Genomic DNA, 72089 nt, shown 5'->3' with positions numbered 1-72089 from the left:
GAGATATCAGACTTCTGTGATGTACTCCACTAGGGTTATGCAGCTAACTCACAATGTATGCAGTCTATGGGAAGTCCAAAGAAATGGCAGAAGTTCACTGTATCCTCATCGTGACTGTAGACTACAACTAATTGACTTTTAAATATCACTGTGGTATGGTTTAATCCAACTATTAGCAGCCAGGTCATCACCAACACTTTACTAGAAGATTTACAATGCAACACTCTCTATAGTGCTTAAAAACTAGTATATCAAAAGTCAGTTAAGTGAGGACTGTAATTGTGAAGTAAGATGCCAGATTTGACATTTCTATGAAAACACAATGAAAAAACAAGTACATTTATTTTATACTTGTAAGGAATTTGACCCCTCTTCCCACATACAAACCTCTATGTGGGGATAGTCCCCCAGCCCACTATTTAATTAGAACTAACATGAGGGCACTGCATCTGACGGAAAAGGATGCAGCAGCTTATGGGAAATAAACAAAGAAGGTGCAAGAGTGGGGTGAGTAAAAAATATATATAATATAGTTGTAATATGTATAAAAGTATACTTCATATTATGTGACCCAAAGTGTTTTCTAAAGACAAACCTTGAAAACATAACCCAAGTCTAAATATACATTGAAACAAAACATGACTCTTTTCTAATAAAATCATACTTATTAATTAAAATAACTGCTTTGCTCTCCATTAAGAAACTACTAAGAATGTTTTACTATTTCATGAATAAATATTAACAAATTTTGCCATCAGTTTTCTTCTAGCAGTAATTTATTGCCCAAATAATGACCCAAGAATTTAAAAAATGCTGCTGAGAAAAAGCCAAAAATATACGGTTAGCAAATGCATTTCAAATTGCTTTTCTCGCTGTCTGCAAAGTGTTAGCTTATTCTTCATTTAACTGTCTGGATTGTTGTCCTTCACTGAAGCTACCACACTAACATATGGCAAGATAAAACAAATATTGTGCATTACAATGAGCAAAGCAGGAACAAATAAATAAATACCCAGCAATGAATTGTTACGTAACATATTTACAAAACATGCAATGTCCACTACTACATCTAGTTATTACCTTTGCACTCATGTGTTTCACCACCATTCTTGATGAAAATATCACAATGTTCTTATTTGTTTTAAGTAAAATATTTGAACAATTTCCTACAGTAGATGACGTCTTGCTATTTTTAGGCAATATTGGTCATTATTTCTGAATTACTTTCTGTATTATATGGGAAACAACATTAATTTGTTACACAACTGCACAAATAATCTGGTCTGATTTCTTAGCATTAGAATCCCTGTTACTCTCTGCTCTGTCGAACAAAAGGAAATGTATGCACCTCTAGTTCTGTATATCTGCAATGTATAACATTGATTAGATAACCCGTTTTAAAATCCAAGTGCCAGTATCTTTGTTTATAAAAAGAATAATGTTTGTGACTACCCTGATTAATACTTATAAACTGACCACTGAGAATACTGCCTTTAGCACATTTTGGCTGCCAGCAAAATCATTGTAACAGCTTATTTCTGTCCATGATTTTTCTAAAGATAAAATGCAGGTATTTTAATACAACATAACAGAACAGTACATAAAAAATAGAGAGTGCTTGTTCCTCTGAAACCTAGACTTTAAGATTACTTTTGGCTGCTTAGAAATCTTTGAAATCCACTTAAACTGACTCAAGACCCTTTCAAGTACAAAAGGCATTGCGAATAAATATTTTGGTACTCATTATGGAGCACAGTTAAGACACCGTATTTGAGAAAACAAAAATGTCCTCCTGATAAGAAACAAAAATATTGCATTGTCTGACTCTAAACCGGTTACAAGTGGCATTCCCCTGGGCTCAGTCCTAGAAACCCTGCTGTTCGGCATATACTTCCCAGAGGTACGGGCAAGCACAGGGGGACTATGGCTGACCAAGTTCGCAAACAACTGCAAACTAGGGGCTATAACTGACTCTCTGGCTGACACAGACATCCTGTAAAAGGGTCTCACTGAGACAGATACCTGGTGTCAAAACCATGGCCTCAAGCTAAATGCCAAAAAGTGCATAGTCATCCCCTTTGGAAAAAACAAAGTACCCACAAACTACAACATAGGTGGTAGCCCCCTAAATACGGAAGACGTAATAAGGGATCTGGGGACCCAAGTAGATAGTAACCTCTCTTTTCATAATCACATTGCCAAAGTGGTTAGAAAATCCTTCTATGTGGCCCACCTAATCACAAAAGGGTTTGCATCCAGATCGAAAGAGGTCATTGGGCCTCTCTACGCATCACTCATCAGACCCATCATAGAGTGCAATGCCCCATTTGGGATGTACCTTACAAGACACCTGCAACAACTGGAAAGGCCACAGAAGTACCTCACCAAGAGGATCACTGGCCTCAAACAGATGCCCTATGCAGCTCAACTGAAGAAACTCCAGCTGTACTCGGTTGCATACCGCCTACTCAGAGGTGATCTCTGCCTGACATACAAGGCCATGTCCAACCCAGAACTGATGGACATGCTCCACCTAAAGAAAACCATATCCCCTCGAGCCACATGCTCCAGGGATCTAAACCTCACCACAACAATAAATAGGACATGCTGGAGGAATAGATTCCTGTACCAGAGACTTCCCATGCTCTGGAACAAGATTCCAATCTACATTAGGCAGAGCTCGTCGCGAACCCTCTTCAAGAGAAATCTTGACGAGTGGATGCGAAACAGAAAGTTTACTCCAGGGATCACTTCAATGGCTCGGCTGGACAGAGGCACAGGGAACTAATCTAAGGGGGTGGCAAAACATTCTGGCTAGGCTTATAAATGCATTCGGGCAGATAGCCTAGTACCTACCTATGAACCTATGAACCTATAACCGAGTAAAGTTTTTAATCGAGATAAAGCTAAAAAAAGCATACAAAGAGTAAAGAGTACTACAAATCCAAAATGTTGAATTCCATCAAAATCATGTTTATAGCAAAACATCTCACTAAGTCTCTGAAACAGACTGAATGACAATCATATTTCCACCTGCACGTGTGTTGTTACTATGTAGATACATCCAGTAACAAATAATTTATTTCTGGGGTCAAAATGAAACTTTTTTCATTCAAAATAAGATGCAACCAATGATACCAGGTGAAAAAAAAAAAAAAAACTTAAATTATGATCTCTGAAACTTGTTTGCAAACTATTCAGTGATGATGTTAGATGCCATACCAGCTGAGTGAAAGGAACAGGTAATTCAAAAGGGAGGCAGTAGAGAGATAGATGATATTTAAACCATTTCAACAAAAAACAACTAAATGTGGATGGAATTATCATATCTTGGTCATTGTATGCAGTATTTTAAATTAAACCTCTGATTCAAAGATTATTCTGCATTATTAAGACAGAGTTTTGAATTTATGTCCTTTCCCAGGTATCATATTGTGAATGTTATTTTGTTTCATTGCTGTTTATGTAGACAATTACTGTATATTTGTTATTCAAACTATACATTAAAAAAAGTACCAGTCACTCATCTGGTCAAGATACAATTTCACTATGATATGAACCCAATGTAAACTAATATGAAAAGTAAAGAGTGTTAAGAGGATAGCATAAAATTTTCTTAACAGATGAGGAAACTAAATAATGGCATAGCAAGGGCAGTTTTGACAAATAAGTTGTGAGTTTTGAGGGATAATCAAATGAATAGCAATTCCAACATGTCATTGTAAAATCTGATCAGGTCCAAGTTATAGTCCTTTACCTACCACACTCAGACTTCTTGAGGAGAGAGGAACCCTATAACTGCATGTAGGATGGGACTCTCTCACACTCCAACATATCCTGATATGAAACCACAACACGAGAAAATCAGGTAGCCAGTCACTTCAACACTCAGCATATCCTGATATGAATTCACAGCACTTCAAAATACACAGTATTTTCTTAGAATTTTTAAATAAACAAAGAATTCAGAAAATATACTTATTTACTGCATCTCACCAAAATACCCTTTGTATATCTGTCATTTTTACAAATTAGTTTTACCTATTAGTGACTGCATTACCAAATAATCTGTATCTTATTTTCAGTATTTTGGTAATACATGGGTTTGTAAAATAAAAAAAGAAATGTGTAAAGATAAAAAAAGAAAACTGTCTGAGGATATCCATGGGTTGTACCATCTTAAAAGGCCACTTAAATGCCACTGGAGTGGAGTGGAGTCAGGGTTGAAAAACAGGCTAATCGTGGATGCAACCCAAGATATTTTAAACCACTTCCAGAGTGAGAGCCATAAATCCTTAAGAACACAGAAACTGTGAAGCAGATATGGTTGATCTTTGGTATGTAAAAGCACACTTATCAATTGCTTCATAAATAGGATTAACAGTGCTAGACATGCATTAAAAATAGAATAAACATATTACAGTACTTACCATTTTTCTATTAATTTTGCTGAAAAGAACAATGTCAGCCTATATTCTGCTGTAATCTTTTCTTACATGAGACTTGGAATAGCATGTAGGTGAGTTAGGGTGAGGGTGCGGATGAGATGAGTGTGCGATAGTGATGGACCTTAGGGTTAGGGTTTGGGTTAAGGTAAGTGGATAGTTAGTGGTGTGTGTATAGTTTAGTGTAGGGTTAGGTGTAAGATTTTAGGTGTATGTATGTGGATTGCTGTTTGTTTGGTGTGCTTGTGTTGGGTGTATGTGTTTTGGAACAGCAAATTTTTCCCCTAGGAAAAAATTTGCTGTTCTGTATGTTCGATGTTTTCAGCTTTCACTGAATAGTGGTCGATATTAGAACATTCGAAGTTTTGAAACTTTGATGTTCTAATATAGACCCATTTATAATACAATTTCTATAAATGTCAGATTTTGCAAGAGGGTGTGTAGTTTTTACGTTCTTGGGAATTTTTTTGTTGGGTTGTCGTTAGGGGCAGGTTTAGGTTTAGGATTAGACTTTACCTTATTTACCACCTTACTAATGCATACTAACATGAACCCTGACTCTGTCCCTAATCCCAATGTACACCTTACCTTAGAAAAACTGTTTCCATAGCAGTTCCCCCTACAGCACTCATAGACATATCACATATAGCAGCATATGTGCATAAAACTAAATCAATTTCCCTTACATAGCCCTTACATTAACCGTAGCCTGCAAACATTCACACACATTCACACTCCCAATGCCAAAACTTTTGGTATATCCAAAAATGTCAGCATTACAATCCCAACTCCACACTTAACACTATCCACATATTCACTCTTGATCTTCCTTCTAACAACATCTGCAGCAATCAATTTTCTAAACTTTCGACTAATTTCTGCAGCCATTCAGTCTGTATACAATGTGCAGATTCCATGGAGTGACTAGCACCCCAAGTCTGTTCACCTGGGAGAAATGGAGTCTGTCTGTTGACTACCCACCTACACAAGTCAATGTGTGACATGGTAAGAGACCTGATGATGAAATCTGAGGAAGAGCAATCTTATTTTATATTGAGAATCCATGTTAATGTTAAGATTTCAGCAAGGACAGGAAAAGGGGTGGCCCTAGATAAAGATCCAGTGGAATTGTCTGAATACAACTACAGAACATTTGAATGTATTCAGTCCACAACAAAGAATGACAATGGGAAAAAGAAAACTAAATCTAGAGTCGAAAGAAACAATACAGTGAATCAATGTGGTGTATCAGAGGGTTAAAACTTTAAACAGTAGGAAGGACAGGGGAATAGATATGTAATAAATTGAGACCCATTGCCATAGAAACTACTTAATCATGACAAGAATTTGGAATGACAGGAATACATTCAGAGATGAACTATACGCCTGAAGGATAGAAGCCAGAGACCTGAAAATAGGTGAGACTGGAATTACACTTGGAGTGACTTAATTTAAGACGAATTAGAACAGTTATAAGATGTGCTAGTCAGTAGACAGCCTACAGTATTTAGATAGATCACATGAGAGGCCCAAGGAATAAGGAAGGCGCTGAGAAGGAAGAAAGAGTAAAGGATCCAACATGACAAAATTAAGTTTTGCGCAAGGAAACTTCAAGTATATTTATGTCACAGAAGAAAGCTTATTAGAATTGTGGGCTAACAACAAGTGTTAAGATATGGATATAAATAGTTGTACAGTAATGATTAATGGCCAGTATTGTGGCAGGTAAAAAAGGAAATGCATGGAAAAAAACCCTCATATGTGTCATGGGGTAGGTGTTGGATTGGACACTGAAGAGGGGAGGGGAGGGTTTATAGCACCGGATGTCTGTTCAAAGGGGTCTATATCAGAATCTCGAACAATCACAATGTCGAATCTGACATTGCCGACACATAAACAGCAAAACCGCAGAACATCAAAGAGGTAAACAGAGATCTCCGTAAGGGGAGATTTCCATTTACTTCAATGTAGTGCGGTCTCAGAGTTGGAATATTTAAGTAGCGGGGGTGTAGGGATGAAGGGGGGCTTGCCCCCCTTCTTAGAGCAAGTAGTTCTGTTTTTTTTTTTTACTTTATTTCATGTTTTTATTAGGTATTCAATGTTACTGGACTTCGACACTATACTGTTGATCATATCGTATTCGAAGTTCAGTAACTTTGAGTATCTAATATAGACCCGTTCAAAGAATTGTTACTCTTTTGCACTGATGCTCTAAGCTATGCAGCAGAAGCAACAGACTAACAACAGCAAGATGAAATTGTAATTATTGCAGGCTATTAAAGAGGTATATAAAGGATATGTTACAAATCCAAAAGGGAGTAAGGAATGATATACAGACATGGCAGTATCTGGCAGCAACTAAATATAGATGGGGGGTAATTTAAACTGCTAAAAGGAAAAGACAGTTTGATCTAAGTGACTTCACAGTTAGAAAAAGTGAACACAGAGATTACAGACAAGTAGTACTAATAGGTGTAGAGAAGACATGATAATGACAATGTTAATAGGAAACAAAACAGAATTATGGGGCTATTCTACCCTACGACAGAGAAAGAAAATGAGTCGAGGATTAGTGTAGTGCAGAAATGGAAAGATGATGGAAAGAAATAAGACTAATACAGTTACAGTGGGATCTGTACTGCAGAGTGGGGCTCTAGCAGGCTAAGGAATAGACTGTTGCGAGGATTTATAATGAAGGATAGTATGACTCGAGGCAGAGCATTGGGTAAACACTTCACAGCAGAAAATCATTGTTAAAGAAGTAATCATATAGAAGAGGAAGAACCAGGATCTCCTTCCTTTAACTCATTGGTACCATGATCTCACTGTCTGTACTTACCTCAAGGCAGAAGGCTGTTCTAAAATGCCTGTTTTTCCATTATTCACATCCTCCATTTCTTTACTGTATGCCTCGTTACTTTTTGTCATTTTGTCTTTCCCTTTAATTTATCTGCAGGTCTCATGCCATTTGGAAGCAGCACACAAGACGAGAGAAGTATGCCGACAAAGGAGTAGGAACTGACTAGGAAATACAAAAGAGTGAGAAGGGAGTCAAAGAATAGTAGATTATTAAAGGTATCAGAGATGGGAATACCATAAGGGAGCTGCGTTAAAAGTTCACCTCAGATTAGTAAAGAAATTGTAGATATTTCTTCTAATATTCCAGGCTGGTAAGTGTTGAGAAACTGAACTTAGGCCTTGAACAAAAAACGTGAGATTAGCTTGAGATGGAAGACTCTGGGCGGGGGTGGGGGTTGCAATGAGTGAATAAAAAATGTAGAGGGCATCTTAATGGTGATGTAGAATATCAGTACTGCTCTTACCCAGTTAAACACTTGCACAGTTCCCAGGTTCACAGGTAATGAGAGGAAAAGGAGATGTGATATTATTTTAACACATTACTTGGAAAACTAAATGGTGAGGAATAGGCATGGATTTCACATGAGTAGAACTATGTCATAAACCAGGAAGAGGAAGAAGAAGAAGAAACATTACAGAAAAAAATCAGGAAGAGAGGTTACAGCTTCTTATGTGTTATTTAAAGAAATAGACAGAGGGGAACTAGATGGAAAGTAAAGAACATATCTGAATCAACTAACAATGACGATAATTTCTGTTGAAACTTTTTTTGTATATATTTTATTGGCTGGCGTATTTATGGACTATCAACCTGCTACTACCATTTTCCCATTCAGTCACAATTAATGGAATGACCGTATTTCATGCTAATGCTAGTGTTCAGGCAGTCATAGGGATTCATTTCCATTTTAGGACTTAATCCCTTCCTCAGTGGATGATGTGAAGCTTGCTACACCTTTCCCTAAGGATGTATATATTCCCACCCATGATGCACAAAGAACCACCTCTTTCCTTTGAGGATGGACAACCTGAAATCAGACCCTCATTCCCATCCATCTTAGCATGGCTTCTCTAGTGTCTGAGCTGCTAATTTGTCTTGAGTCTTTCTGATCATAGTCAGGGCCTCATACTTCTGCACTATGCAGACTGGCTCTGTCGTGACATTTTTGGATGATTTGGAGTTCAGAGAAGAGGCAGAAGCTAAGGTAACATGATATAATCATACCTCTCAACCTGGAAACATCAAAAATCTGAACAAGGCTCATGAAAAATAGGTACAAATCTGCACGCTGATTAACATCAAATTTGCATACATAATCACATACCCCCGCCCCACTCCAATGGAACTAAGGGATACCAAGTTTCAAACACAAACTGAAGAACAGACAACCAAAATATGGTACCAGAGTCCCCCTGCAGCCATTCCAATGTCCCATTACCTGGCTATTTTGCCCCATTTACCATAAACACTAATGTGTGCATACTGCTTTACTTCTACAATGATTATTTGGATTTTATTTTTACATTTTATAGCACAATGCACAAACACTAAGACATCTGCTAAACAAAGCAATACTGTCTCACAATGGAAATAGACTTGGCATTAAAACTTTTCTGCCATTGAAACTCACATTCATTGAAACAGCATTGAAACCCACACACCACATCCAAAGAAAATGCATCTGACCAGTGCTGGATAAAGATTACCTTTGGGCTGTTTTCAAATCATTGGCCTCTTGCACATAAATCAAGAAACATACATGTGTTTTTTGATACACATTCCTGACTTTATTAAATTATATTCCTTGTATAATACAGCACACTTGTTAGACAGAGCGCATTTTAAATTTATTGTTTAAACATTTTTCCAGTAGGCAATGAAACAAAATGCATGAACCAATAATGACAAAACTGCCCAATTCAGAACATGTCCTTTCTTCCACACACACTATATATATATATATATATATATATATTATATATATATATATATATATATATATATATATATATATATATTTTTATATTTATGTATATGTATATATATATATATATATATATATATATATATATATATATTAAATATAAATAGAATGACAGTAGTGTAAGCCATAGGCATCTTGCACAGCTTCTTGCACTTATTTTTAATTTCATTTTTTGTTTGAAGGGGACAAACATTTTGTAAAGTTGTTAGAATAAAATGTTGTGTTACCACAATCCATTTCACTGTGAAGTCTTGAACCCAGGACTCTGTGCACTACAGTCAGAGTAACATACCACTATGCCAAATTAGCAGTTTCCTGAAAGATAGGAAGACTGAAACTTAAATGGCTATCATTTAGTGAATTCAGTTCTCAGTTCTCACTTCTCACCATAACTCTAGTCTCAACCTCTTATCACAAAAAAAAACTGGACAAAGCTAATAATGGGGGAATACAACCCCAAAATAGGGACACATTTCAAATACTGTTCTTATAAACTTAGAAAATTGCTAGAATAAAAGGTTTTGTGTTACCATTTAGTTTCTGAAGAATATGAAGTCTGAAATTCAAATGTTGGATATTATTTAGTGAATTCAATCCTTCAGTGATTTGCCACAATCCTGAAAACCACAGATTTTATGAGGAACAGATCAAAAATATGAGGCTTTAATTCAGAAGTGGTGGTGGCTAGGGACTTTCTTACCCTGTACCCAAGGTACAGGGTTTGAGCCTGAGTACCTCTAGCCACCAGGTATATTAAACTGGGAGCATTTTCACACACACACACACACACACACACACACACACACACACCTTCATTCAGCCTGAAGATCTTCGCAGAATAAGCCACTCGCAAGTGCAGCCTAATCAAAGCACTTTGATTGAAATAAAACACTTGTTTGAATAACTGTTTCCAAAGCAAATAACTGTTAGTGCTCATCTGAATAACCTCCTGCTCGCAGATCACGGAGAACAGGCAGAGTGTCATAGCTAAGGTAACAGGGAAAAACAGGCAGAGTGTCACAGCTAAGGTAATAGGGAAGCGTCAATGTTACAACATCGAAGCTTTAGTTAATCGAATAACTAAAGCTCAATCTTGTAATATTGACAGCTAAAATTGTTGAACGGCCGATTCAACCAAGGGAAACACTTCCCTTGGCCGAATTAAAAAAAAAAACTTTACATCCAAAATCAAGTAGGGGGCTTCACCCCCCCCATCTAAATATACCTAAATATACCAACTCCGAGATCACTCCAAATTGGAGAAACAGGCATTCTCCATGGCCAAGGGAAGTGTTTCTCTGGATTAAATCTGTCATTATACAATTTACGGTTTCGATATTACAAGTTTGAGCTTTAAAACTTTGATCTTGTAATATAGAACCATAGGGAAGTATCATACATAAGGTAACATGAAATAATCAGGCAGAGTATCATAGCTAAAATAATAGGGAAGCATCATATATAAGGTAACGTGATATAATCAGGCAGAGTGTCATAGCTAAGGTAACATGAGATAATCTGGCAGAGTATCATAGCTAAGGTAACATGAGATAATCAGTCAAAGTATTGCAGCTAAGGTAACATGAGATAATCAGTCAAAGTATTGCAGCTAAGGTAACATGAGATAATCAGACAAAGTATTGCAGCTAAGGTAACATGAGATAATCAGTCAAAGTATTGCAGCTAAGGTAACATGAGATAATCAGTCAAAGTATTGCAGCTAAGGTAACATGAGATAATCAGTCAAAGTATTGCAGCTAAGGTAACATGAGATAATCAGTCAAAGTATTGCAGCTAAGGTAACATGAGATAATCAGTCAAAGTATTGCAGCTAAGGTAACATGAGATAATCAGACAAAGTATTGTAGCTAAGGTAACATGAGATAATCAGTCAAAGTATTGCAGCTAAGGTAACATGAGATAATCAGTCAAAGTATTGCAGCTAAGGTAACATGAGATAATCAGTCAAAGTATTGCAGCTAAGGTAACATGAGATAATTAGACAAAGTATTGTAGCTAAGGTAACATGAGATAATTAGACAAAGTATTGTAGCTAAGGTAACGTGATAATCAGACAAAGTATCATAACTATGGTAATATGAGACAATCAGGCAGATTATCATAGTTAAGGTAACGAGATAATCAGGCAGAGTATCGCAGTTAAAGTAGTAAGGGAGAAACAGGTAGAGCATCATAGGTAAGGTAACATGACATAATCAGGTAGAGTATCATAGATAATGTAAGATTATTTTGTCAGTATTTTGTGAGTATTATAGCTAAGGTAACATGACATTATCAATCAGAATATCATAGCTAAGGTAGTAGGGAATAATCAGAAAAGTTAACAAAGTTAAGGTAATAGAGGATAACCAGGCAGAGTATCATATCTGATGCAATAAGGGACAATTAGTGTCATAACTAAAGTAATATGAGGAAAATAGATAAACAGTGAATGAGTTGAACATCACAGAAAACAGTGCAGTAATCAGATACAACCAATAGCGGCTGGGGACATGAGTTGAAGGTGATGCCTACTCTGGAGATTTATTGAAAAGTCTTCTAATGGGTGCAGATATAAGTAATGGAGTGATGTGTGGCTTAGAAGTTTAAGAAAAGGAGAAGAAGAAATGGGTAAAAGAGATTAGAAGACGGAGGAAGGATGATCTACAATGGCAATATTCTGCATAAAGTTAGAACTTTTCATAAACAGCTACATATGAAAAAAGAATGCCAATGTACAGTACTGGAAGCAGTGTCTAGATGAAAGGGGAGGTAAAAAGTGCTACATATGGCCTAAAATGTTGTAAGACAGATGGACCCAATGGGTTCCTATAGATTTTTAAAAGGATAAAGAAGAGGGTGTTGCAGGTGTTGACAGAATAGTGCAAGAAAAAAAAGAGGAGGGGGGCCTCAGTAGAACTTGTTTGAGTGATGGTTTTACCAGAGGATAAATGCTGTAATTAGACCAAATGAACTGTCAGCTGATGCCAGTTTATTTTGTCAATAAATGTAGAGATTAACATTACAGCCAAAGTGATAAAATCATGATTAGATAATCTTCTATTTTTAATTATTGAATCAATTCATAGGGAGGTTTGTAATGGACACACGTGAGGTAGATAATTGGTGGGAAAATTCTGATTTAATTAAAAATGAGCGAATGGCAGGATGGAGATGAGGATGGTGTGTTCTTGTTTGATTTGAGGAAGTCATTCTCTGTGAGTGAATGGGACTATTTGTGGATAACTTTGAATTGTAGAGGTTTCTGTAAAAGGTAGAAATATAGGAAAGTCACAAATAAGGAGCTTAAGGAGGAAGTCATTCTTAAATGTGGTATTTTCTTCCAAACTACGTAGCAGCAGCTTTCAGCTATATATTACAGGATATTGAATTGTTGAAGACATTGATATAAGGGTTAACAAAACTTGAGGTAAAAAAGATATGAAGCATGTGTTTGGTCATTTAATGGTGACTGCTTAAAATAAATGAGGCCTCAAAAATGGTGATGAAAGTATCTAGAGAGTTTGGGAAAATAGCAGCTGCTTGACTCTCACAGATAATTACTTCTTACTTGGAACAAAATAGTCTGTTTATGACAGATACAAGTACACATGGAACAAAATAGTCTGTTTATGACAGATACAAGTATACATGGAACAAAATATTCTGTTTATTACAGATACAAGTATTTAACTAACACGAAGGCCTCATCCTCTCAAATACAGACTGTGAGTAACACATATTTCAGCAACACTCTTCACCAACTCACACGTTTTACACATTGAGGCTGTAAAAAAATCCTTGACAAAGCCACCTTCTACCACAAGGTATAGGTCTCAGCAAATATCTAATACCACATCAACTTTTTGCACATCTACAACCAAAGAGACACCAACATTTAACTTTTCTCAAATCCAGTACATCAGACCAGTCTACAAATATTAACATTTTTGTGATTGGTGACTATATTCAGACACACTGATTCTCTACTCGTTGGACTGGACAAAGCCAGGGTGATGTTGAGTTGCCTTTCAGGTACCAGGATCTTTGATATCTCAAGGTCCCTCTCTCTCACCCAACAAATAGACTTTGACTATGACAGGCTGGTGCATGCTCCATGTGGGAGTGAACAACTTGGTTTACAGAACATTGAAAGATAAGCAGAGACACATGTTAAAACACACCATGCATGTCTCAAATGCAGACAAAACTCTTGTCATGAGTGTAATCCTTCCTTCTCCAATATGGAGATCCCCATGGCTGCCTGAACACTAGCTGCAGTATGAAATATGCCTGTGTACAAAGAAAGGTAATTGACTTCAGCAATTGTCTGAATAGTTGGTGTTATCCCAGGGTGATCCAGTATGTGTCAGTATAAGGCAAGATGCTCGAAAGTATTAATTTAGTTTGCCGAAGGATGGCCTGCACCTCTTATTTGAACACTTCTGCATACAGGCTAAAGTCTTTGCTGCCCCCATAGTGCCTTTTGTAAACAAATGGACATCCCACTGTAACTAATATAGCAAATCTAAAACAAGATCACATAGGTTCATAGGTAGGTACTAGGCTATTGGCCCTAGGGCCTATATAAGCCTAGCCAAATGGTACCCTGGCTTTTGACACCCAAGAAAATTATTTTCCTGTTCCCCTGTCAAGCAGAGCCACAGAAGTGATCCCCAGGGTGAATTTCCTATCTGCCATCCAATCATCAAGATTTTTCTTGAAGAGTGCTAATGAGGAGCTTTGTTTGATATAGATAGGTAGTTTGTTCCAGAGTATGGGAAGTCTCTGGGACAGGAATCTATCCCTCCAGCATGTTCTGTTTATTGTGGTGACAAGGTTTAGGTCCCTAGAGTGTGTAGCTCAGAGGGATTGGGATTTCTTTACGTGGGGCATGTCCAACAGCTCTGGGTTTGACATAGCTTTGTATGTTAGGCAGAGATCACCTCTGAGTAGGCAATATGTGACAGAGTAAAGCTGGAGTTTTTTGAGACAGTCTGCGTAGAGCATCTGTTTGAGGCTGGTAATCCTCTTTGTGAGGTATTTCTGTGGCCTTTCCAGTTGTTGTAGATGTCTTGTGAGGTACATACCAAAAGGGGCGCTGTACTCTATAATGGGTCTAAAGAGTGATGAGTAGAGGGGAACTATTACCTCTTTTTTCCTGAATGCGAAACCTTTTGTGATGAGGTGTGCCACGTAGAAGGATTTCCTGACTCCTGTAAGGATGTGATTATCAATGGAGAGACTACTGTCCACCTGTGTCCCACGGTCTCTTATCACACTTTCGGTGTTAGGTAGACTACCACCTATGTGGTAGTTCATGGGTACAGAGTTTTTATGAAAAGGGATGACAATGCACTTTTTAGCATTGAGCTTGAGGCCATGGCTTTGACATCAGGCATCTGTCTCAGTGAGACCCTTTTGTAGGATGTCTAAATCGTTAGGAGTTTTGATTATGGCTCCTAGTTTGCAGTCATCTGTGAACTTTGTTAACCAAAGACCTTCTGTGTTAGCCTGTACTTCAGAGAAGTAGAGACTAAACAGGAGAGGACCTAGGACTGAACCCTGTGGTACTCCACTTGTCACTGGTCTGAAGTTGGATTTAGAGTCTGCTACTTTCACAGTGTGGGTTCTGTCAGTGAGCCAGTTGGCAACCCATCTTGTAACATAGGTATTTATACCTAATTTAGTGAGTTTGACTATAATTCCAGAGTGGGGGATGGTGTTGAAAGTCTTGGCAAGATCTAGATAGGCTGTGTGAACCACCTTACCCTCATCTACAGCTTTGGTGACTGCTTCAAAGAAGTCTATCAGGTTTAGGAGACATGATCTGCCTTTTACAAACCCAAACTGGGTAGGGTCCAGAGTTTGAAGATTACCAATGTCATTGTTTATAAGTTCCATGATGATACGCTCCATAGCCTTGCAGACCAGGCTCATCAGGCTAATGTGGTGGTAGTTCCCAGAGTCCGTGGTGGCTCCCCCTTTGTGGAGTGGGATAACCATTGCTTTGTGCAATTCAGTGGGCACAAAGCCTGAGGTGAGGCTATGATTGAACATGGTACTTAGGTGGGGTGCCAGTTCGTTCTGTAGTTTCTGTAGAATGCAGCCTGGGATGTTGTCAGGTCCCATGGATGCTGTGTTCTTGGCTTTGGAGAGTGTGTTTTTTACCTGTGCAGCCGTGATTACAGGTACTTTGCATTCTTCCGGTATAGAGATTGGCCCTTTAGGGGATGAGATAGGGGTAAAGTTAGCACTGAACCTATCTGCCAGGATGTTGGCAAAAGTCTCAACAACAAAACACCTGGCCTTGAAGTTATCCTGTATTTGGAGTGCATCCAAGTTTGTGTAATTAGTGAAACTTGGTTTAATAGTGCAGACAGCACCCCCCCCCCTTTATACCAGGGTTTTGTACCTACCATGCCTTCAGACCTGATGGCAACTGTGTTGGTGTTTCTATATTTCTTAGAGGACAATATTACTTCTAGACAGATTCCTAGAGATCAACGTATCCATTGAACTCTAAATCACACTAAACAAGACCAATTATCAGTTTATACTCTGTTACAGGACACCATCTGTATCCCCTGGCAATCATGTAAAGTGTCTAAATTTATTCAGTAAACTCTATATAAACAAGAACTCCTTTATTTTCAAAGACTTTAACAACACATCAATAAACTGGAGGTCATATAGCTTCAAAACTGGTTACTCAAAAATGTTCTGAGATTTCATAAACAACAACTGTCAGGACAAGATTGTTAACAAGCCCAGTAGAGGATATAATATTCTGGACTTGTTCCTTACAAATGTAGCTTCTTCATGCACTATTCCTCTGGTGTCTCCTACCTCAGTTAAGTTGCATCCTAAACTAATGGCCTTTAGCTTTAGAATATCTAAACCTGCAAATACCAATATATCAGAATTCAAGGATTTTGAATGTCCATATCTCATCAGGTTCTATTATAAGGTTTCAATGATGTTGTCATAGCGAGTAGCTTCACAAAGGAATTCTATGTCAAATTAGATAAATGTAGAGTACTGATAGCCCCTACCAGATCGAACTATGATGGGAAATTTAAAAGCAAACCACCCTGGTGGTCCACCAGCATAAATAAACTCTACTATATAAGAAAAAAACTCCTTAAAATATGCAGAAGATCAAAAGACTCTCAAATCAAGGATAACATCAGAAAATTGACTAAAAACGCAAAGATACAATTAGAACTAATAAGGTAGACCATGAACTTTAGTTAACATCTGAAGCTAAGAGCAATTACAAATCCTTCATTAGTTATGTTTGGAATTAAGAAAAAACACCCAAAATGGTTCTAACTTAATCATAATGGAATCACCTACTCTGACACGGCACATATTGCAAATGAATTTGGTGCAAATTTCAGATGACTACCCAAAGCCCACTTATTCCTGAAGCTGTTATACTCTACATCACCACTAACTAAAGGTGCTGTCCTAAATTAAAAGTACATCCTCCATGGAACCTGACCATATACCTGTCTGTTTAATAAACAGTGCTGAGTAATACCTAGCAGAGCTGCTCCTTAAACTACTCAACTTTTAAGTTTAGCCACTGATTTTGACCCTGAAGTTCAGTGAACAGCAGTAGTGTTGCCACTCAACAACAGTGACCCCCACCATTAACACCAGGAATTATAAGCCCATCAACATGATGAGTCTTAGTTGCAAAGTCACAGAACATATAACTGCCATGATAAACTAATAGAGGAAATATCTCATCAGGCTAGACCCACAGTAGTTTGGTTTGTCACAGGTAGATCTTATCTAATGAATCTGGTTATCTTCTTTGAAAGAGTTACACAAGCTGTTGACAGTGATCATGCTGTCCACATGGCAGTAGCTTGACCTGACCAGGGCATTTGACACTATTCCCCATGCTAGCTAGCATAGATAACAAGCTTAATGCATTACAAACATATCCATATGTGTTAAGATGGATAATGTATTGGCTAAATGAGAGAACCCACACAATGTGGGTAGCAGCTGCCTCATCAAAGAGCATGAGGATGACCAGTGGTGTCCTGCAGGGCACTTTGTTGGGATCCCTTTTCTTTGACATTAACGTTTCTGATGTCCAGGAAACAAGCCAAGTCCACTGAATAGCCCAGTTTGCAGATCAATTTAAACTGGGAATCATTTTCAAGTTGCATTCTGTTAATGAAGCGCTGCAGCAAGAACTTACTCTTCCAGATACCTAGTGTACCACCAGTGGATTAAATTAAATGCTAAAAAGTGTAGTATTATCACATTTGGTAGAATACCCCTCCCCCTAGCATACAACATAGATAATACCCCACTGCAAAATGAAAATGATGTTAGAGACAGACATCGGAATTTGGGTTTTTAGTTCCCTCTCCTTTCATAGGTTCATAGGTTGGTACTGGGCTATCTGCCCGAAGGCATATATTAGCCCAGCCACGTTGTGCGGTATTCACCGCCCCTTTAGTAGTTCCCTAGACCTTTGTACTAGCAGCTAGTACCCTTGGCCCCTATCTAGTAGTGCTGTTGGTGTGATCCCCGGTGTGAATTTTCTGTTACCCATCCACTCATCAAGGTTCCTCTTGAAGAGTGATAGTGAGGGGCTCTGTCTTATGTACATCATCATGTAACTAAAGTAGTTGAAAAGATCACCAGGGGAATCTCGTTTAAATCTAATGAAGTTTTGTGATATACTTCACTAGACATATTAAGAAACTAGAAAAAACCCAGAGGTCCGTAACTAAGAAAAGCCATGGCTCAAAAATCCTAAGGTATCAGAAAAGATGTAAAAGCACTGCTCTATATTCAGTATTTTATAGCAGTCTAAGGGGAAATGTATGCCTTCCTTCCCCAGCCAGTAAGGAACCAGTTGTCCTGGATCATTTGTATCTCCACAAATCAATTAATAGACAGTTACTGAAAATCTTACTAGCAAACATTGATAGTTCATAGGTTCATAGGTGTATACTAGGCTATCAACCACTGGGGCCTTTATAAGCCTAGCCTTGCAACACAAATGTGTTCCACAAATTACATTTTACTTGTTTATATAGGGGTGATTGTTGATCACGACATGATTTACTGATTGCCTCTATTCATCAGAGACATAGGCATCAAAGCAGGGGTGACTTTTTGATATCTCATCTAGTGGTCCAAGATACACTTAAATAGGGTTAGGGAGGGACTGTATTTCACATTGATGGGGAGCCTATTACAGAGAATGAGAATTCTCTGCGAAACATATCTGTTTCTCCAGCATGTTCTGTTTAGGTACTTAGATGTAGTAGTTCTGCCATTTGTTGTGCAGATATGCAAAAGGTTCATCAGAGTGGGATCCATGGATGCCTTGTATACTAGGCATAGATCACCTCTCAGCAGTCTGGAGGAGACTGGGTATAGAGATAGAGCTTTGAGGCAATGCGCTTAGGACATTGTGTTTATGCACTCTATTCTTTTTATAAGGAACCTTTGTGGATGTTTCAGTTGATGAATGTGTCTGATCAGGTATATACCAAAGAGGGTATTATATTCAATGATGGAGCTGATGAGAATCTAGTATAGTGGTACTTTGACTTCTCTTGACCTAGCTGCCTTGCCCTTATTTATAAGTTAAGCAACATAGAAGGATTTCCTATCTCTCTTGAACACAAATTGGTTGATGTCTACATGTGCTTCTAGATGTTTGACTAGTTAGGCCAACCTTTAGGGATTTTTTTATTGATGACTTAGTTTCCCATGATGGCCAGCTTCCCAAAAGGTGCTATAATGCATTTCTTTCTTTAAACATTTTATTTTTTAAACATATAAACAGAAGTGCATTTAATGCAGTTGTAAATAGCAACAATACAATTGTGAAGAAAAGAAAATACTATTTTTCCCCAAGAGAAAAAATATATACAATATATATAACATTCCTGTTAGATATTATCTAAAACAAATTGTGGTACTCAATAAACAATAAACATTTTGAGAAACAAATTCAAGAGGAAGAGTTCTGCTGAAATCAATTAATTAGAGATTATACATTTGTCCAAGGATTCTTTACAAGTGTCTTAGGAAATAGCCTACTTTCCTTTTTTTTTGTCTTAGTTAAGCCTACTTCTTTTAAGGAAAAGCAAAAAATTATTTAAAGGATGGCATTGAAATTGATCTCCATTGCTTAGTGATACATTTCCTTGCCACTGTCAAAATGGCCCAGAGCAGGTAGAGATTCTCATCATAGAACATGTGATTACCATTTATATTAAATAGAACTAAAAACCTAATTAAAGAAAAAGAATCAAACTGTAAAGCTTTCGTGAATTATTCTATGGAATTCCAAAAATGTTTCAAAGAAGGACAGTCAAAGAATCTATGCATCCAATTTGCATTAAAAATATTAGTACACCTATAACATTTAAGGGTCTATATTAAATAAGCGAACGCTTAAAAAAGCGAATGCTGATTTAGCAACCCCATTTAAGTGAAAGCTTACAATCCTGAACACTTGGAACAGCGATTTTGTTTCCCATCGCACTACAGTGAGGAAAATGGCAAAGTAATGGAGGCGGCCAAGTGATTTCTTTCCCAGGGAAAAAAATCGCTTGTATGCCATTTCATTATTTTGCTGTTTCATGCTTTCAAGTTCAATCAAGATGCATTTGAAGGATTGCATCTTTGATTATATAATAGGAACCCACATTTAATGCTGATGTTTTTATTTATTTTGGCCATTCTATCTGGGGTTAAGAAAAATCTGTATACAAATTTCCAAGTAAATATACACCAATGCTAAGTCCAAGTTGTGTTTTTAATAGAATTTAATATTTGAGATTTTTGATATTGATTAAATAAAAAGCTGTGATCCAATGTTCTACATTTCCAAACTTGATTTAAATTAGTGTTGTACTCTATCAAAGTTTTATATAATTTAGAGATGAGGTTTTCTACCTTAGATTTGTTGTATAATTTATAATAGAAAATATAAATTAGTTTAGGGTTTTCTTTCGGACATGAATGCACAAGAAATAAACATTTCTCTTGAGCCTTAATTTTAATATTCTGTAAAAATAACCAATCATGAGGATCCAAATAAATCATAATCATTTATAAGCTGTTGAAGATTTTTTTTTTTACTTTTAGATCTTTAAAGCATTGATACCAGCAAAAAAAAGCCTTTGGTCTTCCAGAAGTCAGTTTTAAGTGTGGAAACCTTATTAAAGAAAATTTGGTTATACTAAATGGAATAATAGTCTCAAACCAAAGTTTCAAGTCTATTTTCCTGAGTATGATATTTCTGAAAGAATTTCAGATGTGTTTCATATAGGAAAAGGATGACAGGAGGGAGAATTATATTTTATATTGTTACAAAGATAATGCCAAAAGTATTTCCTTTGATTTATACTGCTTTATTTCTTGTTAAGTCATCATTAGTATTAAGTAGGTCAGAATGTAAGTTTTTCCAATTTCAGTTATAATTAGGATCAGTCCAATTTAGGATAACTTTAAAAATGTTGCTTTAACATAGATATCTACATCAGGAAAATGAATACTGCCTAAGATCCAAGGTTTAGTATGATGATGTAGGGCTACTTTAAGTTTGTTTGGAAACCATAGGAATTTTTATAATTTATTAAAGTCTTTAGTAAGTGGCATATAAGATATTGGGTTAAAGCTTGTATTATTCATAAAACTTTAAGAAAGAGAATCATTTGTATTAATCACAATCTATCATCAAAGGATATTATAGTTTTGTTCCATTTGTTGGTTAGACTTTAAAATGTTTTTATAATTTTTGGTTTTTATTTCTTTAATATTATTCATTATAGTTGTTCTGAAATATTTGAAGAAAGTGACTTGTTTACCTTTGATTGAGTGTGTGTGTGTGTGTGTGTGTGTGTGTGTGTGTGTGTGTGTGTGTGTGTGTGTGTGTGTGTGTGTGTGTGTGTGTGTGTGTGTGCATTTGTAATCTCCCTTTTTGGCTTAGAAATATAAACTTGGATTTTAGATTATCAAAGTGGAGAACTGAGTATTTCTGAAATAGCTTTATGATAAAATCAAAGCCTTCTAGAGTTGATCCTGAGTTGGGAAGTGTTAGTAGCATTTCATCATCAAATAGCATAATTTTGGAAGTATAATTTTCCAAAATGTTTATACCTTTGACATTTGCTTTATTTTAAATTAAAATTGCTACAACTTCAATGACTAGTTCAAATAAAATAGTAACAAAGGGACAACCCTATTTACTAAATTTTTAAGCTTTATCTTTATAAATATTTTTAATAAGGGAAATGAATTGAAAAGGAAACTGAAATGATTCTAAGACTTTAAATAAATAATTCCAATTTCAAGAATCACAGTCATTTTTTAATGTCTAGACTTATAAGATGAACTTAAAATGTACCAAAAAGATGAAAACTGAGGAACAGCACCCAAAGATAGACCAAGTATTTATTCCAATAGACCAAATGTTTATTCCGGTAAAGCACTTTTCGTTTGACAGAATTGCAAACTTCTTCAGACATTCAAAAATTCGATCTAACAAGCATTTAAATATAAAAAACAATTAACCACACATTTAATTGACAAGAACATTTAAAGGAGAATGTACATTTAAAATATTTTCAAGCACCACTCATTAACTAATGGAAACCTTCCTAAATACTGGTCGACACTAGACAAGTATTACTGAAAAAGTAATATTGTAAGTTAGAATAAAATAGGATAATTAAAATATAAAGCAAACTAAGATCCTAAGCCTTAAAGTAGTATATAATAAGGCTTTTAAGTTTTAAAATGCTACTAATTGAACAACCTTCATTTAACCCTGGCATATTACCTGCCTATAATACGCCAGGGTTAAATGAAGGTTGTTCAATTAGTAGCATTTTTAGATGATACTTTATTGGCTTAGGATCTTAGTTTGCTTTATATTTTAATTATCCTATTTTATTCTAACTTACAATATTACTTTTTCAGTAATACTTGTCTAGTGTCGACCAGTATTTAGGAAGGTTTTCGTTAGTTAGTGAGTGGTGCTTGAAAATATTTTAAATGTACATTCTCCTTTAAATGTTCTTGTCAATTAAATGTGTGGTTAATTGTTTTTTATATTTAAATGCTTGTTAGATCGAATTTTTGAATGTCTGAAGAAGTTTGCAATTCTGTCAAACGAAAAGCGCTTTACCGGAATCAACATTTGGTCTATTGGAATAAATACTTGGTCTATCTTTGGGTGCTGTTCCTCAGTTTTCATCTTTTTGGTACATTTTAAGTTTGCTGTTTTGCCTGTTTTGAAATCAGTTTATAAGACAAACTATTTTGTTTTTTTTATTTACACAATCTATAAGAATTAATCATTGTTTAATGTTCTCATAAGTTTGTCTTTGATATACAAATGCAGTTAGGTCTAAATTAATAATTTCTGATATTTTTTAATCTCTCTGAAAGAATAGACATGAACATTTTATAATCATTGTTAAGATGTGATATGGCTCTATATGAAGAACAGAGATGAGGATTTTTAATGTTCTTTTAGTATGGGTATGATTAGTGAATATTTCCATGGGGAAGTATCTTATGTGTGTGTGAACTTCTATATATATGGAAAAATGAGGCATCAGATGGGGGAATAATTTATATATTTCTATTATTCATCTATCTATATCTGGTGTTTTTTTTTTCTTTAGGTTTAATTTGTTTGATTTTGTCCAAGATCTCCTTAAAAGTAATCTCTTTTTGTAATGTTTCTCTTAGTTCAGAGAGTATCTTTTTAAAAAGGACAAATCAAAATCTAGATTTGGGACAACGTCTTCATTTTCTGATTTTTGATTTGGAGATATGTGATATTGTCTGAAAATATCAAGGATGTTCCCAATGTCTGTGTATGATTTGTTGTTTTTAATATTGTTTATTTCTAAGATGTTATTGCTTTTTGATTGTATTTTGATTCTTTTAGTTAGATTGTGCACATGTTTGAGAGACATACATAAGAGGCTATTCTTAATTTTTCCTAACTATGGCTGTTTTTTGTGATAATATATCCCTGTATCTCTTATTTAGATGTTCTATTATTTTTTCTGAAGACTTATCATTTGTTGAATATTTAGTTTTAATCTCTTGAAGTTGTGATTGTATGTTCTGATTCCCATTCTTTTGTTTTGCATTTGTAATAAACTAGAATTTTACAAAAAAATATAAGATTTTAAAGAGTCCCAGATCGTAACTAAATTAACTCCATCAGTATTACTTGTTTCTAAATGGATTTGGTTCAGAAAGAAGCCAGGGTTTGAAATCTTTTAATTTTGTTATATAAGCAGGTATTTGGTTAAATAAGGTCATTTTTAAAGACTATATGGAATTTTAGAATAAGGACATTATGATCAGAAATAGGGCAAGGTATGATGCTAAGTGTGAATATCTTTGAAATGATGTCTCTAGATACCAGTACTCTATCAATTCTCCTTTGTGTACTGTATTTATAGGAGTAATGAGTAAATAACAATGACTTGAAGTCTCTCAGAATGAATGCATCTTTAAAGTTAAGATTTTTGATCCAGTTTTTAAGCACTTTTGAAGTTTGAATCAGCTAACAAACAACTGAAGTCACCTCCTAAGTACTCTAATCTTCATTAACAGCAATGTCTATATGCTTTTTATCTAAATCTTGTCCCATCCCAGGAAACCAATACACATTTGCTAGATTCACTAATCTGTTATTATGTTTTATAACAATGAGAATTAAGAGGCCATGTTGCTCCTTATATTTAGGGTCTATATTAGATCAGTGAATGCTTAAAAAAAGCAAATGCTGATTGATCGACCTTATGTAAGAGAAAGCTTACAATCTCGAACTGTCAGATCAGCGATTTTTTTCCTAGGGAAAAAAATTGCTGATCCAAAACACATACACACAACACAAGTACACCAAACAAACAGAAATCCACACAAATACACCTAAAATCTGACACCTAACCCTACACTAAACTATGCACACACCACTAACTATCCACTTACCTTAACCCAAACCCTAACCTTAAGGTCCGTCACTATCGCACACTCACCTCACCCGCTCCCTAACCCTAATTCACCTCAATCCACCCTAACCCTCATGTCCACACAATCGCACACATACCTAACCCGAGCCCTAACCCTAACTCACCTAACCCACCCTAACACTCACATCCACACAATCGCACACTTACCTGAATCCAACTTGTAACTTTCCACCACACCACTGAAAATAATGAAGCAACAGAAACGGACAACCAAATTCTTTCCCTAGGAAAAAATTTGAGTTTCTGTTGCTTCGATATTTCTAACTTTCGCTAAAATAAGGTCGATCAATCAGCATTCGCTTGTTTAAGCATTCGCTGATCTAATATAGACCCTATATTTATGAATGATTTGTTGGAGGATAGCATTTTTCCCATAAAATCATCACTCCTCTTATATTGTTTTAAATAAGGACTGTGCTAAAATTATGTAATTAGTCAAATTCCACACGTTATTATTTACATATTTAAAGTGTGTTTCTTGAAGGAATATAACTATCCTTGTTTGCTTTTAAATAATGAAGTAGATTATATATTTTCCTTGGATTATTTAAACCACTGACATTCAAAGATAACATTGTTGAGTTCATCTATGAAATATGTATGTAAGACAACACTATAATCATCAACATAAGTCAGTCTATTTAAATAATGTATAATTATAACTCCTGTAACTTTTTACAGAGTTAAAACCAGTATTTCAGGCATGATAAAAAGTTAAAAGGGAGCATAGTGATAAAGCAAAGAGAATAATTCTATCAAATACATGGATTCACAAAATTCCTAGCCTAGTAAATATAAGATCTATTAGACCATCCTTTGCTATCTAATTAGCCTAGAGCTTATCAAAGAATAGAGAATTAATAGGATTAGTAGAACTCTGCAGCAAACATCTAGTAATATGGAGATCTATGCATTATAATGATTCCCTTTTCCATTTAGAAAGTGGTGAGTGTAGAAGTGGATGAGACAACTGAATAATATGAGTATGAAAAGGAGAAAGGAGATGATAAATGTATGTTTGTTCTCTTATGTTAAATCTATAAGTCCAAATGAATGAAGAGTACCAATCATATTTAATTTTATATACAGATGCAAACATATATATAAATATATTTATATCCTTATATATATTTTCCCTCTGTTATTCACCTCTCTCCTTTGACTCCTTCACTGTCCATCCCTCTCAGTTTCTTTTATTTTTTATTCATTACATTTCCCTTTATCCTTCTCATTTTTTTCACAATCTCTTCAATTTATTTATTTGTTTATTTTTTTCCTTTCTCTCTTACCCATTCATTTCCTCCTCTGATCCTTTACTTTAAATCATGGTAATTCCTCCTACCCAGTGCCGCAATAAAGTACTATGAATGAGAACAGATATCCATCATGTAACTCTTTCTATTATTCAGCTCCTCCTGCCTTGAAACACTGTTATGGTGTGAAACAACATTCTGTATGATCAGAGAATATGTTAACAAAGGCAATCTCCAGCATGTGCAGCATTATCAGCCCAAGGTGAAGAGAGAAACACAAACCCTCCAACATCAAGTACTGCTCTGCCCAATATGTCACCAATGCAGCACAACAGGAAAGGGAAGCACACTAAAACCTCCATTGTCACTAAAATATAAAGCAAGCAAACATAAACAAGATCAATAATAAAGTAAACAGGCAATCACCTTTATGCCAAGAAAAAAAATAAGATTCACCAAAGGAAAAAAAGAAAAGAAAAAACTCTCTAGAAGCATGTTTAGCACTTTCAAAAATGATTTAACACTTCACCTGTGGTTCACCAAATCCAAAGTGACGATCACCACATGAAAGTAATAATGACCCATAACACCAGCCCGAACAAAAAGTGAATGCCAGTAAGCCATCCCACAAGTGCTACCAGACATTATAAAACAAGCTCCACAACAGATCCTATGGAGCTATTAACAACTGTCAGTTTAAGGCAGGAAATGCTTGTATTAACATTGGAAGTAATCTGCTGTGACTGATATCTGAGTGAGAAAGAAAAATGATGGTACCAACTTTTACAAACAAGCACAGGAAATGACACATACTCAAAGCTCATTTCCCCTTCCCAACACAACTAATAGGTCTATTGTCAGAGAATTGTACACACACATACATATATAGATGGATCTACTTCACTTGACCTAAAACTCGTTTGACTGACACCCGTCCCATTTAACCTACACACAATTGACCTACATTTCATTTGACTGATAACTCATTTGACTGGCTCCCATTTTACTGCCAGCTTGCAATGCTGAAATTCAACATACTAAATCTTAAACCATAGACAGGCAGACTTAGAACACCAATAACTTACCCTTTCCAGAACTTAAAAACTACTAACTTACCCTGTTAACAGAAATGGGACAATGTACAACCAAACTAGGTGGGGGCTACACCCCTCAAACTCCCCAACGTGGGGGACTGTGCCCCCCCACAACATCCCTAATTATATATACTAATTCCAGGATTGCACTACAGTGGGGAAAAGGGCATATACCTTTTACTTGCCTTACAATACTCTACACGCTGCCACTACTGCTGGGTGCGCACAAAACATTCGCCAAATTACTTCAGATACTTCCCATAAAAATATAAAGAGACAACCCCACATTTAGAAACAATACAACACTACCTTCTACAGGACTATCAGAATTCTAGAAGATAGCACTGTAAGTTACAGTAATTCTTTTTATCATAAGCAATTCACAGGTGAAGGAAAACCCACAACAAGTCTAGGTCTTAAATGACAGTGAAATGGGAGTCAGTCAAATGAGTTGTTAGTCAAATGAAATTTAGGCCCATTGGGTGTTGGTCAAATGAGTGTTAGTCAAATATGTTTTAGGCCAAGTGAAGTAGACCCTTATAGATAGATAGATAGATAGATATTTTATAGTTAAGCACTTTAAACAGAAGATGAGATGAAAGAGATTATTTACATGTAACACACATTTATAGAACATGCTACCAAAATGATAGCTGAGTTAAATGTAATTGAACCCTTACTACTTAAGAGAAGAAGCAAAAAAAAAAAAATAAAAATAAAAAGAACATTATTGTTCTTCTCAGAAGATCTTTTTAAGGTGGGGGATGTCCAGTCCATGTCTTCAGTAGTTGGTAAACGGTTATAGTTCTTTATGAAAGAAGAAGCTTCTTCTAAATTGTTGAAAGTTATAATACCATTTGATAGATTCATTTTTATTTTAACAGGGAAAATTATTAGAGATTTGATCCCATTTTGAGTGTTTTCAAAACAGACCAACATTGTCCTCTTCCTTTCTAAGGTTTTAGCTGAATAATCATTATCAACTCTTATGTTGTTCTGACCATATTTTAATAGAGCTTTTCCCAAGCTGTTTTAAGAATCAAGTCTTTATCAATGAAAGAAAGGAATTTCACTACTATAGATCTTGGAGGAGTTGTTGAAGTAGAAGGCATGGGTTTACATATAGCTCTATGTGCTGTTTTGATGCCATAAGAAAGTCCTTCCTGCAGGTTTAATATTTTTTTAATCTAAGAAGATAAAAAAGTAACTAGATCGTCTCATTCTGTTTATTTCTGGTAAACTGAATATCCTTAACTTGCATCTCCTTTCTTTGTTTTTGATGTCATCTATTTTGTTTAATAACCATGTTTTGTCATAATAAATATTCTGTTTGAGTTTCTTCTTCCTTTAATCTTCCTTTCATGTCATTTAGAGCATTGTCAATGTCAGATATTTTAGTTTGGTGCTGTAGGAATACTTCTTTAGAAATGTCAGTTTGTTTTAAGTAGTTCTGTTTGAAATTTTCTAAATTCTTCTGAAAACCATCTATTTTCAGAGATAACTCCTTAAGTGTCATTGTCAACAGCTGCATATCCTTCTTCAGAGAAGAGTCAGAGTGTGAATGCTTTAAGCTGTTAATTTTTCTTCTAGTCAGAAGTTTCCAAACAGTTTTGACAGGAAAAAGTTGATAAAACTTTACAAACCTCGGAGGTAAGTAGGTTTACACTATTATAAAACAGTGTATGAAGTAATTCCTGTTTATTTTGATTTTACTGCAGAGCTCTAAAAAGTTGCTAAATTCACATGGCCATTTAGGGCCCCCCACTATAATGCATCTCTTGGCATTGAATATCAAGCCATGGCTTTGGCACCAGTCATTTACCTGTGTAAGACTCTTTTATAACATGTTTCTGTCTTGGAAGGATTCTATGATTACTCACAGTATGCAACCATCTGAGAACTTGGTTAGCCAGAGGACTTTAAGATTGGGCTTTAAAGGGGCATTAGTATGTCTTACAATGGAGCCTATATGACTAGATTCCTGGGAACTGTGTTTGCTTGTCTTATGGACTTTGTATTTGGGGCTTCACTGAGTGGAAGCTGTGGTGGTGCAGTGGTAGCGTTGTCGCCTCACAGCAAGATATTCTCTCATTCGATTCTCGGCTGGAGCACCTTCTGTGTGGAGTCTGCATGTCCTCCCTGTGGTCGAGTGGCGTTCAAAAGACATGTGTGAATGGGCCTGCCTTTCTTGAAGGTTGGGTGTCGAGCTGGCACCTCGGCACCATAAAAATGTACTGCCAATCATTAGCGGATCAGAGTTCCGCTGTGGCGACCCCTAACTGGGAAAAGCAGAACGAAAAATATTTGGGACTTCACTGAGTGTGATTGCATGTGTGATGTTAGGTGTTTCTTTTGTTGAGTCCTTTTGAGTTTACTGATGATCATATCTGCCAATGAGTGGTCTAGGAGATCTTTGATATTTAGGAAGATTGCATTTAAGTGGCTCAGTATACACTTGTCTGTGTGTGTGAGAGTGTGTGTGTGTGTGTGTGTGTGTGTGTGTGTGTGTGTGTGTGTGTGTGTGTGTGTGTGTGTGTGTGTGTGTGTGTGTGTGTGTGTGGTGGATGTTGTGTATGTGGTTGGTTTTGACAACCTGATGTGTGCTTTTATGTGAGAGTTTAGTCTCCAGTGACATTGTGTATGTACACTTCTCACATACTGTATCTGGTGTAACTTTAAGGATTAAGTGGAAGTCAGTAAACATGAGACAATTGCTATATTGTCTCAAGATGACTAATTCCACCAAGATGGCAGAGGAAAAGATAAAAAAATTGCATATCCATGTTGTCTGGTCCCCTAATTAGTAAGCAACAAGGGTGCGGCATACGGAGGTAAACAGAAGGCTGTAAATGTGCTTTTTGGGAGGGGTTAAGGACAGACTCGACTATAATGTACTAAATTTAATGCTACTGGCAATTGATCAACAAACTAGTTGTTCTAAGCTTGTCAGTGTGGTACTTATACTCACTGCTCTACAGAGTTCTGCTTTATGTGGAGTTCTATATGAAAATTTGCTTCTAGTTGTTTGCGTCTGCACAAGGCACTGGCATGTTGAGCAGCTCTGTGCAAATGTGCCAAATTTATACCAGCATTGAAAATACTGAAAACTGACTACTGAGCCCTCTGGCCAATAATTCAACTACACTTAGCAGCCTTTTGTGCATTTAAACTCAGTCAGAATAGGCAAACACCTAATGCCACTAGATGAATAATCCCAGTTCTCCTTGTGTAAAAGCATAGTAAAAGAAAGTTCCAGGTACGGTGCTAACACAAACAGACTTCAACAAACTTAAAGAGAGAGCTAGGCAGTCCCTTTAGAAGGAACAGACAGCTCGACAGCCCCTTTAGACAGTGATATTGAGACAATTTAACAGCAACAACAGTGTGAAATGTACTTTTTATAAGTAAAATAGCAGTTAAATGTACAAATAAATCAAGGAAATAGCAATGATTTGTTTAAATAAGTTAAACAAATGCAATTTATCAATCAAAAGTACTTAGCTTTGCCAGGATGGCACTGAATACAAGTAAAACTCCTCAGGAACTCATGCTAGGAGGCTAGCCATTGCTGACTTCTGTAGAAATGAGCAGAGAACTGCTGCCAATCTTACATACAAAAAAAAAGCAAAAAAAAAAACAATCTTACATGTGAAAATTAACAGTTGTTCCAATAATCATTCGTATAGAAACTGATAATCTTACAAGTGACCAATAGTGTGCCAATCATGACAGATGATGCTAGGTTGGTGTGGATTCAACAAGCAGAGGAGAGGTGGGTTTTACTGACTATGGGGTAAGAACAGACTGAAAGAGAGACAGAGACAGACAGAATGATTCACTTCAAGCAAAAACTTGGGGAGGGTGGATCCTATCATACTTTCCTAGTTATGTGTCGGCACTGAATAATGTACAGCTGATGACAGGTATTTTACAGGATGAAGAAGCTCAAAGATTGCGGACCTCAGTAGCAAAATTAGAAAAAGAAACATGTAAAGTGAGGAAAGAATGTAGACTGCAGGAAAATGCTTTTGTGTAGTATTGTTTGCAATGTGCATGTAGGATGAAGAGATATCTGGGGCCCATAAGAGTGGATGAGCTATGTGGTGTGAGGTGAAATTATTTAAATAATAGTCAATGGTGATGGTTTGGCCAGTGTGGTGTTTACCCATGAGTGTTAAATTTAGACAAAGACAGCAAAACCTGATCTGTTCTGTCTATTGAAGCACAACTGGATAAGTAGTATACAAACCACAATACTACAACCGATTATTGTTATATTTATTATTGTTATTGTCATGTGGCTTATTTCTTTTTTATTTGTTTAGTCTTCTGTGTGATGCCTCCTTAGCATGGAGAACATCGATATCTGTGCAGTAACAGAAACCTGGTTCAAGGCTCCCGAGAGCACCCCAACACTACCAGGTTATACCTCATACCATGCTTTTCGGCCCCAAAACTTGGACCGAACCACAAAAGGAGGGGGGAGTATCAATATTCGTCAAAGATACCCACACCTCCAGATTGGTGGCACAGCACGAAGCATCAGAGACTATCCATGTGCAACTAACAGTGGGTAAAACTGCCTTCCAGTTTATAGCCTGCTACAGACCACCCTCCCAAACCCAGGAACCACACTCGGCCTTCCTGACAACACTGGAAAATATGAAGCTCTCTCCAAACACCATTATATTGGGAGACTTCAACTACCCAAACATAGACTGGGAGCATTACTCTAGCTCCAACACCCTAGCCCAAAGGTTCCTCAAATTTATAAACTCAAATGCTATGGAACAACTTGTTACCACTCCCACAAGAGGGGAAAACATACTGGACCTGATCATCACCAACATGGGGACTCTGTGCTCCAGACCAGAAGTGTATCCCTCACTGGTAAGATCAGACCATAAACTAATCTCAATGGATATTCACATCCCGACCCCACTCCCTGCCCAGAAATCCTCAGTGAAAAACTTCTCTAAAGCAAATTTCACATTCCTCAAAACCGAGGTGGAATCCTTCAAAGCCCCCGGGCCTGTGCAAAATACGGCCCAGACCACAGAATCCTTTATAAACGCATTCTATGAACACCGTCAGGAATGCATGGATCATGCAATCCCAAATAAAACCAAGACCCAATCCTCCAAAGGCAGACATCCTGTCTGGTGGACCCCAGCCATAAACAAACTATACAATAGAAGGAGGAAGCTACTACATGATAGAGCAAAATCCCAAAAAGGGAAGGCATCTCTGATCAGTATTAGCAAAAAACTACGGGCACTCATAAAATCGTCTAAGGCCAGCTTCAAGAGAAAAATTGCACAGGACAATAAGGATAATCACAAGGTTTTCTTTAGTTATGTTAGGAACCTGGTTGGGAATTCCCAGATATGCTCAGAATTAGTCCAAAATGACAAAAAATACACCGAACCCACAGACATTGCCAACATCCTAGCTGACAGGTTCAGGGCAACCCCCCCCCCTTCTCACCAAAATGGCAAATATCTATCCCAGCAGAGTGCTGCCCCCCTGACATCTCAGATGCTCAGGTAAGAGCCGCCCTCTCCAAAGCAAAAAACAGCATCAATGGGACCAGACGGTGTCCCGGGCTGCATCCTACATGAACTCCAAGAAGAGCTAAACCCAAACATAAAACTACTGTTCAATCTCAGCCTTACTACAGGATATGTACCCAAAGAGTGGCGTATAGCAACAGTGGTCCTTCTCCACAAAGGTGGTGCCTCAACGGATCCTGGAAACTATTGACCCATAAGCCTGACTAGCTTGGTCTGCAAAGCTATGGAAAGGATCATCATGAACCTCATAAATAAAGATATTGGGGACCTACAGACACTGGATCCTACCCAGTTTGGCTTTGTTAAGGGCAGATCCCTGCCTCTTAAACCTGGTTGATTTCTTTGAAACAGTCACCAAGGCCATTGACGAGGGGAAGGTGGTCCACACAGCCTACCTGGACCTCGCAAAAGCCTTGATACAATACCATTCTAGGCATTATAGATAAGCTCACCAGCTTAAATATAAACCCCTATGTCACTAGATGGGTTGCAAACTGGCTCAAGGACAGAACCCACATGGTTAGAATTGCTGGAGCCATGTCAGACTCCAAACCAGTTACAAGTGGTGTCCCACAACGCTCAGTCCTGGGACCTCTCTTGTTCAGTATATATTTCTCCAAGGTACAGGCCAACACAGAAGGACTGTGGCTGACCAAGTCCACAGATGACTGCAAACTGGGCACCATAATCGACTCTCCAGCCGACACAAGCATCCTCCAACAGGGCCTCATAGAAACAGACAACTGGTGCCAGAGCCATGGCCTCAAGCTAAATGCCAAAAAGTGTATAGTCATCCCCTTTGGCAAAAACAAAGTGCCCACAAATTACCACATAGGTGGTAATCCATTAAGTACAAAAGAAGTAATTAGGGACCTGGGGACCCAAGTTGATAGCAATCTCTCATTTGACAACCACGTGGCCAAAGTGGTTAGAAAAACATTTTATATAGCCCACCTAATCATGAAGGGATTCACATCTAGATCAGGGGAGGTCATCGTGCCTCTTTACTCATCCCTCATCAGGCCCATAATTGAGTACAATGCCCCTTTTGGGATGTACCTTACCAGACACCTGCTGCAATTGGAAAGACCCCAAAAGTACCTCACCAAGAGGATCAAAGGGCTCAAGCAGATGCCATATGCTGCCCGGTTAAACAAACTCCAGCTCTACTCAGTGGCATACCGCCTGCTCAGAGGCGATCTGTGCCTGACGTATAAAGCCATGTCCAACCCGGAATTAATGGACATGCTGCACCTCAGAAAATCCAAATCCCATTGAGCTATGCGCTCGAGAGACTTGAACCTCAGCACTGAAATAAATAGGACATGCTGGAGGGACAGATTCATAACCCAGAGGCTCCCTTCACTCTGGAATAAAATCCCAGTCCAGGTTAGGCAGAGTCCCTTATTGACTCTCTTCAAGAGGAGTCTTGATGAGTGGATGGGAGATCGTAGGTTCACCTCGGGTATCACTTCTGTGTCACTGTTAGACAGAGGCACAGTATACTAACCTCGAAAAAGGGCATAGCAAAATTAATTTAAAATGGGTGGCGAAAGTCAAACACACTCTGGCTAGGCTTATAAATGCCCTAGGGCAGATAGCCTAGTATGAACCTATGAACCTATGAACCTTTGGCTAATTCTGTAAGTATGCACATTTAGCAAATACTTCCTTAAAGTCATTTTTCAGTCCTTCATTTTTCACTTCATCCATGGTGGTGCAGCGATAGCATTGTTGCCTCACAGCAAGAGGTTCTCCCGTTCGATTTTTGGCTGGAGTGCGGGGAGTGCCTTCTGTGTGGAGTCTGCATGTCCTCCCCGTGGATGGGTGGGCATTTGAAAGACATGCGTAAATGGGAGCACCTTCACTGAAAGTTGAATGTCGAGCTGGCACCTCAGTGTTCATGAAAATCTACTGCCAATCATTAGCGGACCGGAATTCCGCTGTGGTGACCCCTAACAGGGAAAAGCCGAAAGACAGACAACAACAACAACAACAACATTTTTCACTTAATATATTTTTAAATGACATATTTGTTTAGTAGCACTGCTTTAAAAATAAAATCTTCAGGACTGGTTCTCTCACTGTACATAATGAAAAAGAGAAGCACTCTTCTTCCACTCCCCACACATATTATACACTGGTATCCAATAAGGGAATAAATGAGGCCTCATTTACTTCTACATTCTCGACAGTTTGAAAACATCACTTTTCTGATACATTAAACATTTCAACCCTCTCCTTCACAAAACCAATATTTGTAGCATTAAACAACTCCTACCTCAGCTAAGTAGAGAAATGATGCTTCATTGCCAAAACTCTTTCTTCTTCACCTCTTGATAACTGTGAGCAGTAGCCATTTTGTCACAGTCGTTGTTAGTAAATAGAGGAATCCAGCTAAAAGACCTAAGAAAAAGTCACATCATCTGTGTTTTGCTGTTTTAACATTCAAGTTTCCCTTCTCCACTGGACAATGTTTGGTGCTCATGGGGAATGAACAATATCAAATTATTCTAGCAGGCCAACAGCAGCAGAAAGGAAGATGTATTGTCTTGTACCAGTGTTAAGGCATCGCTGTGCTTTTTGTTCAGTGAACAAGACTTACAACTATAGGAAGTTTTATCATGCAAATACCTGTTTCATTTATATGACTTCTGCTATAATATAAAATATAAATCCAGAGAAAATACAATCTCTTCAAGAAGAATCTCGATAAGTGGATGGGGGATCATAGGTTTGTCCCAGGAATTACTCCCATGTCAGTATTAGACAGAGGCACAGTAAACTAAACCTTAAAAAGGGCACAGTATACTCAAATCAAGGGGTGGCGTAAGCCATACAGAATCGGGCTAGGCTTATAATTGCCCCAGGGCAGATAGCCTAGTACGAATCTATGAACCTATGAACCTATGAAGTGCAAAATAGAATGAGTAAGGCAGCATGGAGACTTGGGGGTGGGTTATAGGTCTTTCCAAAGCCTGAAGAAAAAGAGGGTTTGCAGAAAGATGCATGGTGATGGCATCTTCAACTTAGAGATAGATGGAGAGGGAAGAGGCAGCAGCTGCAAAAAGAGGAGGCACTTCAAGAGAAATTGTACACACCCCTTAAGGGGAGGAGATTATATGTGCTGACATCATAGAAAATAGGACTACATTCAGGATGAAAGCTCTGAAAAAGATATGGGAGAATGCATAGGACATGTTAATATGTGAAAAGGTTTGGCACTGGCAGACATATAGCTCATGTGTGCTATTGTGAAGACACTATAAAATGCAGGATCAGCAGATTTGTAGCTTGCACAACTTGTTTTTACTCCTACAATATGAAAAAAAGGCAGAAATGCAAACTTCCAAAAGGTGCAATGCAGTAGACACAGATAAGAACAGTATGCTCAGGGAGTGTGAGTGGTCAAGATGGCTGAGGGAAGAAGCTCAAGAAGAATGGGGCTAGATTTCTGGGATGTCAGTTTTGTATTTACAAAATGGATGCAAAAGAGAACTGGCATGGTGGTTGTGTTAGCTTTGGTAGCAAGGAAAAGTACAGTGAGCAGTGTGATAGGTTGTGGAGGCGCAGGAACGAAACTGGTGGCAGAAGAAAGCCTGCTGGTGGTCAGGAAATGTGACAGGAATTACACGCTTGATGGCCATTTGGTACAGCTACAAAATACTTGGGGGTAAGCTGTACAGGGAAATTACTTTAAAAAGGAATAATTTCTGTGAGGAAGCTTTCCACCATGCTGGGGCTGCAACAGTAAACCCACCTAAGTATTTATTGTAACCCGTAGGTCACAAAATCTCAGCTTATGGGATACTTCAATAAAACCAATTGAGAGTCTTTTGATCTGCTGTCCTTTGATGGAATAGCCTACTTTGTGTAAAGTATCACTTGTGCATATCTCTCCAGCAGCTGACTGGAATATCTTTTTTCAGAGAAACAGTCAGTCTAGAACTTTCTGAATACTTACAGCTGTAGAATGGAATTATTCATAATATCATCTGCTGATAAGGCAGTCTAGTGGTACAGACTGGTGACTGTATTCACTCGGTGTTCACCATTCCAAATCTCAAGTGCCCTTGCCACAAAATATTGGCAATACTTTCTTTTACTCGTGAAAGAAATTATTTATCTACATTATTTGCAACATAAAAACTTTTAGAAATTAAAAAAGAATGCATCAGTGATGAAACATACATCTAAAAGCTTTGCACATTTAAAGTAAAAAAAACTCAGTACAGAATATTGCTCATTATATGCTTTCTTCTGAGAAGTTACATCTATGACATAATATTGTGGGAGAGACTACATTCTAAGTACATCATTTACATATGAATGAAAGCTTCCTTGAAATATGACAAGATTATGTCAGATCATCAGAATCCAAACAGCTATTAAAACAGAATAATGGAGTGTTATTTTTTATTTTATTTGCAATGGCTGACATAATACGTGAATAAGTGAAAAATATGCACACTGTCAATAAATAGGCAGTTTTTTTTCTGTTCAGCTGAGGAGTTTACTTAGATATGCAGTTAAAAACAATAAATAAAAATAAGTGTGAGATCTATCAAGAGAGAAGGATTGTATAAATGTGTGACAAAACAGGAATAATGTGGCAGAAAATAGAGAAAAAAAGTTCTGATTGCTAAAACAGTGCAGATTGTGAGGTATAGCTAAGCCAAAGGAGATACATTCTGAACTGGTAGCAATCATAAAGATGCTTTCAGTTACTGAGTGTTGCAAAAATGTGCAGGCTTGCTGAAAAGTGATGCACGCCAAAGCAAATTTCTGCATGCAGACAAGAATCTGGAACAACTAACTGGATTGTGAAAAGGGAAAAAAATCCTGACTACAGCTCAGTTGATCTGGGTTTGATTAGTGGCCCAGGAGCTGAGTGGGTATTTGAGATTCACTTGACCAATCTAGTTGATGTGATGTATGTGTCCTGTTGCAGAAGTGACGTTTGTACATTAGAATGAGGGAATACACACTGAGTCACATGATGGCATTTGAAAGTAAGAACATGCTGAACAGAGGAAAATTCATTAACTAGGCAAGGTGGCTATGCAGAGCTGCATAGCTGTGTGAAAACCTAGCATAGCAGTTGCTCCTGCTGGCCCCCACAGGAAAGGATTAAATGCACAAAAAATATCTGCTGACTCCCCACAAAAGGACAGCCCATGAATCTCTACTGTCACATACTGCGCATAATGTCCTCATATGCTAGGAATGAATGGGTTAATGTTGGACGGGAGCTCAGTTCTCAAGGGGAGCCATAAAAAGCATGCAAGAAAAAAGTGAATGTGGAATTGAAAATAGTGGCAGCAGAGAAATTACGTACTTCATGTCCATGGTGGCCAGATGAACTATAGTAACCCCGGACATGGCAAAATAAGCTTGTTCCCAGATATTCTCTGATTATTGTTAAATATCATAATATTTTGAAATATTAAAGCTTTCCATCAGTAAGTTTCAGCAACACATTCCACTTCCATTACCCTGTCCATATTACGCACTTGTGTTTTAACTTATTGAAGTCCCATATATCATCACAAGCAACTGATTTGAAAGTGTCAGTAATAAGTGTAGGACATATTTTTTTCTCCTCTAATAAATATATATGCACAGTCCTTCTCCTCTTTATCATCAAATTATAAAAAGTAAAGTCTTTCCATGTTTGCTTTAACTCAGACTTGCTAAAACAATCCTACATTTTTTGTTGCCTTTCAAATGTTACATCATAGAAAGTCTATATAATACCTCTAATGCTCATTACATTTAATCCCTGAGGAACAAAAGCTTATAGTAAAGCAAAATGTCTGTCCAGAGACTTAGAGTCCCATCTCATACCTATGTATCCCAGTCATATCAGGCCACTTGTTGCGAACTGGAAAATGATCCATATTACTGCCAGCAAAGTTTGCAAATACTTTCTTCCTCTGCAGCATGCATAACTTTGTATTTGCCTAAGGAGCAGCCACTCTTTCCTAACGTCCCAAGCATACTGCATCATCCTCTGATGTCACTTCCTCTTTCTCTACCAGTGCCATAGACACCACAGATACTTTCTTTGCCAGTGTTTCAGTGTTCTTTCTCTGGGGTCTGTTTATATCAGACCACAAACTGTCTACAGCAGAGATGTGTAATCCAGAAACTGCATCCAACTCCACAGACTTTGTGACAGGCAACCCCAGCCTTGTCAGTTACCAGTGGAACCCCAGTAACTGCAGCATTCTCCTCCACAGTACCCCATCCCCTATCACGTTGCAAGTAAGCCTTTCCTCCCTCAACTGGAAGTATACAGTAGGACTGACCAAATTACCTCCAGTCAGTATAAAGGCCATCTTGGATCTCAAATGACAAAAGGCCATGACTAGTAGAACTAACTTGGTTTACAAATCTAAATAAATAAATAATAAACAAGCAAACAAACAAGCAAATAAACCACCATGCACATAATTGACAGGGTGATACATCTGCCTTTGTAACATCAGGTGGCAGTCACACGGTATCTAATCATATAATTGTACAGAATACAGTCCACACACCTAGACAGGGCTGCTCACTATCACATGACAAGACATAGTGCACCCATGCTGTATATTCGCATCTATATCATATTATCAAAATCTTAGTACAACGAATCACTAAAGGTCGACCTCTAGTGATCGATGTAGTAAAACATTGCATAACATTTAAAAAAACAAAAAAAAAACAAAAATAAAAACTAACTAGCATAGGCAGGGGGTCCAAGCCCCCCTGCAACCCCTACACCCCCTACTTAAATATTCCAACTCTGAGACTGCACTACATTGAGATAAATGGAAATCTCCCCCATGGAGATTTCCATTTACCTGCACAATGTTCTGCGTTTTCAATGTTGTGGTGCCGACAATATCAGCTTTGATAGTGTTGGCTTTCGATATTGTGAAGTAGACCCATATATACACATGCTCCTATGACTATATACTCCCAATGTGAAATTCACCAGCAGCTGGCGGTGCATTGAGGCAACAGCGTATTCACAGAGTGTACACGCAGTAAAATCTGATGGTACAACTGCCTGGTGCATACAACAATTGCTGTAACTCACATGAGACATTGCTTGGACAACATACTGAATTGTTTTACAACTGCTGTGACATTTAGTATTAAACTTAGGTTTACTGTGATATCACTCTTGGTACCAAACAGCAGAAGCCTTAATAACACTATTTCTTCACAATCTGTTCTGACAGCTATTATTGGGATGTTTTCTGCAATCCAGTGGAGCAAGGTTAGATTCTTTCAGCCTCCATTGCCTAAATGTGTGACTCTGAACAAGTCACTTAACCAGACACTGCTCCAGGGCTGAGTTTCAAAAAGGTCCACGGAGATCAAAAGTCAAAGTCAAAGTAAATTTTATTGTCATTTAGAACTACACATGTGTAGCCTAAATGAAATTTCGTGCATCAGCTCAATTTTTGAGATTACAAAGGAAAGTCAAACAACACATACAAGTAGGGGAATAAACATAACTAACAAATACAATACCACTCCCAATGCATCCAAAAAAGAGCAGAGACATTTACCTACACTTGTATATGAAAAGAATACCATTCCCTGAGTTAAATTAACTGCCCTATTTAAGTAATACAAAACACACTACAGATTGAACAATACCCAAGTTATCTGTCTAATATTGCAATTGAGTGGGTTAAATAATACTGACTATGGCTATAATAAATAAACATTGAACTTACTTGGAATATATGCAAGAATATATTGCACAAATAAATAAAAATTGACTTATTATGTGTCCTGACCCCTGGGACTAGTGCCCGAGTTCAGAAGTCTAATCACTGTAGGGTAGAAATTGTTACTTGAATCTTGTAATCCTGCAGTGAATACTGTGATATCTCCTGCCTGATGCCAGATGCTTAAACAGTCCATACACAGGATGTGTGGTGCCCTGTATTATTTTGGTGGCCTTTCGGGTGAATTTTGCAGAATGAAGTTGTTATATCGATGGAAGACTGTACTCTGTAAGATGTAAGGTCAGTACTCTACCCTGGAAAACAAATAGAAGTAAAATAAAATAAAATATTAAGGGGGTCTTACTGAAATTTATTGGACTGTAATTGCAAGGGCCAGAATAGTGAGATTGGATCTGTGAATAATGGGAAAATATGCAAAGTCTAAGGTTATTGTCCCCTTCACTGAAGTGCAGAAATATAAGAATTGGTATGTATTAGAAGCAGGGCTGTTGGGTGTGGTGCCCACATCAAGGAAAACAGAGCCCTATTGCAAAAATTGTTTTAATGACATTATAGTAAGGTTCTAGATTTGTTGTATTTCTATTGGAATCACACTTTATCTCTCAAAGTCACAGGACCTGCAGTATTATTAATTAAATGAATAGATCTAGGCACTGTAGCTGCAACATGGTGAAAAAATGACAACTGAGATGCATACATCAGTGAGTAGGAAACTTACAGTTGTACAGAAATAATATTATCAGACAAACTGGTTTTGCTAGTATATCAATGTTTTCAGCACGTCTCTAGATTCTGTTGATGTTCCTGTCCTGTCATCCTAGTATCTGGGATATCAACCCAAGCCAAATTTTTTTCATAGAGTTATCAGTTTCTCTTTTAACAGCCTATTTCGTTCTTCTTATGCTAGTTTATCACAGGCTGCATAAGGAACAGATACTGGTCTAAAAAGTATATATTTGGTATCTGCTGGGTTATAAACAGTAGACTTGATTACTTTTAACATATGCATTTCTCCTATAGAGTCAAATGTAATTAGTTTTTTTCTCAGATTTAATTGGTAAATGTTATAAGTGATGCCATTTATGTTTTACTCTTATTTAAATGCATTTATTTATGAATTTTGAAATTGTTACCATTTCATTTGCAAACCGATTTAATTTCTTCATAGTTTATTACATTTTATTGCTTTTCTTTTATACTATATAGCAATTTTCTCATTTTGTGGGTTATATATATTCATATCTAACCACCAACTCATCCTTAACCCAAATAAGACTAAGTTAATGATTTTCACAAACAAAACTTCCAAGCCTTGCTCTATACCTCCCTTTATTCAATCCTCCAGTGGAACCAAAATCAAGCCTACAAATCAGACCAAACTCCTAGGGGTTACAATAGATGACATGCTAAAATCTGATATACACATTTTTCTAACAAACAAAAAAGTCCATGCCAAACTCAAATCTCTCTATAGGGCCAAACCTTACCTAACACACCAAGCCAGATAAGCCACAGCTAGATCTCAGCTTCGATTTACCCTTCTCTGCTGCTCACATATTTTTGCCAACTTACGTAAGGCTGACCTTAATAACCTAGAATTCTGCTATAACAAAATAGCAAAGTTTGACCCAATGATCCCCAAAAAGTTTATCATTGCTCTGTTCTTCAACAACTTAACTGGCTAGAACTTCTCAACCTGTTAACATTAAACCAACTTACCTTCACCCAGAAGATCATTCACAAACCCAGTAACTGCCTGCTCTTTTGAACCTGGTCCAACCACATGTCAGCAGCAGGTCCCTTAAGTCTTCCAACAGATTACTGCTAAAAGTAAGCCAGTCTCACAACTACCATAGTGACTCCCTATATTCAAATAAAATAGCTAAGACCTGGAATGCTCTTCCTTAGTACATGCAAAACATTCCCAGCTATTCTTCTTTTAAAATAAATTAAAAGAATATCTGAACAACAACTGGCTGTGCCCCTCTAAATCTTCTGGATAATTCCTTTCTCCTAGTACTTCACAACTCTCTTCAACATCTTTAAACAGCGTATGCTTATCTCCAATGTTTTTTAAACTGATTTGTTTGCTCTGTGATAGACGTTTTAAGTACTCGGTTATCAATTATCTCTGTATTGTTATGCTCTATGTTTGCTATCTAAATAATTTTGTTAGTTACTTTTTGTTAACATATGTTTTTGATTGGTCTGTTTTTTTTAAATACTCAGTTATTAATATCTGTGTATTATGTTATGCTCTATGTTTGCTGTCTAAATAATTTAGTCAGTTACTTTTGTTAACATATGTTTTTAATGTCTAATTTATATCTTAATAATTGTTTCTGTTTCTGGAGCTTTTCTCCCCGGGTCTCTGCTGAAAATTGACTACTGGCCCAGTCGGATACTACCCGGTTAACAAATGTAAATAAATAAATAAATTCCATTCTGAGTGTTCAGTGTGACTCACCTTAAATTTCCCATTATTTTATTTATTTATTTATTTGTGGACCTATCTTACTCTTAGCAAACTTATAGTGATAGCTTCCATACATGTTAAAGAGGTGTAGCCAGATAAAAAAACAACTCAACAGCTTCTAACTTGTTAATGCTATTTAGTCTCTATAAGTAATAAGAGTGTGGAATTCTGGACCCGTCTCAGTCCGGATTTATCAAGGGCAAGTCATACTTACTCAACCAGATGGATTTTTTTGAAAATGTTACCAAACCAATGGACAAAGGCAAAACTGTACACATCACATACCTCAACCTGGCCAAAGCTTTTGATACAATTCCCCACTCAGACATAGTAGAAAAGCTAAATAAACTGGGAATAAACCCCTATGTCAACTGCTGGATTGCCAACTGCCTCATAGATAGGATACAAATAATCAAAATAGGGGAAGTTACCTTCACAAAGAGACCAGTCACCAGGGGAGTTTACCAGGGTTCTGTGCTGGAACATCTTCTGTTTAGCATCTGTTTTCTGAAGTAAAAGCCAATACCAAAGGGATCTGGCTGACTATGTTTGCTAAGAGCAATTACTGAATCCCCAAATGTCTTAGCCATCCTGCAGGAAGGTTTGTCTCAGATAAATAACTGGTCTAAAAGTCGTGGTCTGAAACTAAGTGCCAAAAATGCATTATTGTATCCTCTGGGAAGTCGTCTATCCCAGGGAACTACCACATTGACAATATGCCTATAACAGTTGGCCCAGTTGTTTAGGATTTGAGAACTTATGTGGACAGTGGCCTAACTTTTGACCAAAATGTATCTATTGTTGTAACATAGTTCTTCTATATTTCACAGGTTATAAACAAAAGTATTGTATCTAGATCTAAGGATGCCATTGTCCCCTTTACTCAGCCCTCATTAGGCAGTAGTTGAATATAATGCCCCCTTTGGCATGCATCAGTTCAGAGACATGCAATAACTGGAATGGCAGCAGAGATTCCTTGCTAAAAGGATATAAGACCTAAACAACATGTCCTATGTGGACCAAATCAAAGTCCTGTGACTTTACTCAGTATCCTACAGACTGCTACAGACTACTAAGTGATAACCTGTGTCTGGCATACTAAGTATCCTCACACTATACTGATGGATTTACTGCATATTAGCACATCAAAATGGCATTAGAAATATTTTATTTAGGAATCTAACCTCTTCTGCAACATCAACAGAATGGTTTGGAGGGACAGGTATACTTCACAGGGAATACCATTACTGTGGAACAGACTCCCCATTCACATAAAACAAAGTTTATCCCTCTGTATTTTTAAGTGCAACTTAGATCTATGGATGGGAAACAGAAAATATACCCCAGGATGGCCCCCTGTGCTACGGGGATGGCAGAATGGTTAAGGTGTTTACCTTGCAGACACAAGGTGCAGGGTTTGATTCTCACATGGGATAACTGGCTAGGCTTAAAATGGCCCGCAAGGGCAATTAGCCTAGTATTCATCTATGTACCTATGTACCTACGTACCTAAATGCTTACTATGTACAAATGGACAGAGGCAGTTCCTAAATTCCCATGCATAGATGGTACAATCATAGTTATTCACCATTGGAGTAACATATAATTATTGACCATAGGATGGGTAAGGCCAATCTATAACCAAATGGGATAAGTTATTTCAAGCATGAAAAGGAAAACTGGCTAGGTTTAAAATGGCCTGCAAGGGCAGTTAGCCAATACTTACCTATGAATTTGTTCAAGTCCTACACAGGGAGTTTGCCTGCTGGAAAAAAAAATCAAAGTCAAAGTCAAAGTAAACTTTATTGTCATTTAGAACTACACATTTGTAGCCCAAATGAAATTTCGTGCATCAGGTCAATTCTTGAGATTATAAAGGAAAGTGAAGCAACACATACAAGTAGAGGAATAAACATAACTAACAAATACAATACTACTCCCAATACACGCAAGAAAGAGCAGAGACATTTACCAGCACTCATATATTAAAAGAATACCCTCCACCTCCCCCGAGTTAAATTAACTACCCTGTTAAAAATAATACAAAACGCACTACAGATTGAAATGTCTAATATTGCACTTGAGTGAGTTAAATAATACTGACTATGGATATAATAAATAAATATTGCACTTACTTGGAATATATGTAAGTATATATTGCACAAATAAATAAAAATTGACTTTGTGTCCAGACCCCTGGGACTAAAGCCCGAGTTCAGAAGTCTAATCACTGTAGGGTAGAAACTGTTACTGAATCTTGTAGTCCTGTAGCAGATACTGCGATATCACCTGCCTGATGCCAAATTCTTAAATATTCCATGCACAGGATGTGTGTTGTCCTGTATTATTCTGGTGACCTTTTGAATGTTTTTTGCAGAATAAAGATGTTGTATCAATGGAAGACTGGAACCTGTTACCTTCTCTGCAACCCTCACCACTCTTTGTAGCACCTTCCTTTCTGTAACTGTGCAGCTTCCAAACCACACTGTGAAGTTGTAGGTGAGGATGCTCTCTATTGCAACTCTGTAGAAGGTGGAGGTATTGGTGCACTTTCTTGACCAGTTGGCTGGTGTTTTCCAATCAGGAAAAATCGTCTGTTATGTGTACACCCAGGAATGTCATACTCTTAACCCTCTCCACACTCTAACCATTGATCCTGAGCACTGGGTGATTTGTTCTCCTTTTCCTGAAGTCGATGATAATCTCCTAGGTCTTGTTTACATTCAGATCAAGGTTGCTCCCCTCTCACTAACTGATCAGAGATGCCATCTCCTCTATGTACACCCTTTCATCCTCCTTTGTGATGAGCCCCATGACTGTGGTGTCATCAGCAAACTTGATGATATGGTTTGACTTGTGCTTAGCATAGCAGTCGTGGGTCAGGATGGTGAATAACAGTGGGCTGAGAACACTTCCCTGTGGAACCCCGGTGTTAATCGTGATGCATTTTGATGTGTTCTTACTTGAACACAGCCTCTGTGGTCTCTCAATCAGGAAGTCCAGGATCCAGTTACAGAGATGTTTACTGATTCTTAAATGTGTCAGATTTTCTATCATCTGCATTGGTACCACCAAATTAAATGAAGAGCTGAAGTCTATGAACGGTGTCCTCATATAGCTGTCTTTGCTCTCTAAATGTTCGAGGGAGATGTGTAGTGTTACTGATATGGCATCAGCCATGGACTGGCTAGCTCTGTATGCAAAGTGCAGAGGGTCAAATCAGGGAGTAGCCATGATGAAAGATGCTTTTTGATCAGCCACTCAAATCATTTCATAACAGTGGATGTCAGAGCAACTGGTCTGTAGTCATTAGGGCTGGAGGGAGCGATTTTCTTAGGTAGTGGGATTATGTTAGTTTCCTTGTAGCATGACAGTACTTTTGCCATGGCAAGAGAGGTGTTAAATATTTCCTTGAGCACTGTGCATAGTTGATCAGCACAGCCTTTTAACACTTTGCCCAGTATGTTGTCTGAGTCAGCAGCCTTCCTGAGCTTCACTCTCCTTAGCTCTCTTCTTACCTCCTCTGTGCTGAGGCTGAGTACTGCATCCTTCTCATCAGTTAGTAGCTTTAGTGCCAACCTATTGTTTCATTCCTCAAATCTACCAAAGAAGATGTTCAAACTGTCCAGGAATTTGATGCTGTCCTCACACTGTCCTGACCTGATATTGTAGTCAGTGATCTCCTGTATGCCTTGCCATAGTCTCCTTGCATCCTTCATGTCTTCAAAATGGCTCTGTACCTTTCTGCTGTACTCCCTCTTAGCTTCCTTTATACCCCTCCTCAGATCACCTCTTGCAACACTTAGGGCTGCTTTGTCCTTAGGCCTGTAAGCTGTGCTTCTCTCTTTCAAAAGCTCATATACCTTAAGGGTGAGACATGGCTTCTGGTTAGCTCTAATTGTGATACTCTTGGCATTTGTTACCCCATCAACACAGTTTGAATGTACGCCATCACTACCTCAGTGTATTCATCAATGTTCAGATGCCGATTCATTGTGGCTGCCTCCTTAAACATATTCCATTTAGTTCTTTTAAAGCAGGCTTGGATGACTTCCACAGCCCCCTCTTGCCATACCTTGATTTGTTTCTTTCTGGGCTTCTCCCTAACCAGTGCAGGTTTATAAGCTGTTGATAGCAAGACGGTATAATGGTCAGAGTTTCCCATTTGTGGAAGTTGCAAGGCCTTATAAGCTTTCTTTAAGTTTATGTACACCTTGTCCAGGATATTATCACCCTTTGTAAGAATGTCCACATACTGATGGTAGAGTGGAAGTGCTTCTTTCAGATCTGCTTTGTTAAAGTTACCAGCTGCCACATGTACAAAGCCAGGATATTTGCTCTGCAGCTCACCCATGTGATCACATAGTTTATTTAGAGCCTCAGTGGTATTAAACCAGGTGGGAGATACACCACTGTTACACTGATCCCATTCAGCTCCCTGGACAAGTAAAATCATCTACATTTAATGGACAAGAAGTTCTCACAGCAGTGTGACTGGATTATTTCACTGTTGTTGCACCATCTTTTGTTAACATAGATGCAGAGTCCACCTCCAATGGCCATTCCACACAGTGTATGTTTTCTGTCTGCTTGAAACAGTGTAAAATTCTCTAAGTTTACTGCATTTATCTTGTCATGCAGCCATGTCTCAGTAATCAAAAATAAACAAGAACAAGTATTTCTCTCTTTGTTCTTGTTGGAGAGTTCCAGTCTCAAGTAGTCCATCTTGCTATCCAGTGATCTCACATTAGCTAGCAGTATAGTTGGTAGTACAGGCCTGCAGGGGTTTTCTTTTAACTTTACATCAATACCTGCTCTACAACCATTTTTCTTGTTCTCTGACATCTCTTTCTCTTTTTTCTTTCTAAAATGTTCACAAGTGCACCAAGGTACCGAACGACACAGGAAGAATAAAACACAACCACATTTATTCCACAAAATCCACAACTAAGCATTTTCATCTGCGTGTAACACAAGACTTCTTCAAGGTTTCTGGTACCTTGGTGCACTTGTGGACATTTTGGAAGTCTTTGTTTCTGGTTCTTTTTTTTTCTAATAGAAAGATATGTATCTTTCTGAGGAATTGATTAGATGATCAGTTGTGATCAACTAGTTGGTATATTTGAGGCTTTGTAAGGAAGCCATTATTTTTTTTTTAAAAAGAAACAATTCCTTAGCAGTAGCTTTCATGATATCATTTCCCATTATTTTTATAAACCTGTTTTACTTTGCACCTTCTTGCTAACTGTTAAGGACCAGCAGTAAAATGATTTTTCTCTGTCATTAATGGCTAAGAGTAGGAAGTCCCATATGCTTAGCCTCACTACATCTGTCATGCATTGCTCCTCTAACCTACCCCAAATTCCCAACTACCATATCTTATTCACCCATTATAATTCCCACATACACCTATGAATCATGGCACTCACTTCCTATACCTTCTCAAATTTACTACGATCAAACAGTCCTTTTTCTATTCTACGGTTCCCTACTTCTATCTAACATTTAGCATCCTTCCCAACTGCCATTCTCCCTCCCATACTGCTTTGCACTCTATCCTCTATTATTTAAACCACTCTTCTACTATACTTCTATTTCATCCCTGAGCAAAACTCCATCTTCCTTTCATCCCTGCAATTTTCTTTCATATACAAAAAACAGAATAATATTTATCTCTCATCTCTTCCTCTCTGTCTCTCATCCTTCACCATGTCTCTCTGTACTGATAATAACCCTTTACCCTCAAACTCTCTAGGCCATACACAATTAAATCTGTACTTTCTTCTTATTACCCTTCCTTACTATAGCTATTCTACACTGTTAACAGAATCCTCACCATATAAATTCATTCTCACTCATAACAATACTTGCCTATACCTACCTATCGATCCCTATACCTACTTATCAATCCTACCTATCATCTTACTCTACTTGACTCCTCCCATTAATCTCTACTACCTACAACTGCAGCCCTCCATACTCTTCCCACTACACAGTATCACCTCTCCATGCATCCTTCTAAATCCCAAATATGCCACTACTTCACCTTTTATCATTGGCATTTCTCAATATATTCGCACTGTCATCCAGCTATCACAAGTCTTTCTGTCACTGTTAATTACCAACACCCGCCATACAATACTTAAAGAATACCACAATATATTTCTCTAACATCTCCTCCATCCTACTCAGTATTAATTCCATTAGCACCTTGAAACAAAGCAAGCAAGCAAGCAGCACATGCATACATGCGTACATACGTACATACATACAAATATTTTAAGCATGGGCATTAATGCCCTTCTAACCCATCAATATACCAAAATAGGTTGAATCCACAAACAAACTAATAAAAAGCAAGCAAGTCTTTTCAACCGCTAGTAAAAAATCTAGGTTTACAACCGCCAACTAGGAACCCAAGTACCCAAGTAATGGACTTGTCTTACTCGCTCATAGGTTCATCAATCACAGATTCTGGCCTCCATGCTGAACAAGTTCTTCCACTTAATGAGCAGCCGGGTGAGTCAAGACTGGCTGCCAGATCCAGTGGAACAGCAATACGCTGTTCAAACAATGGTGAATCACATCTACAACAACGGTTGCAACCTATACAGAACTTGGGGAATGATTTTTTCATTCCAGGAGGTAACTCCTCGCAGCTTATTGGATCACCTTGTATTCAACCTCTGGCAATGTGGTTGTCAGATAAATTTTCTTTAACTGGAGGTGTAAATAAGAGTTCACCGAGTGATTCGGCTGAAGGAGGTAATAATGTCATTTCTACACTTATGACTGATTTGAAATTATTTGATTCTTATTTAGTTAAAGTTAAGAAACTGCATCTTGAAATAGCCTATTTCCAGGAATGTCTTAAATCCAAAATTGTGCCGAAAGGTTTAAGATGCCATCATTTTCCAACAGGGCTAGAAGCTGGTTCAACCTTTCATATGGACTTAATCAACCTGTTTGACAGACAAGGTTTGGAATTGATGGAAATCATCATTAAACATTACAGTAGGTGGGTGGATGATTTGACAAAGTCTGTAACTGAGTTAGACACGAAAATCAAAAATGACTTTAACTTTGGGCGCTATAAATTTGAATACAGATGTATTTTCTCTAGCATAGATGACCATATGGTTAAATTGAAATCAAACAAAATCAGGAAGTTGAGTAGGGATTTAAAGGCGTACGAACAAGGGGTAGCCTATCCCAAACCAGCTGTTGCCCAAGTATGGTCTAAATCTAACAATATCAATAATCTTTCGGCCCCAGGTGTTAGAAGCATGAACTATGTTACTGGAAATAACAATTCAAACCAAGAGCATCTAGACACCGAAGTTGTCCTTTCCGGAGATGAATCCGGTGATAGATCGAGCAACGTTGGTTCTAACGAGGAAACGGTAGGTTAGACGAAGTGAGCGGATACTCAATGCCTCTGAAACAACTAGTAATACACAGTCCCAGGTGAATCAAATCAACAATCGGGATTTTCAGGAGGGGAACTGAACAGGAGCAAGACCAAAACAAAGGTACTATCCTTCGAACAACAGGCGGAACAACAGGAACAAGAAGTGGAGGAAATAATATCGCATGAGATCAACAGCTATGACTCTGAGCAGTTAAACATGGTCACCAACGATTTTGTTTCTTGTGAAAATAATGATAGTATGGGTCCATTAAACACTAACTTAATATTTGGTCCATCTATAGTGGCTAATCGGAAAGGTGACTTCAAGATTTATAATTATTCCTCCACTATTATAACACCAGACATGGCTGACTTGTTGGCCAAAGGTCATACCTTTGTTCCAACCTAGAAATTGGATTTTGTTAAGACAATCATAGACATAAAACTCTATGTAAGGAAGTTAAACTTGTTCCTGTTGATGGGTAATCATGCTGACAAGTATCACAATGTTGACTCCCTCTTTGTCTCAAGTACATTTAATCCTCCTTTAAACCCACTATTGCAAGTTTTCGAGCAGACATGTGAGCTCGACATTCGGCAGATCCCTCAGATTAGAGGAAAGAAAGGCTTTAAATCTAATATAAGCAATGAAGAAAGGGATTTCTTGGACTTTATTAAATCCCAAAAAATAAGAGTATGTAAACCAGACAAAGGAGGTGGGTTAGCAATATTTGACATTAGTGATTATGATTTACGCATGGAGGAACTTCTTGATACCCCAGCGTACCAGATCAGTTCATGATTGGAGGTCAACGGAGCCTACCAGTTAATCAATATGTGTATAAGAGATTTATTCATCGATGGTAGGATAGAACAGAAAGTGTACAACTACTTGTCAGTGTCATATCCAAGATACCCGTACATGTTCGGGATCCCTAAGTTACATAAAGGTTTAGAACAACCACCTATGTGACCGTTAGTGGACGGCTGCAATTCACCCACCTACCCTATAGCCAAGTTTGTCGATAGCTTGTTAAAAAAGTATTTGACAACTGAGACACAGGTATGTAGGGATTCATGGTCCTTTTTGGAAGGTTTAAACAAGTTAGATTATAGCGATGAATACAGCTTCTTGACTATAGATGTTAAGGACCTTTATACTTGCATACCTCATACGACAGGCATTGATTGGGTAGCTACTAGACTCAAACAGAAAGGGGCATCAACAAGTGCAATCAGTTTAATTATCGAATTACTAGATGTAGTCCTTACAAAAAATGTCTTTATGTTTGGGGAAAATTTTTACCTGCAAATATCTGGTGTCGCCATGGGTTCACCTTGTGGCGAGAGTTTTGCCAACATTGTTATGGCACAATGGAAAACCGAGTTTATTTTCAACAACACTGATTTAGAGAACTATATTATATACTACACAAGGTTTTTGGATGATATTTTCATCCTGTTGAAGGGGTCATCTCAAGAAAGCACTGACTTGGTTCAGTACCTAAATCAGACAACAGAGTTTCTTAGGTTTACTTCATATCTTGACATCTTACTAGTAAAAAATAGGATAGGGCATAGAGCTGTGGATGTTCACAACAACACAGAGATTCATGAAAATGGGTGGATAAACAAATTAAGAGCCAACCAACCCCCAGGCTTAAATGCTATGGTTCCATTAAAACCTATTTTGAAGCAGAAATGTATTTCTATTGGCTAAAAAGGGAGGCTTGCTTATCTCCAGGCAAGCGATTGACAGTCTGTTGTAGGAGGAACTAATAATGAAGGAATTAACTTGATTGGTGAATCTTTGTTTAAGGATGTGGAATGAAGCACAGGAAGTTATGATATGAAGAAGGCAATTCTGCCAAAAGTGCTTATCATTTGATGCTTCATCTGCTTTTAAACTTTTGTGACATTTTTAGTGAGTTTTTTAATTCATTTATTAAAGTTGGAACATTTAATCGTGGTGGTGTACTCAGTATCTCTTTGCCTTGTTTTTACTTTGTTCTGAGACACCTTTAGTAGTGGGGACTTATCTTTTGCCATTCTCTCTAGCACTGGGAGTCAAGGGCACCTGCCAATATCCTTGGTAAGCTCAATGGTTGCAAGATACTTAGCCCCACTCAGCTGCTCTAGGGCCTCATCTGTCCTCGGCATACGGTAAGCATCTGACTCTGTGTGACTAGTTTATTTCCTGTAGTCTACACAGAACCTGTTGGGACTCTTGAATTGCCCGTAGTTCCATCATTTCCTGTATTTCCTCCCTCAAAGTCTGTTTGACTCTATCAGGCACCCAATAATGGGCCTGCCTAATAGGCCTTTGGGGTCCTGTATTCACCTGGTGCTGCACCAGGTGGGTGCACCCTGTATTCCTAGTGAACATGTCCCCAAACTTCTGTAACACTGCTTGGATTTCTCAAACCTGGGTAGGAGATAGCTGCTAGGACATTGCTACCCCTTCCACTGAGGAGTCTGTCCGAGTGCATACTATCAGTTCTACTCACTGCTTGGTTTCTTAACTACATTATTTCTTAATAAACTAACTCAACCTCATGTCCAGTCACAGGTTCAAACATCTTGTTGGTATGTCACTCAGATATGTACCTCTGAATTATTTCATTGTTTGTGATAAAGCATTTTTAGCATGCTTACAAGGCCTGCATAAGCTTTATCAACTCATCTTTAACGTAAGAAGGCTTTCCATTAAACTGTAGGTTTCAAACTCTTGGATACAAGGATTGTTTTCATTAATGTTAATTTTTATTATCATTGGTAGGATAATTATCCCATTATTTTACAGTATTCCTTCCAGATCTAAATAATTATATGAAAAACAGTTAGAGTACTAAAAATTCTATCTTCTTTTATTTCCTCCTCCTTCAAGTTGACCACAGTTTTTAAAATTCTAGAAATGCATTACATCCTAATTATCAAAATAGACAGTATTAAAAGCTTTAATAAGTAATTAAACATAATGGCACACAGCAGCAGAAGCAACAACAAAGAACATTGCAAACAGTTCAACATCACAGAACAGTCTGCTAAAAGCATAATGAAGTAAGTATGGGAATTTGAGAACTCATATGAACCAGCCTGAACAGGAGGTTAATTCATGTTCTTCAGTATGACTGTTTACTACAATTATACATTGTGTTACTTTCTTTATTGTATTTGTGCATATTGTAGAGCTCTCACATTTCCTTGATTATAGAAACAGCCAACTCATCTACTTAGTTTTTCAGCACGTTTGGCATTCCCTTCCTCTCATCTATCCTTCTTTATTTCTTTATCACATACTAAAATGTTATCGTGTACCTTGTCTATGTGCTAATTTTGTGTCTATATTAAGTGATCGAAGCTTTAGTTAGTCAAGTAACTAAAGCTTGATCATGAAATATCGAAAACGCAAAACCGTGAATGGCAGTTCCCATGCAAGGAAACAATGCCGTAGTCCCAACAAAAGAAAACAAAAACATTAAACACAAATTAAGTGGAGGGCTTCACCCCCCACACCACCCAATGTGGGGGCTGTGCCCCCCACACCCCCCAACTAAATATACCAAGTCTGAGATCACTCAACATTGTAGGAAGTGCAAAATCCGCATAATGGACAAACAAATTGTTTCCCTGCTTCGAAACTGCTATTCACAGTTTTGACATTTAGTGATCGAGCTTTAGTTACTCGACTAACTAAAGCTTCGATCACATAATATAGACTCCTAATTTTAGATCAGATTTTAGGGAGGCCTTAGGTGGCCATTACATTTTTAGGTGTATGTATAACTTTCAGTTAATCTATTCTGTAATAGGTTCATAAGTTCATAGGTAGGTACTAAGCTATCTGCCCGAAGGCATTTATAAGCCTAGCCAGAATGTGTTGGCTTTCGCCACCCCCTTAGATTAGTTCCTTGTGCCTCTGTCTAGCAGAGCCATTGAAGTGATCCCTGGGGTAAACGTTCTGTTTCCCATCCACTCATCAAGATTTCTCTTGAAGAGGGTTAGCGAGGAGCTCTGCCTCATGTAGATTGGAATTTTGTTCCAGAGCATGGGAAGTCTCTGGGACAGGAATCTATCCCTCCAGCACGTCCTATTTATTGTTGTGGTGAGGTTTAGATCCCTGGAGCATGTGGCTCGAGGGGATATGGTTTTCTTTAGGTGGAGCATGTCCTTCAATTCTAGGCTGGACATGACCTTGTATGTTAGGCAGAGATCATGAGTAGGCGGTATACAACCGAGTACAGCTGGAGTTTCTTCAGTCGAGCTGCATAGGGCATCTGCTTGAGGCCAGTGATCCTCTTGGTGAGGTACCTCTGTGGTCTTTCCAGTTGTTGCAGGTGTCTTGTAAGGTACATCCCAAATGGGGCATTGTACTCTATGATGGGTCTGATGAGTGATGCGTAGAGGGGCCCAGTGACCTCTTTCGATCTGGATGCAAACCATTTTGTGATTAGGTGGGCCACATAGAAGGATTTTCTAACCACTTTGGCAATGTGATTATCAAAGGAGAGGTTACTATCAACTTGGGTCCCCAGATCCCTTATTATGTCTTCCGTATTTAGGGGGCTACCACCTATGTGGTAGTTTGTGGGTACTTTGTTTATTTCCAAAGGGGATGACTATGCACTTTTTGGCATTTAGCTTGATGCCATGGTTTTGACATCAGGTATCTGTCTCAGTGAGACCCTTTTGGAGGATATCTGTGTCAGCCAGAGAGTCAATTATAGCCCCTAGTTTGCAGTCGTCTGCGAACTTGGTCAGCCATAGTCCTCCTGTGCTTGCCTGTACCTCTGAGAAGTATATGCCGAACAGGAGGGGTCCTAGGACTGAGCCCTAGGTAATGCCACTTGTAACCAGTTTAGAGTCAGACCTAGCTCCTGCAACTCTTACCATGTGGGTTCTGTCCATGAGCCAGTTGGCAACCCATCTTGTGACGTAGGGGTTTATGTTCAGGCTGGTGAGCTTGTCTATAATACCTGAGCGGGGAATAGTGTCAAAGGCCTTTGCGAGGTCTAGGTAGGCTAACAGACCACTTTTCCCTTGTCTATAGCCTTGGTAACTGTCTCAAAGAAGTCCACCAGGTTTATGAGGCATGATCTGCCCTTAACAAAGCCGAACTGGGTAGGGTCCAGTGTTTAGAGGTTCCCAATGTCTCAGTTAATGAGATCCATGATGATGATGCATTCCATAGCTTTGCAGACTAAGCAAGTCAGGCTTGCAGGGAGATAGTTCCCGGGGTCCGTTGTGGCTCCACCTTTGTGGAGCCGAGTAATCCGTGCTGTGCGCCACTCTGTCGGCACGTAGCCTGTGGAAAGGCTGAGTTTAAACTGTGTGTTTAGGTGAGGGATTAGTTCATCTTTGAGCTTGTTCATAGATTCATAGGTTCATAGGTTCATACTAGGCTATCTGCCCTAGGGCATTTATAAGCCTAGCCAGAATGTGTTTGGCTTTCGCCACCCATTTTAAATTTATTTTGCTATGCCCTTTTTCGAGGTTAGTATACTGTGCCTCTGTCTAACAGTGACACAGAAGTGATACCCGGGGTAAACCTACGATCTCCCATCCACTCATCAAGATTCCTCTTGAAGAGAGTCAATGAGGACTCTGCCTAACCTGGACTGGGATTTTATTCCGGAGTGAAGGGAGCCTCTGGGTTATGAATCTGTCCCTCCAGCATGTCCTATTTATTTCAGTGCTGAGGTTCAAGTCTCTCGAGTGCGTGGCTCGATGGGATTTGGATTTTCTGAGGTGCAGCATGTCCATTAATTCCGGGTTGGACATGGCTTTATACGTCAGGCACAGATCGCCTCTGAACAGGCGGTATGCCACTGAGTAGAGCTGGAGTTTCTTTAACCGGGCAGCATATGGCATCTGTTTGAGCCCTTTGATCCTCTTGGTGAGGTACTTTTGGGGTCTTTCCAGTTGCTGCAGGTGTCTGGTAAGGTACATCCGCAAAGGAGCATTGTACTCAATTACGGGCCTGATGAGGGATGAGTAAAGAGGCACGATGACGTCCCCTGATCTAGATGTGAATCCCTTCATGATTAGGTGGGCTATATAAAATGTTTTTCTAACCACTTTGGCCACGTGGTTGTCAAATGAGAGATTGCTATCAACTTGGGTCCCCAGGTCCCTAATTACTTCTTCTGTACTTAATGGATTACCACCTATGTGGTAATTTGTGGGCACTTTGTTTTTGCCAAAGGGGATGACTATACACCTTTTGGCATTTAGCTTGAGGCCATGGCTCTGGCACCAGTTGTCTGTTTCTATGAGGCCCTTTTGGAGGATGCTTGTGTCGACTGAAGAGTCGATTATGGCGCCCAGTTTGCAGTCATCTGCGAACTTGGTCAGCCACAGTCATTCCGTGTTGGCCTGTACCTCCGAGAAATATATACCGAACAAGAGAGGTCCCAGGACTGAGCCTTGTGGGACACCACTTGTAACTGGTTTGGAGTCTGACATGGCTCCAGCAATTCTAACCATGTGGGTTCTGTCCTTGAGCCAGTTTGCAATCCATCTAGTGACATAGGGGTTTATATTTAAGCTGGTGAGCTTATCTATAATGCCCGAGTGGGGTATTGTATCAAAGGCTTTGCGAGGTCCAGGTAGGCTGTGTGGACCACCTTCCCCTCGTCAATGGCCTTGGTGACTGTTTCAAAGAAATCAACCAGGTTTAAGAGGCAGGATCTGCCCTTAACAAAGCCAAACTGGGTAGGATCCAGTGTTTGTAGGTCCCCAATATCTTTATTTATGAGGTCCATTATGATCCTTTCCATAGCTTTGCAGACCAAGCTAGTCAGGCTTATGGGGCGATAGTTTCCAGGATCCGTTGAGGCACCACCTTTATGGAGAGGGACCACTGTTGCTGTACGCCACTCTTTGGGCACATATCCTGTAGTAAGGCTGAGATTGAACAGTAGTTGTGTAAGAAGCAGCCTGGGACACCATCCAGTCCCATTGATGCTGTGTTTTTGGCTTTGTAGAGGGCTGTTTTAACCTGAATGTCTGTGATTTCAGGGGTACTACATTCTTCTGGTATAGTTATGGGCCCTTTTAGGGGTGACAGAGGGGTGAAGTTTGCACTGAACCTGTCTGCCAGGATGTTGGCTATATTGGTCAGTTCAGTGTAGTTTGTGCCATTCTGCACTAACTCCGAGCAGATCTGAGAATTGCCACATAGATTATTGACATAGCTAAAGAATGTGTTGTGGTTATCTTTGGAGTCCATAGCAATTTTTCTTTCGAAGCTAGCCTTGGATGATTTTATGAGGGAACGTAGTTTCTTGCTGATACTGATCAGAGATGTCTTCCCTTCTTGGGATTTTACTCTTTTCTGTACTAGTTTCCTCCTTCTATTGTAGAGCTTGTTTAGGGCAGGGGTCCACCAGACTGGTTTTCTTTTCTTGGAGGAGTGAGTCTTGGTTTTGTTTGGGATAGCATGAGCCATGCATTCTTGTAGGTGCCCATAGAGTGCATTAGTAAAAGATTTTGCAGCTTGGACAGTGTGATTATGAAACGTGTGTTGTCATATTTGCTTCTGCCAGATCTCTTGGCCACTGCTGTGCCTTATTGTATAATATATTGTATGTCTACATTTATAACCATTACACCTAATATTGACCTATGTTTAGTATAGTCTGTGGTTACAAAATATTTGCTGCTCTGTTATTAGCCATAGTGTGTAATATGTCTGATTAGTTCTAGTCCTTTTTTTTAACTTCTCGCCACCTCAAGTATTTTCATGTTAGACTGTGTCATATAACTTTTTTGACTTAACATATAGCTTATACTACACCATTATAAATGCTTACAAGTCCCACCAATGATTTTGATTTAATTTATTTGTAGAATGTTGTTGTAGACCTCTGATGTGAGTGGAATTTTAACTTTGTTATGATACTTACGTGATGTTAGTACAATTGTACCCCACCCTGAGTGTTGTATTGTTGAAAAAATAGCAAATTATTCTTCAAACACTCAATCTGGTGCTTGATTTACAGTGGTAAGCAAATTACTAGCATTGGACTGAACAAACAAAATAAACCTTAACTTAAAACATATATTTGGTGAAAGACATTTGTGTAATGGGGACATCAGTAAAATATAAAAAAAAATGAAAATGAAGTGTATATTACAGTGGCTTTCTATGATTCTCAAAGTGTTTTGCGATTGTACTTGTCGCATCTCTTTATACAGTTTATCACATCACCTGTTCTGTATGTACAATGGGACTCTTCCCAGAAGATTATGATCTGTGAGGACTGCTGGATTAATGACTGCATTACAAGCAGTTATACCTCTGTCCAGATTTTCACAGAATGACCACATTTTTGCCTCATTTTTTTTGTTCCTAATAAAATTTGTAATTTTCTGAATTTTTGTGGTGAATCACCGAATACTGACTTTACTAAATAGTGACAAGCATTTGTGTTTCAGACTTCATATCCTTCAGAAAATGCATGGTAACACAAGACCTTTTATTCTGCACATTTCCAAGTTTTTAAGAGCAATATTTCAAATTTGTCCCTGTTTTTTGGGGCTTTGCCCCCCCCCCCATTATTTTTAGCTTTGTTCAGATTTTTAGTGTTAAGAGGTTGAGACTTATGCAAGCTATATAGAAGAAAGTTAACAAACTAGATTCAGTTTTTTGTGAAGTACCCCAGAGAAAAATAACTTTCAATATGGATGCAGGAATGCCCTTTTATTATGATATGAAATATATATGTATGGAGGCTGCCATGGCAGAATCAAAGATTTACTACAATTAAATGTACAAATGTCTTCTCATTACCTTCTCCCTGCACTCCCTATTGACAAATTTAGACTTTCCTTTGGAAATGAACACTGTCTACACTTTATAAGATGAACTCCATATCTTCGCAGATAGGATTACAAAGGTTGCTGTTACCTATTGCGTAAATTACAGGGCTAACACTTTTAAGAAACTGAGAACAAACGACTAAGAAAGCAAAGTGCTAGTGAACCCTCTGAAGCTTGTTGAGATATAAAACTTCTAAAAAGTAACTTGCAAATAATAGCAGTGCTAATCTGCATGTGGGTTATTTGATTATTATTTAATCAGAAATTTTGAACAATATTATAAGCTTAAATTATTACACTGTTATTAAAGACCTTAAAGAAACAACTTCTAAGAGTAAAACATTTGTTTTAGGTTTGAAAATAGAGAGAATTGTATTAAAATGATACTAGTGGTGAAAATATTTTAAATTATTTAAACTACATCTTCAGTATTAAATACGAATCATATAACAGATTTAAACAGGATGCTTATAAAATTCTTCTGATATCTAAATAAGCATTATACAGTGATTTGATATAATGTTAGAGTATGGCAAAATATATGTACTGGGTCTTAGTATTTAGAATAATATGTTTTAACATGAATTATTAAAGTCATTGTTTATTCACTGGATAAATCTTATATTTCAAAATGGAAAAAATGCATTAATCAATAAGCAGTAATAACTCTAAAAATAATGAATCTGTAAGTGTAATTGATAATAAAATGCTATGCATATCAAACAGTTACTTGTACCTTTATCTCTATAACCCTACAGCTTCAAACTATATGAATTCTATATTGAAATACTTTAAAATATTGCATACATTTATTACAGTGTAAATAAAATAAAACAATCTTGCTTTGTATAGTGACAGGTAGAAAGCAAGAGGATCTTACTACACCAAGTAGTAATAGCTGCCATTACCACTGCACTCAGCATTTTGTATAAAGACATGTCCTTCCATATTACCATTACTGTATTCATAGCCTGTGGGATCTCCTGCCAAGGATAGCTCTATGTCCAGCCAGTGTATTAAAGCCTTTAATTCTTAACAGCATTGTACATCAAAGGTATGCTCCATGTGTCAGTGTAGGGCATAAAGGGGATGTACAGATGCTCCAAACTCAAAACTTCTTTGCTGCCAGTCAGAGTGCCATAGTAGAATGTCAGTCTGAACACTCTTCGCTGTGCTAAATTATATTGAACCTGTTTCAGAAAAGTACCCTCATATCTGTTATCTTGTATTTTGAGAGTACATGTCATCCATGATAGGGAAATATCAGTGTGGGAGGCAGATTCCCCATAAGGATTGTCACGACAAGTGTTTGTTTTTTCTAGACACTTCTCATGACCATGTCAGTTCTCTGTCTGTCAGTCATTCCTAACAAATATTCTTTGCACTATCTGTTTTCACTTTCCATTTATTTTGAGAACCATCATCTCAATTTATTGACCTAGAGTACCATGGCTGAATACACCCCCCTGAAGTACAGCTGCCTCTTAAGAAAAAGACCAAGCTGTCGAAGTCTGATGCTGATGTTCCTGCTGTCCAGCTTCCGCCAGACATAGTGACTTCTCACACATCTTCTGAAGCTTTACAAATGTCCCTAGTGGATGTGGAGGGGGAGTCATGGCTGATCATATTGGAGGAGCCTAAGGGAATTCCATAGATCTTAGGAAGGACGCTCTTAGTACCTTGACTGAGTCAAAGCAGTGTTCTGAGCCACAAAGATTGGTTAAAACTGACATCCTCCTTTAGAGAAAACAAAAGACAAAGTAGATGCAGTGGTGCAGTGGTTAACATTGTCGCCTCACAGCAAGAGGTTCTTTGGTTAGCTTCTCAGCAGGGGTGCCTTCTGTGTGGAGTTTGCATGTTCTCCCTGTATTCACGTGGGTTTCCTCTGGGTACTCCAGTTTCTTCCACATTCTAAAGACATGTGTTTGAAGCATTTGTCCCTGGGCCTCTGCTGAAATAGGCTCTGTCCTAGTCGGACTTTCCTGGTCAACAAATGTTAAATCAATAAAATAAAATAAATAAATAAATATTTCCCCCACTTCCAAGAATCCTGAGAAGACGTGGTAGGATTTTACTCAGGGCTTGCTTAATGTCCTGATGGATTTGAGACCACCCCAGGGGGTTTCTGTCCCTGCCTCTAGTTGGTCTTCTAGTCCTGAAAGAGCTAGGGAACCTTATTGCTCTGCTGAGGAATCATACTCAGATGAAGATTCCTTGGCCTACTCATGTCAATTGTCATCACCCTTGAATTATGGCTCTGATAAGGAGGAGTCCTTAAGTCCGGACTCCTCTTAGAAAGAATTGTCCATTACTCTTTCTTTGATGGGACCACATCTCAGGTAGTTTGTCACTCCATCAAGTGTAGCTATGATGCTGCTGATACCTCCTCTAGAGCTGCTGTTACAGTCTCTCTTGTGAGACACTTTTCTTGACTTTGTCTTCAGGCTTTGCCTGATGATATTAAGGCTAAGTTGATTGATGCACCTTTGGATAATAAAAATCTCTTTGGTATTCCTGTGGCTGATTTATTTAAGACCTTACAGGACCAAGGTGAGGTCAGGAAGGATGTTACACATATTTTTGTCTCTCCTGTTCCTAAGTTTCAAAGGAGTTATCCTACTAATTCTGCTTTTGTTCATAGATAACCTTGTCAGCCCTCCAAAAGTAAGAAGTTCCTAGTCATGTTTTTTTCTAAAAAGCAATTCATACACCTAGACCTGTAAAACCTTACTTTTAGGATAAATCTGCCTTCATCTGACATTGTGCCATCCCTTCCCTTCAGCCAGGTTCCCGTGTCTCTCTTAGAATTTCTCTAGCACTACCTGTTTGGCAGCAGATTACTTCAGACTCTTGGGTTCTGTCAATCATCCATCAAGCCTACTTCATGGTCTGAAATCCCTTTTCCCCTTTTTTCTGGCATTCCTCAAACCTTACCTTATTAAATTCCCCATTTTTTTCAGGGGTGCTGCAGGGTATATTATGTCAAAGTGCCATTCAATCTATTCCAGAGGCCATAAGGGCTATATGGTTTTATTCCAGGATGTTTCTGATCCCCAGAAAGGAGGGGGTCAGTTCTAGATCTTTCCTTTTTCAATACTTTTCTCAAGGTACCCACCTTCAGGATGCTGTCCCTTCAGACACTGTTTCCCCTTTTACTACTGCAGGTCTTTCTGATTTTGCTGAATCTGAAATATGTCTATTTTCATATTCCTCTCATTTTCAATTTTCTACTTTACCCTTTGGTCTTCAGGTTTTGAGGACTACAAATATTTACTTATCTGAATGAGCTACTCTTTCAAACTTCCTCTCCTTCCAGGCTTTTGCAGGACCTATGCTTTATCAGACTACTGTAACACAGTCTGGGTTTCACCATCAATATCCAGTAGTCTGCCATATCCCCCTCTCAGGATCACATCTTTATGGGTTGTATGATTCACAGTGTTCCAATGTTGTCCTCTCTGCCTACTCCCAAGGTGCTGTCGCTAACAACCTATTTTCACTCCTTACTTCTTCTGACTCTCCTGCCTGCCAGGGAATTTCTGAGGGCACTGGGGTTTATGGCCTCAACCATCCCCATGTTCCCTTTTGCAAAGCCTCATATGAGGAAGTTTCAGTGGTACTTGTGGTGAGTGTGGCTTCAGCATGGCCATCCTCTGGAGTTTTTAGTTCCCTGACTTCCTTGTCTCAAACTAGAGCATCATTGGTGGATTCAGCACATATTCCTCAACCCAGGCATCCCTTTCCAGTCTCCTGTTAAGTCTCAGGAGGTCTTTACAGATGCTTCACACCAGAGCTGGGTAGCTGCTTCTGGTGATTTGAGGGTTTCAGGGTCTCTGGCACCCTCACCAGCAAATGGATCACATCAGCGTGAAAGCGATGTGGGCTTTTATCATTGCTCTCCAGGCCTCCCACTTGGTCCCAAGGCCCCTTAAGGGTCTATACAGAAAACACCACAGTCAAGTTAATAAACAGGGGGATACAAAATCTCATCTTATTTGCAGACTAGCCCTTCAGACCTGGTCTAACTATCCAACTGCAGGTTTTTCTTAAGGCAATTTGCATTCCTTTAGGATAAAACTTGGTGTCAGACTCTCTGAGCAGGTCCAGAGCACAACCTCATGAATGGATGATTCACTGAGAGGTGTTTCTTGATATAGTTCATTGGCAGGGTATTCCTCAAGTGGATCTTTTTGCCTCCCTTCTGAACAGTCAGATTCTTTCCTTCCTCTGACTTGGAGAGTGGAAGCCATGTCTTTTCATAGAAGGAGATGTTTCTTTATGCTCTCTTCTTCCTGGGGTCCTACACAAGATCAAACAAGACTCTCCAAAAATCTTGTTGATGACTCCCTTTTGGCCTAGACAGCAGTGGTCCTTTTCATCTGGCCAGACTCAATCATAAGTTACCTCACCAAATGGATCTTCTTACACAAAATAAAGGGTCCCTCATTCACAAATGACACTTTAGGTGATACGGTTTTAATTCTGTTTTGAAACCAGTTTTTGAGGACTTGCTTAAGATTCTGCAGGATGCTAGGAAATCCAATACCAGAAACTCGTGTATGTCCAAATGGAAGAGATTTCTGTTTGGTGTCTTAAATACTTAAAGAAAAATTCAAATATTATTATTAAAGTGGCTGATAATAGCAGTGCCATTGTAGTAATGAGCAGAGATAATTATATGGCAGCTAACAATCTGTTGCTTGATGATGTGACAAGTTATAAAAATATAACCAGGCTCGAAGTAGACAGAAGTATTAAAAGTGTTAGAGCAAATATATATGACATGCATATCAATGGTTACATTGATAATCCTCTATTAGCGTTCTGCAAAAATATCTGAAATTTGTTAATAGATATAATAAAGACAGTGATGACTATTTAAGTGGTCTAAGTAAATAGCAGGCTGAAAATCTGGATAAGCAAGTAACAATGGTAACGTTAGATATAGAACTGCTTTTCATGAAGATATCTAATGATTATGGTGTTGAGACCATAGGCATATATTGAATATATATTCAGATTTGACCTCTGCTACTAGAAATACTATATATGAATTGTCTGTTTTAGTATTAGAAAATAATGTATTTATGTTCAATGATACTTTTTACTTTCAACTATCTGGGGTAGCAATGCATACACCCATAGCTAATAAATATGCCAATCTAGTTGTCTCTGTTCAGGGAAATGAGTTTCTCTATAAAAGCTATGAGTTGTACCATACCAATGTGCTGCATTACAAGAGTTTTGTGGATGATGTATTTTTGCTGTGGGGTGGTACCCGTGGGCTGTTGGAGGAATCTGTCAACTATTTAAACTCCACTATGTCTTTTTTAACGTTTAAATCGACTATGTCTAAGCATGGGATATGTTTCTTACATATTCTGTTGACACATAATGGCTGTGGCTTTGAATCTTCTGTGTGTAGAAAAGATATTAGAAAGGCTTTGTACCTTCATAGAACTAGTAAGCATCCTGAGCATATTTTTTCCAGCGTAGTACATGGTTAGATGATTAGGATGTCTAGGAAGACTACTGATGATGATTTATATGATAATGTGACTCAGAGCCGTATTAAGGATTTTAGAGGAAAAGGTAGATTAGATTAGAAAATATGAAAAATCAACTAGATGGGATAAGGACTTCTGTAATTAAACATGTATTTGAAGATATAAATTCTACCATTGGATTTGTTAGCCCGAATAATAGGGCTTTTGATTTGTATATTCCAATTACATATAATACACATACTAAGCATGTTTCAAATATGTATAGAAACATTTCTATATTTTAAAATCTTAATGAAAGTTTAATGCACAAAATCCCTTTCATTCCTAAATTTATATACACAAACTCTGCTAATTTGAGGCATAATGTTATGCTATAAAGAACAAAAGAAAAACAAAAATTGTGGCAGGTTATAAAGGTACTAAACCATGATTTAATGGTTTATTTTGTGAATATATTTGTACTGATAAGTCATTTGTACATTCAAATACTGGGAAAATGTTTAATTTGAATGCATCTGCAACATGTGAAACAAAAAAAAACATGTTGAATATTCAGTGAGATGTAATTTCTCTATATTGGTAAAAGCAACAGGAAACTGGGGATCATATATATGAGCATATGTCTGATATACGTAGATGTGCTGAAACAAATGCTTCCTATAAGCATATATTACAAGCTGACAGTGCACTTATTTTTAAGTTTAGTCTTTTAAAACTAGCATCTGTTAGTTTAAGGGGTGGGGATGAATTTCTGCAAACAGAGAGAAAACAGTAGAATTATATTTGCAGATTTTGTGCTGATTATCCCCAGGATTGAATGGCATGTGTAGTCTGAAACATGTTTTAAAATCTAAATCCATTAAATAGATGTATTGTTCAAACTGTATTTTTAAAACTTTTTTTAACACATCTTAATCTTAAAGAAACAATGTTACATAATCGCTGTTGTTGTCATTGGTTGGTTTTGCCACGTGATGCCTACAGTAAGTGTATTTAAAAGTTGCTGCTCTTACACCTAAACTTTTTAGTATATCTGGAGACACTGCTGTGTGAAAGCATATATTTATTGAATAGATTTCCTGTTTGTGGTGTCCTTGAGCTATGAGTTGTTTGCTACATTAATTTCTTATGCTGAAGCTCAGCCTTTACCCGTTCTGAGGTATCTGTTTTAGTTGAATTAAGGCAACATATGATCCCTGTCACTTGGGCCAAAGTTTGTTCTTAATGTTCTTGCTGGAGGAGACTAGCATCAAAACTTGTTCTCCAACCTGGAATCTTTTTTTTGAATGGAAAGTCCTGCTATAGAGTCCTTATTCATTTTACTGGGCTTTCTCCATGTGCTGTCAGACAGATGCAAATACCTGCATTATCATCTGCATTATCTATTATATATTGCCATAGAGTTCCATGATAGTGCTAACAGAAGTCTTCTCTTACTCCTGTTTTTTTTTGGACTGTTTCTAATAGTCCCTGGGAGTGTCTACAATTTGACTGGATTAAAGCCCATGGAAGCTTGGGATGTCTCCCTTATAGAGACCAAAAGGTCCTAATTTTCCCCATCTATTACTTTCCTTAATGTAGACTTCAAAACTCTGTTAATCTTTTCCACTAAACCATCAGTTTGTTGATGGAGGACTTTTTCTTATTTTAGTTGATTATTAATTATTCTAGACATAAATTGGTTGCCTTGGTCTAATTCTTTGGGCATTTCCCACTGTTGTAAACAGAGGGCTCAGTTCCTTTGCTGTAGCTTTTGAATATGTCTTTTGTAGTGAAGAGTCTCAGGGAAATGATGTAAGTAACATATATTGTTAGCCACTAGAGTTGTTAATGAGGGTGAAGCACAATGGTCATCCAATAAAACACTTGAAAGCTGGAAAGATGCAACCTGGAGCCACTCTGTGTTATTCCAAGATTTTATTGCAACCACAGATTTAGCGCTTTTTCAGATTGTATCAAACACTTCTTCAGAATCTTATTAAACTAACAAGAATGCAGTTTTTAAAACCCACTGGAACATCACATGCTTGTTTTTTTTTTTGGGGGGGGGTTCCTGGTTTGTAATGGTCATCTCAATCCACTCGAAGGGGACCTCAATGACAGGTATGGGGACCAAGGGATTTTTTAAACTGAGGATTAAAAGCCATCCTCTGGTATTGCTGACAGCCTGTGCAGAAGTATTTCTTTTTAAATCCCAGGCCAGTAAAAGTTGGCTAGTATTTCTTCTTAAATGGACACCCAATACATATCTATACAGCATTTTCCTTACCATGACCATAAACAGCTGAAGTAACATCAACTGGTTTGTGCTATCATCGCATATTTGGCCTTACAATAGAGTAAATTGCTCTGTAATTCAGTGTAAATATGGTAAAAGGAGACCTGCAGGGTACTCTGACCCTGTTACCCTATCAATGTCCTCATGAACCTGACTTAGGGTTTTAGATTTGCATTGAGCCTTTCTAAAATGTCCTTGATTTGATGGTGGTCACAGCAGATTGATTCTTCATCCTAGGCAGCTCATGAGGTTGTAGGTCTATCTTATTCTCCTGCTAAAACAGATACAGGCACAACAGTATCCCATTTATCTCCCAAAAATGCAATTCAGTCAAGTATTTCTCCAAATCACCTTGTCTTCATAGATAAAAAAAACTGTGCATATATTCTTGTATCTCCTTTGTTCATGCTATGGTTATTGGAATTGTGTCTCTTCCCCCTAATCAAGGGTTGCCTATTTGATGTACGTGTATTTCCTTTGCTTCCTCTGAATCTAGCTCTGACTTCTGAGGGACTATTCCTTTTTCCTACTTGTTTTCCTTATTTGTTTATTCTCACTCTCACCCATTTTGAAGATATTAATCCTATTTGTAGTGTTGCTGTTTTTTCCATGGCACAACCATGCCATTGTTCTATAGGATCATTTTTGTTTCCTTCTGTAGGTGAGCCCCCTTTGTGTCCATGTTGTTTACTCCTTCACTCCCTCTATAGTGCCTTAAAATGAGGGAGATTATTCCCTGTGATGACATCATGGTTGGTAGTGGATGGGACTCAGTCCCAAAGGAGATCTGTTTCTCCACATGGGGGATTAGGCAGCGCCTTCACTAACCATCAATGTTTATAACTTACATTGACTTTTAGTAGTGTTTTTCTTCCTACAAAGATATTGTCTTTTTATCATGGATATCATGCTACCCAAGTTCAAGAGTTCTTGAAACTCTCAGCCATAAAACATTATAATCCAGTAACAGAAGGCTGTTTCCAAAAACCTTGTGATAGTGCATGACATTCCACAGCCTCATGCTTTTCTTTATCTTTGGCTGTCTGGATGAGCATCTTCTGTCTAACCTCCTTACAATGTTTAACTATATGGCCTTGTTTCCCACACTTAAAACAAAATATAGGGGACATGGTGCTCTTCACCTTAGTATGACCAGGTCTGTATCAACTGGTTAAAAGATTAAATTGTCAAAACCTGAATAGCCAAGACCATATGGTCAACAATATGGGTCATTGAACTGCTCTGAATGAGACTGCAGTACAGCTGAGGTCAAGGAATTTACCGTTTTCCCCACTGTAGTGTAACCTCTGAGCTGGTATAAATAATTAGCAGGGGGCATGGGGTAAGTAGGGAGCTTTCTCCCTGACTGCAAACATTTTGTCTGTGTTGTTGGTGGGTGTTGTGTGGATTTATGTCAGTTTTTTGATTAACTGCAATGTCAACCATATGGTCTTGACCATATGGGTTTCAACAATGTGTTTTTTTTTTTTTTTTGATAAACAGACACAGATCTATATCACCTTTTTCCCTTACCTTTGTATTAGTATCCTTTACCACTGAAACGGTCTATATTATATCACTGAATGCTTAAAAAAGTGAATGATGAATAATTGACCCCACATAAGAGAAAGCTTACAATCTCAAAAGCTCAGAACAGCGATTTTTATCCAAGTGGAAAAAATCACTGTTCCAAAAAAAAAAAAAAATGAAAGAAAAAAAAATTTAAATAATACATAAAGTGGGGGGCTTCACCCCCACACACCCCCCTACTTAAATATACCAACTCCAAGATTGCACTACAGTGCCGGAAACGGCAAAGTAACAGAAGCGGCCATGCAAATTCTTTCCCTGGGAAAGAATTCACTTAAAAGCCGCTTTGCTATTTTGCCTTTTCATTGTTCTAAGTTCGACCAAGACGCATTCTATCGAATGCGTCTTCGGTCATCTAATAGGAACCCCACTGAAACACTATCTCCAGTAATTGTAACATATTTAAAAAGAAACATCATACCAAATGTTAACCAGCAAAAATATCTAGGAGTAATACTTGACCTATTATTATATTTTAATATGCATGCAGGTAACATTACCAACAAGGCCTTATCTCAACTAAAACTTTCTCTCACCACTTGCCAGGATGATGTTAGGCAAAAAGCATCCTATTCCCAAAGGTTAAATATGCCCTTCACTCAGCAAAAATTACTCAAAAGCATCAAGTAGTTGAAAATACAATTCTTAGATTTGTACTGCTAACAGAAAAAGCTGGTACCACTGTACCTTATATGATAATGCAAATTGGCTGGCCATTACTACAGGAGTGTGTTTTCCCCTTAATTCCCTCATTTACAGAATTCTAACAATAGGCTACTGTTCTCCACTTAAACTCCTACTACAAATCAAAGAACAAAACTACTCCCTGAGGATCAGCCAGGAAAATGTGCTTGTACTGGCCAGATATGAATTCCTGTTGGCCACAGCAGTGATATCTCTATCTCTAGCTATATATATATATATATATATATATATATATATATATATATATATATATATATACGGGTCTACTTGTTAATTTCAAAAGACCACAATCCCGATGTTCAATATATTGAGCTCAGAACCTCAAGATTGTGGACTCTCAAAATTAAAAAAAAAAAAAAAAAAAAAAAAAAAAGACAACGTCAACAAACATGTTTTTGTAGGGGGCAAGCCCCCCTGCACCCCCCACACTCTCTGCATCTTAAATGTACTAACTCTGAGATTGCACTACAGTGAAGAGAACGGTAATGTTCCTGTTCCGCACTATATAGCGATCTCCATTACTGTTGTCTTCACTGTAGAGTGATCTCAGAGTTAGTATATTTAAGTTGCAGAGGGTGTGGGGGGTACTGGGGGACATGCACCCCTGCAAAAACATGTTTTTTTATGTCTTTTTTTTTTAAATTTTGAGATTTCACAGTCTCAAGGTTCTGAGTTCGATATATTGAACGTCGTGATTGTGGTCGTTCGAAATTAAGAAGTGGACCCATATATATATATATATATATATATATATATATATATATAGATATATATATAGATATATATAGATACATATATACATATATATATATATATATATATATATATATATATATATATATATATATGTGTGTGTGTATATATATATATATATATATATATATATATATATATATATATATATATATATATATATATATGCCCTGATCCCATATCCTGTATGCTGAGCAGCTAGTATTTCTGCTCAGGCTGAGACATTCCATCCTTGATGGCTAACAATCCATTCAGACTTGGCCAAATATAATCTATCAGTATTAAAGGGCTTCAATGGGGATATGGCTATTGTCACTAATCCCTCTGCATCAGTAGATATACCTTATATCAGCTGATCTATTGTGGCCATTACACAATTGTTTTGGGGGAATCAATACTCATTAAGAGTGAAAGGAAGGATCACTGAGGTGTTCAGTGCAAGTATATCTGCCCACATTATCCGCCAGATGTAGAAAATTTAATGCGGATGACTCTTGTTCAGATTTATACTGAAGTTTATTACAATGTAAATAAAATAAAACAGTGTTGGTTTACATAACAAAAAGTGGAAACAATACAATCTTACCAGTTTGGGCAATGCCTGCACTACTCCTATTCTTTGTATAAACAGTTATTTACAGCTCATTCATTTGTAGTAACACACAAAATCAAATAGAGTTCATAAAACACACACATTTTTATCCACTTTTGGTAATAGGTAAAACATACTTTTCCTGATGGCGAGTGCATATGAAGAAACCTCACTTGCTCTCTCAGTATTAAGGTAAGGAAGTGGCAAAACAGTCTGTACACTTTCTGTTATAACAGCAAAGGAAACAGTGTCTTCAATAACAACACAAACTGGCTTTATGAACATTTCACTTTCTCTCCTTACCTCTCTCTCGCTCATATTAGCTGAGATTTTGGCTGAAAACCTTGCACCAATCAATTGTAACAATTAACAAATGAGAAAGATGCTATGTGTTTTCCATCAAGGTTCCCCCAACAGACTCCAAAATTAACTTAGGAATAATAGAATAGTAGCATTATCTTTTATGAGCTCTCCCCCATGTGTGTGGATTATGCAAACTTCAGTGAAGCAGGTAGGTTATTAACCTTAGTATCAGGCAAAATGAGCACATCCTTTTGGTAAACATATGCATGGAGCTTTATTCATAGAATAAATCTCACTATACCTAAAATTAGAATGATATTTTAAAAATACAGTTATTAATATTGAAGATGTAGTATGATAACATGCATTTAAAGACAACTAACAACATATGTTCTTTTTAACACATTTTTAGAACTGATGTAAAATATTTGCCTAGGTATTGTGGTCAGATCATTTTAAGGTGAAAAAATTAACAAGCACAGGAATCTGTCGAGTTCCAACCCCTCACCCCCATGAGTGTTGAGGAAAAAATAAAAAACAGAGAAATTAGTGGTCTTAAAACATCGTTGATGAGCTCAGTCACAATTTACTTCCAAAAATCATGAAAACCAGGTAGTGTTCCAAAGCAACAATCCTTTATTTGCCACAGACAAGCAATCCTCAGGAACAAAAATTCAAAAATATTTTAGCAATGTTAAACATATCAACTTTTATATACTTAGAAGTAGGTGTATAAAATATGCATATTTCTTAATTTTAAGCCAGTTTATTCATGGCAAACAATATAAACAGGGCCGTAAGAGTGCATTTTAGAACGTCAAGTGCCCACTCCCACAAACTACTACTGATTGCATTAAACTAAATCCTAGTTAAGGAAAACACTTATCTATTTGCGACCTACATTCCAAGATCAGTTATTAAGAAAAAACATAACATATACATAAAAAAACTATACATAAAGAGACTTTTAACTAAAATCACTTTCATTTAACTAATGCCTTCATCAGGTCTGTGACGAGAGATAAATCAAGAAAAAACACATAGCTATCTAACCATAAATGTAATCAAACTAGAACACTATAAATATAAAAAAATACATCTGTCTAATAATGTCTAGTAAATATCCATCCTTGTGTTTTAGTGTGCATGAAAAACTAAGTTAACAGCTCAGAAAAAAATGTCAGAACTTTGCAACAAAAGAAAACAAATGCCATCACAGTTTTTGTGTTTACACCCCAAAAACATGTTTGTACAATGAAATCTAGTAGAAAAAAACGCACAAAAAATACAGAAAATAGTGGCTTCACCCTTGTGTTTAAATCACACCAACCTTGGGTAAATCTTCAAAATACCACACCCATGTCATTGATTATTGTATATTACCACACCTCACAGCATGAGCTGATGAATTGATGACATTATAACAGAGCTGAGCAGCAATTTGTTTACCATGAGGAATGCAGCCATGTATCTTTAGTATTGGCAATTTCAATGAGTTTATGACAAACGTCTGTATATTACTTCTTTAATATGACTTTCAAAAATGTAATGTCTCATTTTTTACACCATCACCAGCCTTTTGTTTCTAAACATATCTTAAATAAACAAGTTCTCTACAACAGTTTAGCTCAGAGA

The sequence above is a fragment of the Protopterus annectens genome, chromosome 1.part1 (genome assembly GCF_019279795.1).
Source record: "Protopterus annectens isolate FY-2018-M chromosome 1.part1, PAN1.0, whole genome shotgun sequence".
Taxonomy (NCBI): Eukaryota; Metazoa; Chordata; order Ceratodontiformes; family Protopteridae; genus Protopterus; species Protopterus annectens.
This window is presented reverse-complemented; position numbering follows the sequence as displayed.